Below are 72,089 nucleotides of genomic sequence, written 5' to 3' on the forward strand. Positions count from 1 at the left end.
CGGGGCCACGGACGACGGAGGCAAGCTGCTCTGCCGTTGGTCGCTGGCTCTTCGGGGAAGATTCCTAACAGTGTTAGCCGGGAGGCACAAGATAGCCATCAAGCTATCCGGCGTAGATCGGACAGTACCAAAATAAAATAAAATTGTGTGACCCCAATTTAGTCTCAGTCAACAGACGTGTGACCACTCTCGTACCTTGTGGTTGATCTCTTAGTGTATTTCTTCAGATCAAAGAGATGTGTCGTTCTTAACATTATGCGTTATCTGCATCTTCAGCCACACCGTCTTCCGACTCACCGCAGCTGCTCTAACAAGGGAAGCATACACCAGAAGGGAGCTATAGTCCCCACTCAATAGTTCCCTACATCGAATGCGCGTGCCCGACATGGACAGCCACAACAACTGCAGGGCCATCGACAAGTCAGCACATGATGCTCATTCCTATGGATGGCGACCAGTTAGGTTGTACCCTCATCTTACTTGTGTGCAACATTTATGGCTTTGTTATTCATCTAAGCATGGAAAATAGATTATCACATTTCACTGCATATTCATGCTGATCTCTTACGGGTCTTGTTCAGGAGTTAACGCTGTTCCATAGTTCAGCTAAGATACTTGTTCTTTAGGTAACGCTGTTCCATCATTATCATCCATCAGCCAATGCTATCCGACAGGCTGGTGATTATAGTATTATACCACTTCTAGTATTACCTGTGTTGTTCTTTAATACTTTTGTGTGCCATCTAGTTAATCTCGAGTACAAATGATACATATTCTGTAGCTTTCATCTGTGTTCTCCCTTTAGTTTTTGAGACCTGTTGCTACTAGTTAACCCCAGTCCTACTATTTATGTCGTCTCCTACAGGCACTCATTACATAAATCTAACTACTAGTTGTCTTCCATGCATGTCAGATATAATTGCACACACTGATATATCCACAAGAACCTCACGGAGCAATGTAAAGGCCAATAAACTTGATGTCAATGATACCTAATATGATTGTACATGTAAAGGCAGTTCTTCAGAAGACTTGCAGAAAGATGTTGAATCCTCTTCACCCCACAAGGTCCTTGCTCTAACTTGGCCCGTGATATGGGTACAACATGCATATAATGTCCTGGAGTGTATGTACTCTGTTGCAATGCCATGTGCTTAGCATGCTGATCATGCATGTAAATATGTCATGCCTTCCTGTTTTTCAGTACCTATTCCATTCATGATAACATGTTTTCAAATTCAAGTACTGTCATTCTACTCTATCGCAATGCCATCTGCTTAATTTGGACATCATGCTTATGAATATCTTATGCATTGTTATTCATCAGTACGTACTTCATCTGTCTACCGTACCATGTTTTTTTACATTGAAGTGTTGTTCTAGTGCTCTGTTGCAATGCCATCTTAGTTTCCCAATCATACATGTGTATGCTGCCTTAGTTTTTTCTGTACGTATTCCGCTAGCATACAATTTTTCATTCAACTAGTGTTTTTTTACTGTGTTGTCCTGCCGTATCCCTAGCTCTTACACCATACTCCCTCCGTCCGGATTACATGTTGCCGAAATGGATAAAAAAGGATGTATCTAGAACTGAAATACGCCTAGACCCATCCATTTTTTTCCGGACGGAGGGAATACATGTCAATATGTCATGCCTTTCCATTCTTCAGTACCTATTCCATCTCTCTACTGTAGCATGTTTTATAATTGAAGCACCATTCTTCTATACAAGGCATGCAAGGGGAAGACGACTATGTTAGAATCTGAAGGGTTACAAACCAGGTCTTTGCAAAAGATCCAAACGCCAGAGATAATAAACCAACTCCAGTTTTTATAGATACTGCTCCAGCACAGAGAAACCCAACTCCTACTGATAATAAGCAGATTCCAGTCGCCAAAGAACTAGTCCGCTCCAGTCCAGCAAAAATATGTCAACTCCATTCTAAGAAGCGTGTGCGTATCCTTGCATCATGAAATTTTATAGCATGCTGATCATATTTTCTACATGTTTCTTACCCATCTCTCTTTTAGAAAATAAGCTTAACAGATAGAAGAATTTCTGCACTGGTATCGTCTGTGAGGAAAGATTCTTGCATGAATTCTCTGTACTCCAATGCAGATATAAGTACCTGTTGTATATCACTATATTTTTACATCAGCATGTATTTCGTTAATCGGCATGAATCCAACCTTTATCTGATCTAAATTTAGTTGTAGCAAAATGTATGATTAAAGGCCACAATGTTGATTTTTGTAAGGAAAACTGCCTGGTAGTTTTGCATGCTGAGCTGCATGAGTGTACTATGTGACATCAGTGGGTTTGATTACTTAGGTTCTGCAGTGGGTTTTCAGTGTTTTTTTTACTGTGTTGTCCTGTCGTATCCCTAGCTCTTACATCATATTCCCTCCGTCCGGATTACATGTCGCAGAAATGGATAAAACTGGAGGTATCTAGAACTGAAATACGCCTAGACCCATCCATTTATTTCCGGATGGAGGGAATACATGTCAATATGTCATGCCTTTCTATTCTTTAGTACCTATTCCATCTGTGTTGTAGCATGTTTTATAATCGAAGCACCATTCTTCTATATATGGCATGCAGGGGGAAGACGGCTATGTTAGAATCTGAAGGGTTACAAACCAGGTCTTTGCAAAAGATCCAAACGCCAGGATATAATAAACCAACTCCATTTTTCATAGATACTGCTCCAGCACAGAGAAACCCAACTCAGATTCCAGTGGCCAAAGAACTAGTCCGCTCCAGTCCAGCAAAAGAATGTCAACTCCATTCGAAGAAGCGTGTGCGTATCCTCGCATCATGAAATTTTATAGCATTCTGATCATATTTTCTACATGTTTCTTACCCATCTCTCTTTTAGAAAATAAGGTTAAATGATAGATGATTTTCTTCATTGGGATTGCATTCGAGGAAAATATCCTGCGGGAATTCTCTGTGCTCCAATCCTGATGTAAGTACCTGTTGTATATCACTATATTTTTACATCAGCATGTATTTTGTTAATCGGCGTGAATCCAACCTTTGTCTGATCTAAAATTTGTTGTAGCAAAATGTTAAAGGCGTTAGTGTTGATTTTTGTAAACAAAACTGCCTGGTAGTTTTGCATACTGAGCTGCATGAGTGTACTATCTCATATCATGCACATTACTGAATTGTAGTGCTGCTCTGCTTGCCCATTCATTCATTGTGTCAATGTTGCTTTCGTATTACCTTACCTGGCTGATGATAGCTGTGCCATATTGTGTTAATTTGGTGTTGGCTAGTTGCCCAAACGTTCGTTGTGCCAATGTTGCTTTCCTATTATCTGAATTGGCCAATGATAGCAATGCTAGTGTCTTAATTTGGTGCAGGCTGCTGAAGATAAGAAGACAAACTCTGAAAACAGCAAGGCAACCCCATTGTTTCTTTCCAATAAATCTAGGCCAGGTAATATGCCAATAACTCATGATTAATCTATTTGGTTCCCCTCCTAATTTATGTTATGATGCAGTGGTCGAGACACTCTCCACTATCAATAATACAAGCCTGCCAAAATCGCCATATGAATCTGTTCAGTATCCTCTGTCTCGAATGCAACGGAAAAAATGTATGTTTGTGAACCAATTAATGGCTGAAGGAATGATGGAAATGGTGGAGGAATCAGAGGTGCAGAGTCGTGCGACACAACAACTGATCAATGTTTTCAGAGACACTATAGCAAAGCAGCAAGAACTTGCCCACATGCTTATGGGCATCATCCGTGCTGAGGTTGCAGATTGTGACGTTGTAGATCGTTAGGTTTTGTTCATTTATCTGCACTGGCATCAATCTTTGATTGCCCTGTGGATGTAATTTCCTGTAATATATGCTGGATGTGCAACGTTTTTCCCTGTATGCCGTACCTTTGCTTGATCGGTTTTGGTCCTGTGCATAATTGCTCGTCGTAATGGGCTCAAATTATCTAATTTGGCCTAAAGACATGTACGAACTTTAGTGGGCCCATTAAGTTAATGGGCCATTACCAGGCCGAAAGTTAATGGTCGGCCCTCTTAACTCCCGGGTCGTTAACAGGCTGACATCGAAGCGGGCAACAGGTGGGCCCAATTGATTTCATGGGCCGTTAACAGGCCGTTAGTAAGTTCGGGCTACATATGGCCCAACTATACTGTGGGACTTTAGCAGGCCGAAGGAGACAGCGGGCTTGTACTGGACCATGTAGAGCATGGGCCGCTAAGAGGCCGAAAGTCAGGTCGTATTGTAAATGGCCCAACTGTGTTGTGGGCCTTTAGCAGGCCGAAAGAGAAACCGGGCTGGTATTGGACCATGAAGGGCATGGGCCGTTAAAAGGCCAAAACTCAGGTCCGACTACAAATGGCCCAACTCATTTATGGTCCATTAACAGGCTGAAAGGCACACAGGGCCGGGAATTGGCCCAACACTTAAATGGGTCGCTAAAAGGCCAAAACTCAGGTCCGACTACAAATGGCCCAAACAGATATATGGGCCGTCACCAGGCTGAAAGACACACCGGGCCGGAAATTGGCCCAACACTTAAATGGGTCGCTAAAAGGCCGAAACTCAGGTCCGACTACAAATGGCCCAACTGCTTTATGGGCCGTCAACAGGCTGAAAGACACACCGGGCCGGAAGTTAGCCCAATATTTAAATGGGTCGCTAAAAGGCCAAAAGATGTACATCGTGAAAATTGGCCCATCCACTAAATGGGCCGTTAACAGGCCGAAATCTCATCGGGCCGATATTGAGCCCAAATGTATAGCGGGCTGTTAACGGGCTCGAACTGACGATGGGCTGCAATGGTGTCAAATCTTTAACGGGCCGTTGACGGGCTGAATTGGCACATCTCGTATGGGCCGTGGGCTTGAATGGACCTGACACAAGTAGGCCTTATATGGGCCGGCCTTTTTCACTGGAATGGGCCACTGTTGGGCTGTGCCACATGTCGACCTATCATAGGCGCCTCCTGTCCAATGAGTGGATGACATCTGTCCCAACAGTGAGGCAACACGTGTTTCCTCCGGCCAATGATGATTTTACACGTGGAAAATCCCCATTGGTCCAGGCTGTTAACGGGTTATCGGATCCAAAACCGGACCCGATAGCTTAACGGTGTTCCGTTACAGTGGATGCCACGTGTCGGTCACCCTTGATGAAAGCACTTCTGTGATGCGCGATTTATCGTCATGGAAGTGGACACTTCCGTGATGATAATTTTGGTAATGTCATGGAACACTTCTATGACAGCACATGTATGACTATCTTGATTCTGTCATAAATTTGTCATGGATGTACATGCATGACAGAAAACGTGACCTACTGTGACAAACACATATCATCACGGAAGTGTCTTTTTTTGTAGTGTTACGTTGCTGCAGAGGACCACCATCATCGCCTTCCTTACTCTTTTCCTTCCTCTTTCTTGATTTTGCCTTGTCAAGTCAAACCCACAAGAAAAAGGAATAAAATTTGCTCTTCAGAACTCATTGATGCATGATACTGACGAACACTACTCTGATGAGTCATGATACGAGGATGGAATATGTACGAAAAAAATGGACGGCTTGACATATTCACACCTATGATGTGGTAACTAAGCAGAAGGCACTTCAACAAATTAGAAGCACTGCAAACTAGACACCATATGAAAGGTACAATCAATATCACTCTGCCAAGTTAAAACTGTCTCGTCATAGGTGGCGTTCATCAAACTAGAAGCAGTACATGCTAGAAATCATATTCAAGACGCAAACCAATATCACACTGCCAACTTAAAGGTGTTCCATCATAAGTGACTGATGCAGGATACACAAGAAGAGTAGTTTCATGTAAGAACATGGTGTGATAGACAGATATAATATGTACCAAAAACAGGAAAGCGTGTCATATTCACACGTATCATGTGTAAGCTAAGCAGATGCAGTTTACACTAATTAGGAGCAATACAAGCTAGACACCATATGCAACATGCAACCAGATATCACACTGCCAAGTTAGAGCAAGCACCTTGGATGGTGCAGCAGGGGAGCGCAGACTTGGACCTTGTAATGCACTATCAGTACAAGGAGAATCGGTATAGATGCTCCGTTTACATTGCTGCAGAGGACCACCATCATCGCCTTCCTTACTCTTTTCCTTCCTCTTTCTTGATTTTGCCTTGTCAAGTCAAACCCACAAGAAAAAGGAATAAAATTTGCTCTTCAGAACTCATTGATGCATGATACTGATGAACACTACTTTCATGTAAGGAAGCCGCATGATAGGAGGATGGAATATGTATGAAAAACAGGACGGCATGACATACTGACATGTATGATGTATAAAGTGTAAACTAACCACAAGGTGCTTGAACTTGTTAGAAGCAATGCAAGCTAGAAACCATATGAAAGATGAAACCAATATCACTCTGCCAAATTAAAAGGGTGCCCTAACAAATGTATTTGACCAAATTAGAAGCAATACATGGCAACAGGCTAGAAATAATATGCAATATGCAACGAATAAAGGTGACTCATCGTAAGTGATTGATGTAGGATACAGAAGAGAGGTAGTTTCATGTAAGAACAAGGTTAACACATAGATGTAGTGTGTACCAAAAATAGGAAGGCATGTCATATTCAGAGGTATAATGTGTAAACTAAGCAGATGCAATTTACCCTAATTAGAAGCATTACAAGCTAGATACCGTATGCAACATGCAACCACATATCACACTGCGAAGTTAGAGTAAGCACCTGTGATGGTGGTGTGGGGGAATTGCGGTCGTCAACTAGAGAGCTACTTTGACTATCTTCATTTAGCCTTGTTGTTTATTGAGAATCATGTGGGGAGGATGACACTGCACTCTTTAAACGAGTATGGCGTCTCACAGTAACCCACCCGGGTGACTGTCTCATCATAAGTGATTGACGAGGGATACAAAAGAGCATTAGTTTGATGTACGAACATGGTTAATAGACATATGTAGTACTCCCTCCGTTCGGAATTACTTGTCACAAAAATGGATGTATCTACAACTAAAATACATCTAGATACATTCATTTCTTGGACGAGTAATTCCGAACGGAGGGAGTATGTATCAAAAACAGGAAGGCATGTCATTATCAAAGGTATAATGTGTAAAGTAACCAGATGCAATTTAACCAAATTGGAAGCAATACAAGCTAGACACCATATGCAACATGCAACCACATTTGACAGCGCGAAGTTAAAGCAAGCACCTAGGATGGTTGTGTGTGGCAATTGAGGTCATCAACTGCAGAGCTACGTTTACTGTCTCCAACTGCTGACACTGCATCCTTTAGAGCGCTGAAACGCTTAGTGCTTATCTTCGAATTACACTGGAGCGACTTCTGTCTTTTCTTTTCAGCATTCATCAACACTGCGTCAGAGTCTGAAATACCCATGCATAAAAAAACAATAGTGTGAGTATGGGTGAAGTGTGTGCACAATTAGTAGAGTGTAAAGGTAGCAGATAGCAGGTCGGTGAGAAATAAATGACGGGAGACATATGATAGCTCTGCAACATGCATGGCACACTAAATTACTACAGGATTCTATGAAAATAGGGACAATTCCATTTCTCCCCCTAACTTGAACCCACACCTGGCATTTAATCCTAAATTTCGAGTATGCTAAAAAATACCCCTGCGCCATTAGGTGATGTTATAGAAATACCCATGAGCACCGTTTCTGTTAGGTCAAAGGGGTTTGACCATGTCCTTTGTCCAAAATGCACTTGGATGGTACTAGTCCACATTTCGGTAAAGAAAAAAAACCAAGTCAAAGTTAGACTAGTCAACGGAGACTGGTCAAATTTGGTTTCGGAGGCCCACATTTCATTCTCTCTTTAAGGTTTTTATAACTGTTTTATAGTTAGTAAAGGGCCCATGAGTCAGTGGAACACTTAACTGGAGGGTTAACCTAAATCGCTTTTTAACGACAGTGGCTAAACACCAGCGCTCGCGTGAAGGCACAACGGTGACGTATGGGAGGATGCCGGAGAGGTCTATGGGCTTTAGAGCGGTCCTGCGAGGCTGCGGGCATGAAGACGAACTAGACTGAGTTGGTCGGAGACCGTGCGGTGGCCGTGAGGATGGGCAATAGTGAGCTCGAGCGGAGGCGACGGGCGGCGCTCATGGGGAGAGGTTCTTGGCGATGCAAGGAAGCTCGAGGGCGCACCAGGACATTCGAGAGGTTGCCTTGGAGCTAAGTAACAAGGGGGAATCCTCCCAGATTCATGACTAGAGGAGATCGAGCTGCGGCCGCAATCCACCGGAGTTGGGGAAGACAATGAGTGAGCCGTCGATTTCGGGTGCCTCGGTCTGATTTATCCTGCTGGAAAACAGATCGGGAAGTGCTCGATCTAATCGGCCGCAAAGCACGCTTGCGAGCCTAAAGCCGGCCACCATCGTCGGATGTTGGCCGCCACCGGAGGTGAGCGAGATGGATACACGGAGAGGTAAGAGAGAATGCAGTTTTTTCTTTTTTGGTGGGTCCACCTGTAAGTGACAGAGGGGGTGAGGGAGAGAGTTTTTTCTTTTCTTTTTCCTAGGGTAGGTCCCACCTGTAAGTGTCATACGCGTAGAGGGGCAGTCAAACGCCTTTGACCACACGAAAATGGTACAGAAGGGTATTTCTATAAGAAGCTTTGACAGAAGAGGGGCATTTTTGAGCATACTCGAAATTTAGGGGTAAATGCCAGGTGTGGGTTCAAGTTAGGGGGAGAAATGGAATTGTCCCATGAAAATAACATTCGACTGAAAACTAATAGGTCAGTCCATTTTTTTGCACCGTCCGATGTACAAAGAACAGGCAGATCGCCTTCATCTACCTCCAGCCAGTCAGTGTTGACGATCTTCCTCGAAATGGCAGCGACCACCGGCCCAGTCCCCTGCCTGCGCCCTCCCCTCGACCTCACCGCACCACTATGCTTGGCACCGCCCCCCGGCAATCCATTCAAGCCCCGCCGACCTCCAGATCGGGTGCAAGCAGCTCCTGCGCCCACACCCCTATGATAGACACCGATGCGCCGCTTCCCCGGCGAACAGGCGGACTAGGTGCTCCGCACGCCTAAGCGGGTGCTGCTTCTTTTAATTGCGGTTCGACTGACCCTGAATTGAAATCCAGGCAGGCTACTGACCTCTAGCAAAGGTGAAATAGTAAAGGGAGGAAACCTTGTGCATTTAGTATCACGAAGAAGATGTAGTAAGAAGCGCTCAACTAGTTTCTTTTGTGGGATCAATACGGTGTGAGCAGAGACATAAGGTTTGCACGAATAAGGGAAGAGGAGTACCTCTTTCTGCTGGCAGTCCTGTGTCCTCCTTCTGTTTTTCCAACGATCTTCTTGTGGTTCGCCGGAAACGAGAAGTTGTGGAGGACGGTGCAGCCTTGGACGAACCCATGGCCAAGTTGTTGAGTGTGGTGCAGTGGCCGTCTGTCAGCGGCGGGGAAGCAGATCCGAGGCGGCGAACGACGGCGTAGCGGGAACAACTCCGGTGCGGTGGACGGTTGCGATAGTGGAGCGGCAGCAGTGAGGCGCAGGACGGCGTGGTCGGAGTGGTTCTGGTACGGCGCACGCTGGTGTCGGCGTCATGGAGGCAGCTCTACCTCGGCTTCAGCTGCTAAGTCCTTGAGGGCGTTGCGGTTGCGGTTGCGTTGGACGACGACGTCGGGGTACCGGCTTCGGCGTGATGGAGGAGGGCGGCGGTGGATTGGGCGCTATGGGGTGGAGGACGGAGGAGGCTGGGGTTTCGCGGCTGGTGGAGAGGGTGTTTTGGCGCCCACGGAGTATGAATGGGGAAACGGAGGGAGGCGGGGAACTAAGGGGGCACAATGTTTCGGTTTGGGACGCGCTTGTTTGAAATTTGGGGAAAGTTACAAACTTTGCCCCCATCTAAAATTTTGGACATATTGCGGGTTGGGGGTAGGACAGTAATCTTAGGTGTCCCAAATGTGGGCGGGATAGATTTCGGCCGAGCGCATGGGTGTTTAGGCGCCCACGGCGTATGAATGCTTCTCGGAGGCGGTTGAGACTAGCGTCTTGGTGAAGTTACAAACCTACCCCGGTTTAGACCTTTGGACATCGGGCCAATAGGCTACACGGGCCAGAGTCAGGATAGTAATTTCCTACCACCAAACATTAGTCTCGCGCGGTTTCGGGTGGCCAGAGGCCTATTTGGCGTTTCGTTCAATATTTGGGAGCAGAAGCATTAACGTTTTCGGTTCTCTTGAATTGAACATTCAGGATTTGTCAAACTTCACAAATCTTTACTCTTGAAAATCCTAAAGCTACGATTATTTTGGAATGGAGGTGGTACATTTGAATATACATTGTACACGAGTATATATTAAAAAATATGCAACTTACCTCAGTTCATGCATGGTTCCAGATATAATCTCCTTGGTTGCAAAAATAAATAAATTAGACATGCGTATGAATATATATAGCATGTTCAAACGCACAACAAAGATTGATGCCCCCTTTTACATCTGATTTACAAATGCCATTATCTCGGGTTCAAATAGATGAATGCACTTCCTATGAATTCGAATCTTCGAAACCCCCTTTATGTTGAATTCGACATGTATTCTATTTCGTAGCTAGCAATTTGGAATGTATCCATGCAAGTGACAAATGTATAAAGTGCTTCACGCTAACAACATGGAGTGCACTAATTAATGTTTATATATGAATTGCAAAAGCATTCATTGCATGTATTTCAAACCACTCTCACTCTATGGATCGATAATATGAAATAAACACATGCACATGCTAGAATTCAATAGAGTATGGGTGTATGATAGACCGATTTTCGTCCATACACAATTTGCAAAATTCATGATCTCATCCAAAAATAATAATGCCATTTATATTTTAATTTAATGCGTAGAACAGCCTTTTACACGTAGATGCACTATGCCTCGGCCCGTTCTCACAAACGCGCTATATATCTCTCTATCTACCGCATAAGTGCACACACTTTATATGCATCGGCATTTCTCTTTCACACATGCTCACAATCTCTCTTGGGGTGTCGGGGAGTCTCACGCACATGCTCTCTCTGTATCTCTCTCTCTCTCTCTCTCTCTCTCTCTCTCTCTCTCTCTCTCTCTCTTTCTGACTACTATGTACCACTCTTTTCACTAATCTCAGTTGGAAAACACTATTTCTCTCACATGCATATATACACACGCACGATCTCTACTAGCCCTCTATACGCACATATATGTGCCTACGTGTCTCCCGCACGCACATTATCTTTAGGCCTCTCTCGCACACATTGCCCCCCCAGACACACCTCTCTCTTAGTAGTTGGCAGATATGATTCCATCATATAATTCGGTAGGATATCCCTGACTGTTAGGCTGGATGGTAATACGAGGCAAAGTTTTACCCTAGTTCGGACCCTTGCAGTTGAGGAAAGAGCCTACTCCTGGTACTGTATATTAGTGATAGGGGTGTGTAGAAAAGTACACATGAATACCAGGCATTGTGCATGTGTGTATACTATCGACGAACTAGCCCCCAAGCTTCTATAACATACCGGGGGCCTAGGGTTACAAATCATATATAGTCGGCTTATCACCAGTGGGGATAGAGTCCTCCGCGACTCTGGTAGCTAGCTTCATGTTGTACGCCGAGTCCTCCACATGGGTCTTCGTATAACGCATCTCGATCCAACCTATGTGGCGCAGGATGGAAACGACCCATGAGTCCTCATGTTGACCCACCACAACTAGAAATGATGTTCCCACCACACCACACACGAAATCGACCACTAAGAAAATAAGCATATACAATAGTACAATGTTATACATGAAAGTTAATTGCATGGTGCATCCAAAAATATTTGTTCTGCATTGTGAATGTTTATATATTCTCCTAAAATATTAGTCACGGGAAAGAGAAACGAAGGGCATATCTCTCCTTGTCTCCACCGGACATCCCCTCTTTCTACACAACTTTCACGTACGCACACAAACTATCTCTCGGCCCTCTAAAAGTATGCATGCCCACGACACATTCACGCATGATGGTCACTGTATTTCAAGCTAAAGCACTATACGATCACTGGAGTTCAGAATATGCTCATTACGGTCACCGTATACATTCTCGTGGTGATCATACGGTATCTAGCTCACGATACGTCTCCGTATTTTATTTATGACACTGATGGACTTTGCATTTGATGCGTGCTCTGTATTTTGTTGACGACACTTACGGTCATTGTATTTGAAGCGAAAGCACGATATGGTCACTGGACTTCAGAATAAGCTCATCACGGTCACCACATACATTTTGTCGTGCTAACCAACATGTGGTTGGATGGTTAGGAGGACAGTGGTTTCTCGAGCCCACCAGGGTTAAAGTCCCGGTGCTCGCATTTATCTTGGGTTAATTTCAGTATTTTCCGGCGATGTGCGTTCGGTGGGAGGAGACGTTCCACTCAACTATGAGGCACCTATGGTGACTTCGTATAATCTCAAGATCATATGCTGGCCCACTCTCTCGAAGGTGCTCATAGGGGTAGGGTCTGCGTGTGTGCGCTTATAGCGGTGAGTGCTTGCGCGTATATATGAGCCCTTGCGTCTGTACCGTGTTAAAAAAATACATGTCATGATTATACGGTCACTGGCTCACCCGTACAACTCCGTATTTCGTTGATGACACAATCAATTGACCAGTCAAACGTTCCACGTGGCGCAACTAGTGTTGCATCATGAGGGCGCGTAACCGTGGGGCCCACCCGTCAGCCCGTATATGAAAGAAAGAAATGGTAGTTTGAGTCTGTACTGTGTTAATAAAATACATTTTAGGGTGATCATAGGGTCACTGGCTCACCATACAGCTCCGTAATTTGTTGATGACACGATCAATTGACCAGTCAACTGGTCGACATTCAGCAGCGCACATTACCGTAGGGCCCACCCGTCAGCGCGTATATGAAGGACATAAATGGTAATAAATTAGTGGTCGGTGGGTACTCGAAGTCGTGAGACCTCTGGTTGGCAGTCGCCGGCGGTGGGGGCGCGTTGATTGGGCGGTGGGGTGGGGATCGCCAGAGAAAAAGCTCGGCGCGGGGGGCCTAGAGGGATGGCCGGTGCGGCGGCGGACCAGCGGTGATGAGTGGTTTCGGAGCGGGCGGGGCGACGTGGCGGCGCGGGCCGGCCGCGGGCGGCGGGGGCCGGCGGTTCAGCCGGTGGTGGCTGGCGGCTCAGGGGGGGTGGTGTTTGATGATAAACTGCAGGCCCTTGATTTCATATCCAACGGCTGGAAAATCTAATGACCAGAGATGAAAAAGTCAGTCGACTGACGTGTAGCCTCACCCCGCACGTACACGTGCACGCACGCAAGACACGCACGCATGCAGGCGTGCAACACTGACACGTACACATAACGAACACACGCACGCATGCAGGCGTGCAACACTAACGCGTACACATGCACTCACGAACACACGCACGTACGCACACATGCATGCAGCACTGAAACGTACCCTTGCACACACAACACACGACGCAAGACACACGCTCAACCTATACGTGCATGCACCCTTTGTTAAGGACATGGATTGTTACGGGTATTAATCAATCTTTTCTGTGATAAGCACAACATTGATGTTTGTAGTGGTCTTTATGAATCACAACTTATCGAATGGGCTATCAACATAGTAGGCTTATCTACATGAAAAGGATGACGTCACACTCAATGAACAATCATCGGTTTATAAAATGCCAGCTTCTGACCGCCCTGGCCCACCAAAGGTTCCTCTGCTGTGCGCTGCCTGCGTTGGGTCACTGACATGCATGCCATGTACCCCAAGAGCCCACACGTCAGTGGAAGAACGGCACGCTGTCCTACGTCAGAGTCGAGGGCGCCACTCGCTGCACGCCCGGCTGAACACGCCTCCTTGTCGCATTCAAACGCCTCCATGAAACCCGCCCGTGTGGAAGCCGAGAAACCCACTCTGGACGCACGTCCGTTCATGACCGGGCCAGCATTAAACGCAACGCCGGCCGAGCTCCTCCCGTCCGCCATCTATTTAATCTCCTATTTAAACGAGGCCAAACGCCGGCCAAGAATCGCACACCTCCGCCGCTCCCCTATCTCCTCCTTCACCATTTTTTCCACTCTTACAATGGCTTATGAAGAGTAGTTATCCCGCATCCAAGCCGGCTAGCTGGCCCGCCGAGCCCGACGGATACGAGCTATGCAACTCGCTAATCCACCTTGCTCCCCTCGCCTGACAGAGCCAGTTGCCACCCAAGTTGGCGCGCGGTTCAGCAACTCGCCGCTCCAGGCCAGATCGACGAGGAGCGGCGCACGGGCGTCGTTGCTGCCGTCCATGCCGCCGCCTCGTACCGCGTCTCCCGTTTCTGTGGCCGAGACTCCCATGCCGGCGGCCACGCCATGCAAGCAGCGACAGAAGCTGGGTGCACAGAGAGCGACGTGTCGGTGGTGAGCGCCTCCGCATCCGCCGCCATCATCGAGGAGAAGTAGAACACGGGAGGCCGCTGCCGCTTGGGTCCCATGAAGGCCACCACGGAGGCGACGCCGGCGTACACAGCAGGTGTCTTGCCGGATCCTTTTCTTGCGAGGACCTTCGTCGACCCCGCATATACCTCCAGGGCTCCCGGCAGTCTGGTGATCGTGCTGCCGGACATGAGGAACACAAATCGATCGGCGGGCGACCATTTAGGCCAGGTATTATATACCCATGCTGTCTAGAACTAGCACCGCGTAGTTCATTTGAATGTAATGAAATCCGTCATGTTTGTATGAAAATCCGGTATCTTATATGATTTTCGTTGTTGTTTATATGAAATATCGCCGTGTTTGCATGAATTTCGTCCGGTTGGTTGACTTGCTGTCATAATGTGTGCGGCTACGGTTAGATGGCGTAATTTGCGGGTCGCCGGTCGGTCTGCGGGCGGCTCGGGCAGCGTGGTGGGACAAAAAGAACACAACTCGTGCGAGCTCGTCTCCAACGTGCGCGTTGGAGGATGCATGAGAACCCGAGCCATTCCTCGTTCATCGGTGGCAAAGGCACCGGTGGACAAAAGGGCCACCAATATTTTGGCTACCCCGGGCAAGATCCAAACAGCCCCTCCCAACAGATTCAAATCCCTCGTTCGCCGTCAAATTTTGCCATGTGTTGTTTTCATGGACTAGCAAGATGCCCGTGCATTGCACGGAACATCAAGATGCATTTTTTTACAAAACACCTGTTGTGATTGACCCATGCAGGAGTAATCCCATTTTGTAAAAACTAATGATTGCTCGAGAATTTTATCGGATAAATGGTATCTCGAGAATTTTATCGGACTCCATTTTTGTATAGAAGGCCACAAACCCATATTACAGGTACCAAGGCAAAAATTAATGTCTTCTAACTCAATGTTGCAAGCCACCTTGTTTCCTTGTTTGCCGTGTAAATTAATGTGCATTCTTCTCTTTCATGCACATCAAGCCAATGCTCACACTCCCGCATGCATGCAAGGGATAATTAATGTCCTCCTTTGCTAGTAGTACTACAAGGCAAACACCATTAATATTGCATCAATTTGTGTTAGTGGCCTTGTATATCTGCAAATTGTAATTTTGATAGTGGCCTTGTATATAAAAATGGAGGGAGAAAGATGAGAGATAAGGTGAGGAGTGGGGTGTGGTGGTGACTGGTGGTCGGACTAGGCGGAGGCATGGGGATGGACGGCACATTATGTCTAGGTTTGTATCTCAATAGTCCCTCTCACACACACCCACGTAGGTGGGGGACGTGCACGAAGAGAAGAGGTGCACGCACGGCGCACGTACTCCCGTCTCTTTCCCAACCACACCCGCGCGGGTACACGATGGAGCTCATTTCTGTACGAAAAGGCAGCCCACGTGGTAACTTGACACGTGTACTGGTTGTCCACTAGATGGAGGGAGGATCGTCTACCACGGGTGAACAAACAAATTGCGTCTTGACGCGTTATGTTAAAAAAGAGGCAAACCATGTGGGGCCTACCTTAGAGGAAAGGCTCTGTACATTGGAGTACTTTTGATGTGTCCCGTCAACTCGCAGAACGAAGAGAAGCTTGCTTAGTACGCCGTCTCCCCCGCCCACGGGGACGGTGGCTCGCAGGATGAGGTGAAGCTTGCTTACTACGCCTTACGCCCGCTCCCTCGCCCACGCGCGCGGTGGCTCGCAGGACGAGGAGAAAATTTTACTAGTACTCCCTCCGTTTACTCCTCGTCCCTACTACCTTGGTTAGAGAGATTATCATATTGTTTGGAATATATATGTCCTTTAGTACTCCCTCCATTTACTTATACAAGGCCTCTATAAAAAAATACATTTTGCATCTATACAAGGCCACAAATAGTAATCGAGACAAAAGTTACTACTCCCTCCTTTCCAGTTTATGGCTCAATTTCAAAATCTCTCCAACCAAGGTAGACGGTGAGTGGTCAAATTAATTTCGTACTCCTAGTTTGCACAAGTAATTAGTACGCTCGTTTTTCTCAAGAAGTTATGTTTACCGAGGCATTAATTAGAACGAATGCATGAATGACCACTAAATTTCCATGAACTTCTACATGCATTGGTGAGTTTTCTCTTGACACTGCTTGCATCGGGTGATCTAACAGTCCTTGAAATCCAACATGTGATGGTTCTACTACTAGTGTAGAATTGAGACTTATAAAACGGAAAAACGAATGTTTTGTAGATGAGCCCTATAAACTCTAGTGGGTACGTACTCCGTAAAATCAGATTTTCCCAAAACTAAGTCGCTCAACCTTTATTTGCTTGTTTCCCTTCCTGCCTCCTTGCCTCGAACGGACTATGCCAAACTCCCCTGCCTGCCGCACGGGAAAAGACCCGCCCTCGCCTTTTTTTAGTCCGGGTTTGTATCGATGGATCGCGCGAAGCAGCAAAAACCCAAGCCGTGTCTTGTACTCCTCCGTCGACGCTCGCTTTCATAAATTTTGTACTTCCTGTCGCTGACATGTGGGACATATAGCAACCGGGTTTATGTGTCAAGCACCAAATAACAGTGCAGAACAGCAGGGGGACGCACCCCAGTCGTACCGCCCCAGTAGAAGTAGTAATGAGCAATGAGACGTCAAATCACAATGCCGCACCTTCCCAGACGGACGAAGCAACCATTATTTCACACTTCGGTTCGCCATCATCTCAAACCACGTAGTATTGCTTCTGCCTCAAGAGGGACACGCGCATCGCCTTGGTACATCATGACACGTGGGACAGCATGACAGGCCATGCTCCCCCGCCGATCGCTCGGTAAAATCACCTCATTTTTACTACTATACTTCCTCCGTATCGGTTTACATGGCATGCATGTCGTTCTAGGTTGATAATTTAACTGGCTATATATGTGATGAACAATATATGTTTAGAAACTACATCCGCTTAATAATCCAATGATATACTTTTTGTGACATAGTAACTCAGATTTAGTTAGTCAAATGGATGACCTAGAACTACGTGGACGCCCTATAAACCGAGACGTCTAAAAAAACAAGACGGAGAGGGTAGTTCAGTACGTATCTTTTTAGATCAATATAGTCGGGATTCACCAAGGAGCAAAACCAAGTGGTAGGCTGCAGCTGTCGTGTTGGCGTAGCGACTCAAGCAGGGTCAGTCCGCACGCGAAATGGCAACACACTTAACAGGACCCCTTTGGGCGACATGTGGCTCATCCACCATCTTGTTCCACGTGCGATGCACCAAATTACAGTTCGGAGCAGCGGTTGGAATTGGAGGCACCCCAGTCGTAGCGCCGCAGTAGTAGAAAATGAGCGATGAGGGGTCAAATCACAAAGCCCCACCTTTCCCGCATTAAGCTGGACGGACGAAGCAACCATCATTTCACTCTAGGGCGCAAGAGCATAAAGAAAAGAGAAAACCAATGATGCGTGCGGCAGCTACCTAGGGCACCCTAGGGTAGGGGTCTCCACTACAGATCATTTTTTTGAAAGCGCCTCCACTACAAATCGGCTTCTCCCTCGTCCTCTTGAAGAAAACCGATGATGCGTGCGGCCGTAGGGTTTGTAGGAGTACTACTAGGGCGTGTGGGGCCATGTCATAGTAAACGGGAGAGGGATTGAGTTCGAGTCGACGCCTTAAATATGTGTGGGCTGCTTGGTTTTAGGGGAACGAGGCAGCATTTTGGGTTCGGGGACCAGTGGAGATATACTACGTACAAAAAAATTGTGGACGTAGGTTCGACCGAAAGGCAATGATGCATGGGCCCTGCATTTTGATATACCCGGGGCCGCGTGAAATTTGCTACTCTACTCAAAACTAGTAAGGTACACATGCATTGAACGCATGAGATTTCGAAACCAAATTATGAATAAATACACACTATAGCATGTAAAGCTTTGAGTCATATATGCATGATGTAGATGTTCGTTTAGTTCTGATAGTTCATCTCATTCAAAATCAATTAGTTTTATAAAAATGTTAAGATTCATGGGGTTGTGCATTGTAAAGCATAAAGTAGAAAAAATAATAATGGCATTTCATTTAGAAAAAAATCAATTATGATACGGAAGATTCTAGAACAAAGGAGAAGTGCATGTGTTTTGAGGTTTGTGCATTATGCTTAAGTTCAACCATGGAGTCTTCTAAATTGTACATGTGGCAGATCTGGTGGAATGTTCATGATATCCAACGGCCAGTAGTGCTCGGATTTGCCATCTCTGCATTGTCGGATTAGCTTCATCCAGCGACCATCTTTCAAGTTATTCGCACACTATATAGTTCTTGTGCCATAGTTGCATGTCTTGGAAAAAAGCTACTAGTGGGTTGTACTAGCTATTTAGGAATATAAGATGTATACATGGACGTTGTAGGGAAAGAGATGACATGGAGTATCTCAATTCCTATGAGTAGGGAGTGGAAAAGAGATGTCATTTGGTTGGCATCATAGGAACTTTTCTATTGAATCTAGAGATGACATGTATCTCAATTCCTATGAGGAGGGATTAGAAAAGAGATGTAATTTGGTTCATATCATAGGAACTTTTCTATTGAATATACGCTAATGTTTATTTTCCTTTGAAATTATGGGAGTATAGGAATCCATTCATATGAACCAAGTGGCTCTAAAGCTATAGAAATGATACCATGTTTATTTCCTTTGAAATGTGGAGTATATGAATCTATTCCTATGAACCAATTGGCTCTAAAGGAAAAAATCCTATAAAAATCATATCATATAGAGTTCATATGATATTCCTCCACACCAAAGGATGGTTGAAATTGCTGCAGGTGATACGATGGTCTTTCTTTGTAGACTCCTCCCCCATCTTTATAGTTACCTCTCGAAGATGAAAGAAATGATATATACAGGGTATTCTACATGTGCAATTTGGTACACGAAAACTCGGTAAAAGTTTGCGAGTTCCAATTTTCAATAAAGCTATATGCACTGCATTTTGGAACTGAGGGAGCATACGACAGTTGCTAACACTCACGTGGAAGATTTGTGTGTAGGAGGAGTGGCTGTTCTGTTAAATGACATGGCAAAACTGACACTGTCGGATGCCGATCTAACGGTTCTTACGGCGTTCGTCAGGAAAAGGCTTGTGGCGAACGTTTGTCGGATAATGATTTACGGACACATGCATTGCATTGATACGTGCCCCCCCTCTCTCTCACGCACACGCACCCTCCCGAGTCCTCTTGCACCCACCGTCTATCTGTAGGTAGATTTCACACACATATGTGCTCTTCACACCCTACCCTCAGAACTTCTAAAAAACAAAAGACGTCGCGCACATTTTATTTTAGCTCACACGTCACACACTTATACTATTACTCTTGTGGAGAACGTTCTTTGGGCATAGTATATTGTACTCTCACGAAGAGAAGCGGTGCACGCACGCACTAGTTCTCTCACACCCACTCGCGGGTACACGTAGGAGCGCATTTTTTTGAAGCTAGTACAACAAAATCACTCCACTACATATATAAGAAGGAGCCTTAGTGCTTGCTTTACTAGGGTTCCTCTCGTTCACTCTCTCATGCTCTCCAGATCTAAGCAAGACATAGGTGGCCACACTTTCTCTCAGCTCACGGCTGGTCACAAATCCGGCCGGACAACCTCGACCGGGGCAGGGGTGTAGGTGCATCGTTCACGCTGTCGTCGGCGGCGAGGGAGGAGACCAACGGCTGCCCGCGCGTCCCGATCGGCGGCCGTGCCTTTCTCTCCGAGAGAGCGCCGGCTCCGGAGGGCCTCTGACCCCTTCTTCCTCCCTGCGGTATTGTGGCCAAGATGCGGCCTCCCGACGCCGTCTTTGCCACATGCCGATGACCCTCAGGTATATATTCCTTCGAAACCTGCCTTGCTCTACTTCCCCAGCTCCCCACTTGGCTTCGTGTGGATCTTTTTCTACTTCCGTCCGCTGTTCCAAAGCCACCTAGACTTTTACTATTATTAGAGGTAAAGCTAGTTCATACAGTCGACTCTAAGAGTTGGTTCAAACATGGAAGAAAGTGGGAAAGCTGTAGCATGAATCTAGGACTTGGTTCTAAGAGGAAACGGGGGAAAGTAGTAGATACTGGCTACCCAACCGGTCTCTTGGTTGAAAAGACGAAGAAAGCATGGTGGATGGCGAAGGGTGGGGGGAAGTGGACCTATCTCTTGGTTGACAAAGGAAAGAAAGTGACGGGTGTTGGGGGACAACACAAATGAGAATGAGCAGGTCTAGATATCCTGTGCTCACATAGGAAAATGTCGCCGAGGAGATAAAAAATGGGACAAATGCAGACATGCTGCCTGAGTGTTTGCCACTCTCGGCAACCACATCTGCCTCGCCACTTTATGCCTCTGCTATCCCTACGCCCATATCGCTACCGTTAATGTAAAATCACATGAAGCATTAAGCAATGCCACCTAATGTCACCTTAAGTAATGGTCTAGTGCCATCGATAAATTGAAGCAATGCCACCACCATTTTATGAAGTGCTTCCGTCTTGCTTTATTTCCCATGAATTGTGTTTTTGCAGTTACACTTAAATCTCACATCGCTAACATTGCTTCATCCCAGTGGAACTACACAAATTTGATTGCACATTTACTGACCATGTGCTACTCTCATGACAGTAATACTAATGCTATTGTTCGGCATGTTAATCTAGTGGCAATGTTGATGTGATGTGATGCTACTTACTTAAGGACACTTTCATACTATCAATCTAGTGCCAATTATAACACAATAGATGCTGCTGTTAATCATATGCCACTGCAAATATCTGTCACTGTTTAAATAACTGTATTTCGTATTTGCGCAAACAGGGATGTCTGTCTCCGTATCGTTTCTATCCGCACAATCAAAAGCACACACCTCAGTTTTAGTAGAACTACGCAAAATGAGATGGCTATCCCTCATTGCCGTCGTCTAACCACCCATCTTCCAGGTATTCCTACATTGGTAGTTACTAGGTAGAATGACCAACGCAATCTAAAAGAAGCCGATTCATACGTTTTACTTCCTGATTGTAGTGCAGGGACGAGCGAAAACATCTGCATCCTAGTCCAGAATGCACTTTCCTCCAGTTCATCCATGGACCAAGGACAAGCTGGCACGGCTTTATAGAGGTTTTTGGGATAGGTGCGCGGACAAGAGGCATTGTGGTCTGCTTATTTCTGCAAATAGCGGCGCTTAAATCTAGTGGAATGCAGAAGACTTTCAGCTGGTCAGTACACTGCATGGTTCAGTTCAGCATTCCAGCTGAGAACACAATTATAATTGGTTATTCTGGAATGAGAGAACCTAACCCTGGATGGTGGCAACAAGAAAAAACCAGAGTGAACTCCAGGAAATTTAAGCCTGCCGGGAGGCCCTTTGCTCAGAGAAGCCTTGCTTGTTTTTTCCTGATTTGTAAACCTTCTCACAACTTTGTCTTTTGATATTAACTAGTATATGTTTGTTATGTTCTATGAATCATTGAGATGTATAAAATTGCTTAACTTATGCTTTTCAAGTTTTTTATGAAGCCGAGTTTAATGTGAGTGTTCCACATGAACGCTGGACTAGCGTGTGAACGTTTGGAATTTACATTGTGGCCTCAGTTAACTGCATGAACCACTGTAACAAGATACATAGTTGCTTATATGTCAGACAGCAGATTGTTGATTGTTAGCTGGTCGATAGCCTAGTGTTGAAGCGAGCTGAGCCAACATGCCGTGTTTTGCACAACTGCTTACAAGTGGGGTAGCACCAATAGTGTTTACAAGTACTTATGTATACTCGGCACACAGTTCTCGAACGAGTACTCTATTTCATCAAAACACACACTGCTCGTATGATAAAACTAGTGAGGACGCATCTGTTTCGGCAACAATTATGATGATTCACGGGCACACAAAAGTAGCAGCAGTTCCCATAGACGGATTCAAACAGAGTACTAGCCCCAGAGGGCTCGATAACAGGCAAGGTTCGGATAATTAGACAGAATCCAAACTACTATTAAACACTAGCTGGGCCAAGTATTTCATGCCTCGATCTAATTTGGGCTGGACACAAGACGGACCTTGCCATGAACATCATTGAGGACGCCCGGCAGCAGCTCAATCCTGTGAACCTTCATGAAGAAAACCTTGTGGCCTTGCCACTCATAAACTTGTTTGTGGAGGCATGCCACATCATCTTCCTGCGTAAGCTTGACAAGAACAGTATGCCTCACAAACGAAGGAGTAGCTTTGAACTTCTTGTGCTTCAGTACACCCTGGACAACACGCCTGACAACAGTGAGGCTGGAATACAACTCTTCATTGGTATAAGCGCAAATGGCTTCCAGGATCCAACAACCTAAAACCTCTGTTTTCCCAGTGCGTATATTCAGGTCATCCACCTCATAGCGAGTGACATGTACAACCACACAATCCTTGTCTGCATTAGGGCTATAATTGAAACAGAAACAAATTCTGAATTACTTTCCAGCATAAGAAACACAAGTTATTTAAACCACTATGTATAGCATGGCATCGAAGCTAATAAAATTTTGCATTATTCATCACCACATACTTAGATGAAAAACCACAATCGAGATCGGCAAAGAAGAAAATCACCTTGAGCAGCTCCAAGGGGGGGGGGGACACATCCTCGAAGGGGGAAAACTGCTCCTGTAGTGCCACGAGGGCTGTAACCTCAAACGGGGCGTTGACCATCTCAGTAGTGGCCGTGAGCGTATCTGGGGTCGGCTCGATGGCTGCCTCCATCTTCTTGGAGCTCTCTGTCTCATGGGGACCAGCCTCCCGCGTATGCTCCAATATCGGCAGATCTTTGCCTGGTTCTCCTTGGTCCATCATGAAACTAATGAATACTAGGAGACCACTGAAAGGAAAACACAATCGCAATGACAATGAAACAAAAAAGAGAGTGAGGATCAGTTACTGCTTTGCAAAAGTTCTTTTTTTTTTCTCTAAACAAAAATATACCAACATCACGGATCCGCTTACCTTCCCTTCGTTGGGAGAGAAGAACAGTGGCAGATGTGAGTGTTGCCTTTCTTGAAGACGGTGAGGGAGAAGGGGATTCAGCGAAGAGTGAAATGATGGTTGCTTCGTCCATCAAACTTAGACTGCGGGGAGGTGGGGTTTTGTGATACGACGGCTCGTTATTGCCGCGCTATGACCGGGGTGACTCTCCGCCTGCATACTGCCTTCTAATTTGGTGGATGGCATTTGGGCCCGCGTGCTGCATGGCTCGCATATCGGTGAACAAAAGTATAACGACATTCAGTAGAGGGAGACGTTTCGATGACCTAGGAGGAGCCAGAAGCGGTATTGTATCCACTGTACTAGTAGTAATTGTTTTTCTGGGTAGCTGTAGAGTGTCTCCACTGTACTAGTAGTAATTGTTTCTCTGGGCCCAAGACAAAACAAGCCATCCACACTAGTAAATAGTAAAATCAATTCAAAAGTCCATATATTTACTGAATGAGAGGCGCTACCCACACCGAGCACACCGCCCCCCCAAAAAAACCTGGGTGTTCTTCTTCCTCCTCACTCCCACCCACCTCACGTCAGCTCGCTCCACTGGTACCCCCAAATTCCTCACCTCACTCCTACAGAAAACCCCAGCTCCCCTTCTTCCTCACTACTACAGAAAACCCCCAGCTCCCCTTCTTCTTCACTCGCACTATAACGCTTTGTGCCTACTGGCCACCACATCATTGATGGCGGCGATCGTCAGCTTCCTCGCACCTTCTTCACGCCTGCTGCACGTCCGCCCCGTCATCATGAGGACTTCATGGTTGTAGAGGTGATGCCTGTGCCTGAGGGGCCGCTCGGCCCGGTGCGGGAAGAGGTTGTCCAGTTTCTGCAAAATAGAGGTATTCTGGTCCGATCTGCTCAGCCGTGGTTTCATGGGGTGGGTTTGTTCCAAGTCATGGATCCGTTAGTTAGATACACCTTGATTCAGCATGCACCTTTTCCGTTGGGCAACGATCGTTTTGTTAGATTTATGAAGCACGATGAGGGGAAAATTTCAAGGGAACACATGGTTTTCGTAAGGGCTGGTTAATGTTCATTGGGATTCCTCTGGATTACCGCACTACAGAATACATCTCGCAGGCTGTAGGCACTTTTGGAAAGTTTATTTCTTGGGACAGTGAGGATCCTTACCTTGTCCGGACTTTGGTTGAGGCTAGCTTTCCAGATACGCCGTTGGTTCCAAGAGATGTTGTTTTTGGTGATTATGCGGAATGGGGAGGTGCTCAAGTGTCTTGGACTGCTGCATGCTATGTTATTGGTGCGGATTTTGCAGATCAGATACCAAACGACGAAGACCCAATGCCTCTGGATGGAAACCCCCATCCGTTGCCTGGTAATCTGGTACCGGATAACTTGCCGTTTGTTTTGCACCATACCCAATGTTGGGATGGAATGATGCACCTGTCGTTCCTCCCCATCCACCTGTGAATGATGAAGCGCCTGGTTGGGGTAATGCCATGTGGGGAGATGAAGCAGAGGATGAGCAGGCCCTGCAGCCGGTTGCTCTTGAACATGATCAAGTTTCTATTGTGATTGATCAGCCGGAGGGATCAGTTTCTGTGGACCAATAGGAGCAGGGCATTGATATCCAACAGCAACATGATTTGCCTCTCCCAGATCTTCAGCAGCATCCTGTCTTCGAGGAGAATCAGCTGGCAATTGTGCCTTACCAACCTCCTGTGATTCAGCAACATGAGATCTTTATTGGCATGGCACGCATTGTGGCTGGACCTCCTCTCCCTCCGGAGATGATTTGGAAGAGGTCTTTCCAGAACCTCATGTTTGATTTTTCAGTTAAGGAGGTGCCAAGGTCTATTTTCTTCAAACCGATGGGCACAATCATTTATTCCAAGAGGTCTTGGTCCATTGCTTTTGATGAATCCAGAAAGATGTCTTGTTTGACTGCTTCCTTGCCCATGGTTGCTGCTATCAGAAGACCTGTCATGGTGAAGCGCCCAGTGGCCAGAGCTTTATTTGAGGAGCTGCCGGCTGATTCAGTTTCTGTTTCTGAAGAAGTTGCATCTGGTAATTCTGCTGTCTCTTCTCTGCTGAGTCATCATATGTGGTTTTCTCTATGGAGCAATCTACCGCGAGAAAGCGGAGAGAGAAGAAGAAGGCTCCTATTGTTGATACGTCACTGAGACGTTGCACTCGGAGCGCGGCAAAGTTAGATGGCTTCAAAAACGTGGTTTTCGAGTAGCTCTCGCTTCAGCCATCAAAGAAGCGCCCCCATGCGAAGCCCATGGAGAACAAGGCCCAGCCCACTTCTACGGATGGCCCTGAAGATGCACAGCGTGCTGAACCACCGCATACCCCAATTCATGTTCTTCAGGCTGTGGGCGCGGAGCTGGAGATTGATCCTTCCCTTCTATCAGTGGACAAGCTTATGGCTAATCCACAGGAGGATTCTTCTGCATCTCCAGCTTAATGATTATGTTAGCTACTATGTCAAGGCCTAGAGAATCTGTTATGTTTGCTTTCTTTATTGTTGAACTGCGTCCGGCTCGGGAAGTGGCACATTGTGGTACTGAACTTTGTTATCTTTTGGGTGGTATGGCATTGTGTGTCATGCTATATCTGTTCTTCTATTCCTCGGTGATTAATGAATCGTGTGTCAACGCGTAGTTGGAAAATTTTATGTTGGAATGTTCGTGGTCTGAATTTTGATGCTAGGCAGCGTTCTGTCAGGGAGAAAGTGACTGAAAGTCAGTGTTCCGTGGTTTGTCTTCAAGAAACTAAGCTCTCCTCATGCTCGCGTACAACGATGAAAAGCATCTGTCCCTATGGCTTTGATTAATTTGTTGAGTCCCCCTCTAGAGGTGCGTCTGGGGGTCTTTTAACTGCGTGGCGATCTGACGTGTTTCTTGGCACTCTGCTAGAAGTTAAACCCTACGCTATTGTTATGCAGTTTACCTCTGTTCATAATAACGAACAGTGGTTTCTGGTTAATGTTTATGGCCCCTGTCAGGGTGAGTTGCGTGATGAGTTTGTTTCCTGGATCTACAATTTGGACATCGACCCGGACCAGAAGTGGATGTTGATGGGGGATTTCAACTTTATTCGTTCCACTAAAAATAGGAACCTCCCTGGTGGCGATATCAATGATATGTTTATTTTCAATGAAATTATTGGCCATTTGGGACTGCTGGAACTTCCTTTAAAGGGAAGAAAGTTTACTTGGTCTAACATGCAGGACACGCCTCTTCTGGAACAACTAGACTGGGTTTTTACCTCTGCCAGTTGGATTAACCTATACCCCATGACGCAAGTGACTCCTTTGGCTAAGACTGCGTCTGATCATGTGCCTTGTCTGGTTACTATCAGTACATCAATTCCAAAGGCGCATATTTTCAGGTTTGAAATTTTTTGGGTCCATCAGGCTGGTTTTATGGATTGTGTGCAGGAGGTTTGGACTCGTCCTTCTCATAAGACCCATATTTCAGCAATTATTGTTGATAAATTAAAGGCTTTGCAGTTTGCATTGAAGAAATGGTAGAAAGGTTTATCACATATTAAAAGGTTAATTGAGAAATGCAACTGGGTAATTCTTTGGTTGGACAATCTTGAGGACATGAGGTCTCTTTCCAGACCTGAGAGCAATTTCAGGAAAGTCACTAAACTGCACCATGAGCATCTGCTGCACATGCAATATCTATACTGGAGGAAGAGATGTACCATCAGGTATATCAAAGTGGGAGAGGAAAACTCCAAGTTCTTTCAGGCCATGGCAACTGAGAGATATAGAAAGAACTCTATTGCTAGCCTGTTGTTGTCTGATGGCTCTGTCACGTCAGATCATGAGGAAATGGCCAAAGAGTTCTTGTCTTCCTTCAAAAGCAGAATGGGGACGGTTCGACAAATATCTTTGGATGAGAACATATTGTCTTTAATACCTAGGGTTCAGGGCTTGGAGGTGCTCACAAAACCTTTTGATCTAAAGGAAATTGAACAGGTTATTAAAGAAATGCCTACTGATAAGGCACCTAGGCCTGATGGCTTCAATGGACTTCTTTAAAAAAAGTATTGGCACATAATATCTGCTGATTTTATTCAGCTGGTACATGAGTTTCATGCTGGAACAGTTCAGTTAGAAAATCTCAATGATGCATACATTACTCTGATCCCAAAGAAACAGACACCTGAGAGTGTGGGAGACTTTAGGCCTATTTCACTCACTAGTGTTGGTCTGAAATTTCTTACAAAGCTTGCTGCTAACAGATTTCAACAAGAGATCATCAAATGTGTGCATAAAAATCAGTATGGTTTCATAAAATCAAGAACAATCCAGGATTGCCTTGCTTGGACCTTTGAATATATCCATCAGTGTAATCAGTCTAAACGGTCCATCCTTTTGCTTAAGTTAGAATTTGAAAAGGCTTTTGATTCTATCCAGCAGGAGGCTATCATAAGGATTCTTGTTGCAAAAGGTTTTGACAGAAGATGGATTTCATGGATTAAGCAGTTGTTGTCATCAGGCACTTCTTCTGTCTTGCTGAATGGAGTTCCCGGTAACCATTTTAAATGCAAATGTGGAGTTAAGCAAGGAGACCCAATCTCTCCCTTGCTTTTTGTTATTGCGGCTGACCTCTTGCAGACATTGTTCAATGATCTTCTTCAGCAGGGTTTAATAAGCAGGCCACTGCCAACCCATGATCCTGATTTCCCTGTTGTCCAATATGCTGATGACACACTGCTTTTCTTAAATGCTGACAAGGGTCAATTGGGGGCACTGAAATCAGTGTTATATTCTTTCTCAGAGGCAACTGGTCTTCAGATTAACTTCCATAAATCCTCCATGTATCCTATTAATGTGATTGACCAGGTTGCTACTGATCTTGCTACCTTTTTTGGATGTAAGTTAGGCAAAATGCCTTTCACATATCTTGGTCTGCCAATGGGGACTACCAGGCCCAAGATTGTGGATCTACTTCCCCTAGTGGATTGTATGGAGAGAAGATTGACAGCAAGTTCTTGGTTTTTGCCTCAAGGGAGTAGATTACAATTAGTAAACTCTGTCATTTCTTCTTTGCCTATCTTCTTCCTTTGCAGCTTGTCAATTCCTCAGGGCATTTTGAAGCAGTTGGAAAGGATTCAGAGGCAGTGTTTATGGAGGAAATATGGTCAGGAGAGGGGCCATTCTCTGGCTGCCTGGCCACTTGTTTGCAGGCCTAAATCGAAGGGGGGGGGGCTTGGAATCTTAAACCTTGGTTTGCAAAATGAAGCCCTCCTTCTGAAACATCTGAATAAATTTTATAATAAGATGGATGTGCCTTGGGTTCAGTTAGTCTGGGATTCTTACTATTTCCAAAGGATTCCACATGCTACTATTCTTTGTGGCTCTTTTTGGTGGAGAGATGTCTGCAAGTTGATGGATAATTTCAGAGCAGTCACTTCGGTTGATGTTCATAGTGGAGATACTGTGCTATTCTGGTCTGATCATTGGCAAATTGGAAACAGTTATGTCCCTCTTCAAGATCGATTTCCTAGGCTCTATTCCTTTTGTCTCCACAAAAACCTCTCATTCAGGGAAGTTTTTCAGGCTAGTTGTTTCCAAGACCTTTTTTACTTGCCTCTTTCTGAACAAGCCTTTCAGGATTTACAGCAGCTCTCATCCTTAATGGGGTCTTTCCATATAGACAGTAGCTGTCATGACTCTTGGGGGTGGAGGCATGCCAAGATGTCTGATTATACTACAAAAAAGTTTTATGACTTTGTCTATCAGCCAATGGTAGCAAACCCCATCCTGGGGTGGATCTGGAGGAGTTGCTGTACAATGTCGATCAAGATGTTTGCTTGGCTTGTTATAATGGACAGGGTTAACACTAAGGACATGATCCAGAGGAGGCACTAGAGGATTAATGATGGGCCTGAATGTGTACTTTGTCCAACTGGGATATTGGAGGACAGAAACCACCTCTTTTTCCAGTGCAATTTCAGTGTTCGGGTGTGGATTTATCTGCAAATTATATGAAAAGACAGTGATGACATGGTGGAGATTGCATGCCATGCTAGAAAGGATTTCAACAAACTTTTCTTTGGGGAGGTGGTTTTCACTGCCTGGTGGAATATTTGGAAGGTCAGGAATGACAGAGCTTTCAGGAACATCAAACCATCTTTCAGGGCGTGGAGAAATGGCTTCATTCTTGATCTCACTCTGCTCTCTCATAGAATCAAACGAAGTATAGAGAGGCCTTACTTAAGTGGATTGATTCCTACCTCCTTGAGGAGAGTTGGTTAAGTGTAGCATTGTAATTATTAGGTATAGTACATCCCTCCCTTGTATAGCCTTCTTTAGGTTCTTGTTTTATTCTTCTTTTTATTTTTCCACAACTTGAGGAAGCACTGTATTGTTCCAGCTCTTATCATTAATAAAATGCTGTGGGGTCTAAGCCCTGCAGTCTTCAAGGTCAAAAAAAACTGGGACAATTGCATTTTTACCCCTAGTTGGTTCCTACCCACGGGTTTTGCCCTTACTTTTCGAGCTTGCTCAGTTTTGCCCTTACTTTTTCCATCAAGGTCCCTCGAATGCCCTTTGACCGTTTGACCAAAACTTTGAAAATTCATAACTAATTAATATGAACTTGGAAAAATGCAAATAAGATATCAAAATGTTCAGATAAACATTACCCTTATGTGCATATCATTTGCATTCAGGACAAAAGCACCCTTTAAACTACCTGAGGTAACTAATATTATTAACATTATTAAAAATAAAAAGGTATAAACAATATTTTTTTCATGAATAAAAATCACATGGAAATGTAGGTGATGTTTTCTGAACATCCTGATATCTTATTTGCATTTTCTGAGTTCGTATCAACTTGTTATGAAGTTTCCAAATAATGGTCAAAGTCGTTAGAACATTCTTAACAAGATGATACGAACTCAGAAAAATGCAAATAAGATATCTGGATGTTCAGAAAACATCACCTACATTTGCATGTAATTTTTATTCATGAAAAACATATTGTTTATACCTTTTTATTTTTAATAATGTTAATAACATTAATTACTTCAGGTAGTTTAAAGGGTGCTTTTGTCTTGAATGCAAATGATATGCACATAAAGGTAATTTTTATCTGAACATTTTGATATCTTATTTTCATTTTTCTGAATTCATATGAATTAGTTATGAATTTTTAAAGTTTTGGTCAAACGGTCAAAGGGCATTCGAGGGACCACGACGGAAAAAGTAAGGGCAAAACTGAGCAAGCTCGAAAAGTAAGGGCAAAACCCGTGGGTAGGAACCAACTAGGGGTACAAATGCAATTGTCCCAAAAAACTAGGCTCGTCATTCGTTACTCTGCTCAAATCCGTGAGCGCGACGCGACGCCCTCGAGGAAAATGGAGTCGGCTGACCCCAGCGCCAAGAAGATGAGGCTCCCGCCAGCGGCGACGACTGTTGTAGATCCCGCACCCGGCAGCGCGGGGAGAAGCAGCGACCCCGCCCCCACTGGATCCGAGGAACCCGTAGAATCTCGGGTGGACCGCATCAGCGATCTCCCGGACGCCGTCCTTGGGGAGATCATCTCGCTTCTCCCCACCAAGGATTCCTGCTGCACCCAAGTCCTCTCAATTCGGTGGCGCCCTCTATGGCGCGCCGTGCCCCTTAATCTCGACTGTCGTCAGCTATCTCTCTTCAATGATTTTGAAATCCCCAGAGCCATCATCTCCTCCCACCAGGGCTCCGTTCAAAGCCTCTGCATCCCGTCATGCTACCTGAGCAAGCATACCATGCCTTGCACGGTGGATGCCTGGCTGAAATCCCCTGAATTCACAGAACTACAGCCGATTGAGTTCTACTATTCCCCTGGAAATCACCTACCAGATATCGAACGCCATCTACCTGTGCCCTCAGCACCGATGTCCATCTCGCGGTTTTCCTCCTCTCTCCACACCGCTACCTTTGCGTTGTGCGACCTACCAGACAATCTGGTACTAAACCTTCGACTCCCATTTCTGAAGAAACTTTCACTTGTGCAGGTTCGTATATCGGAGGCCTCATTGCACAGCATCATCCACTCCAGTTGCCCTGCCCTGGAGTGCTTGGTGCTTGTTTTCACAGTTAGAATCAGTTGTCTCCAAATAAAGTCGCCTAACCTTGTAAGAATTGGAATTTGTTTTGACGGAAGGCAGCTCATCATCCAAGATGCCCCTTCACTTCAAAGGTTGATCATTGATTCTAGTTATTCACCGTTGCAAATAACCGTCCTCTCTGCGCCTAAACTGGAGACCTTGGGTGTAATACATGATCTCTGTGCTCATTTCAATATGGTGTTTGGCTCCACAGTTCTTCAGGTACTTTACATTATCATCTACACTTGTAACCATAAGCTGCATTTTAAATTTCTGCGCATAAGTTATATGTCATCTTGGAGTACACATTTTGTACTAATATTATGTTCTATGCTCAATAAAGAGTTTCTCCATGGATGGCCTATCAATGGTGCTGGATTCTGTCAAGATCTTATATATCCAAATGAATAGTTTTGATCTGAACAAGATTATTGGCTTGCTGCAATGCTTTCCATGTCTTGAGAAGTTGTATATAAAGGTGATAATTTCACGCACATTGGAAGCCCGCATACAGTGTACTAGAATTAACCGTTCAGCTGTTGCTCTTTCGAAACTCTTTTTTTAGACCTTAACTGTTTTGAATCTTCATGTCTATTTAGGCAACAGGACGGGGTAAGAAAGTTATAACCAATCGGTGGATTCGTAAGCATCGGGATTTTCTCACTTCTCATGAGATTCGATTGAAGACAATAACGCTAGAACGATATGTAGCCAACCGTGCAAACACTAGATTTGTCACATTCTTCCTGCTGAATGCGAGGTTACTATTGTCCATCAGGCTTAAGTTTATCAGCAGCATGGTTTTGACGGATGGGTATGTGGAAGAGAAAAAAAAGGAGTTTCAGGTGGGCAAAAGAGCTTCTGAACGTGCCGGGCTTCTATTTACAACATATTGTGGTCATAATCCAGTAAATTTTATGACCCAGGATGTTCATTCTATGGACCTGACCGATCCATTTGTCCGTGACTGCCAAAAACAGTGTTGGAGTTAGATGTTGTTGCCCTTTTCAACCTGGTTTTTTTGTAAACCTGATGAACAATTAACCCTCGTGCTTTTGTACAGTTTGTAAGCTAAAGTTAGATGTTCTTGCCCTTTTCAACTCGGCTGTGACTGTCATATTTTCTTTGAAGCAAGGCAAATGGCTTGCCAGTCGTTTAATTTAGAGTGAAATATTGTAACAACTAACGAATCCCAACAAGTTATTTATACTAGTTTTAGCGACGGATCAGGGTAACAACGGGGCTGTGCTGGGGCTGTGGCCCGTCTAGCGAGGGTTTTATTTATGTTTACCACATCATGAGCCCAGTTGTGTTTTTTTCTTGCTGAAAATGGCTAGCCCAGTTCTATTTTTTTTTAAGAAATACCCAAACGACGCCTACTTGCTTTATCAGCCCTGCTGGGCTGCAAATCTTTCAAGATGAGGAGAGTTTCATTCGGTTTGCCCAGAAATGGGCTGTACATTTTTAAAACACATCAAACCGGGAATTAGTTTCAATTTTTTTCACTACAAGATTTTAAATTCCATTGATTTTTATGCGTGGACAATTATTTGGATTTTATATTTATATAAATTATTTTTCAAAATAGTTTGAATGTGAACCGATATTTCGGGATTAAAAACTGTTGACCGCACAAATATGCAAAAAATTCGTATACGTTTTAATCGTGGCCACAATATGGGGTGTAATGCTAACAAAAAGAAGATGGGCTCCAAAAAAATTCTTAAGAATTAGCAAATGGGCTGTACATTATTAGAAATAATGCACACGAGAGGAGTGACTACTGGATGTCCATCCAACGGCTGTCGTGCTTCTTCAATCTCTGCTTTTCCTGCTCCAGCCGCTCAAACAAGCGCCGGCGGGACTGCCTGCTCCCTCCTCCCGCGGCCGGCTATGCTGCCGCGCAGGCCTCACCGCCCCACCGTACTCCCATCGCTGGCCTAGCCATCCCTCTACTCACCCACACCTGTTGTTATTCTTCGGGGATGGCAGACGAGTCTTCCCTGGCTCCGTGTCGTTCCCTTCCTAGGCCTCGCCGTCGTCCACCGCCTGGTGCTCTCGGCGCGACCTGGTCAACGTGGTCAATGAACGACATCAATCGGAAGTGGACTGTACGTGGAGAGGCTGACAGCTGGGTCCACGGCCGCACGCAAGGAAATGCCTCCTTATTACGTGCAAAATAATGATTCCTCCACCTGACAGCTTGGACCCACGGGAAGGGCTTCTGTATTTTGCGAAAAAACGTTCCCCCGCTGACAGGTCGGACCCACCAGCTATATCTTCGCACGCAAGGAAGTGCCTCCTTATGACGCACAAAAAAAATGAGTACCCCCTGCTAGCTGGGACCCACCATGGTGGGTGGCTGATGGATACGGGTACGCCTGGTTGAAGCAGCCCCTACACTTCTATGGGTCTGGGCCTACTAAGTTGACGGGGATAGAGGGCTTTGTCAACTTAGTCAATATGAACGATTCTAGCTCCAGTGACCGTACGATGTCCATCCAACGGCCATAGTGCTTCTTCAACCTCTGGTCTTCTTGCTCCAGCCACCCAAAGCAGCGCCGGTCGTGCTGCCTGCTCCTGCCTCTCGTGGCCGGCTGTGCTGCCGCGGAGGCCTCACCGCCCCCATACTACTCCCACCGCTGGCCAGGCCATCCCTCCACTCACGCACAGCCCTTGTTATTCTGCGGCGATGACAGCCTCACACCGTAGCCGAACCAGTGAACCCTCGTACTCCTCTTCGCGTGGGCATCCACTGCCGCGTATTCCCCGGCTCCGCGTCGTCCCCTTCCTAGGCCTCACCGTCGTCCACCGCCTTGGTGCTCTCGGCGCGGCGTGGTCAATGTGGTCAACGACCGACTTCCATCGGAAGAGTACTATACGTGGAGAGGCTAACAGCTGGGTCCATGGCCACAACCCAGTTTTTTTGTGATTTGCCAAGTAAGTCGCTTTGTCAGGCCTGTTGGGCTGCAAATCTTTCAAGACGAGGAGAGCTTCATTCGGCTGGCCGAAAAAATGGCCTATCAGTAATGAGAAATGGACCGTACATTTTTAAAATGCATCAACGCGGCAATTAGTTTCAAATTTCTTTTTTTCATTTCGAGATTTTAAAATGCATTGATTTTTATGCGTGGACAATTTGTTGGATTTTATACTGATATACATTTATTTTTAAAATCAGTTTGAATGTGACTCGAAATTTCAGTATTAAAAACAGTTCGGACCGCACCGAAATATGCAAAATTTCGTATAATTTTTTAACCGTGGCCACAATATGGGCTGTAATGCTAACAAAAAGAATATGGGCTCCAAAAAAACCCTTAAGAATTAGCAAATGGGCTGTAAATTATTAGAAATAATGGCAGATGGGCTGTATGATGTTTTCCACAGATTTGAGGCTTTCCTAAAAAAAAGGTTGACGCACAAGCAGTGGCTGTTGGATGTCCATCCAACGGCCGTCGTGCTTCTTCAATCTCTGCTCTTCCTGCTCCAGCCGCTCAAACAAGCGCCGGCGGGACTTCCTGCTCCCTCCTCCCTGCGGCCGGCTGTGCTGCCGCGGAGGCGTCACGGCCCCATCATACTCCCATCGCTGGCCTAGCCATCCCTCTACTCACCCACACCTCCTGTTATTCTCCGGCGACGGCAGACAAATCAGTAAACCCTCGTACAGTCATACTCCGCTCCGCGTGGGAAACAACTGCCGAGTCTTCCCTGGCTTCGTGTCGTTCCCTTCCTAGGCCTCGCCGTCGTCCACCCCCTGGTGCTCTCGGCGCGGCCTGGTCAACGTGGTCAACGACCGACATGCATCTGAAGTGGACTGTACGTGGAGAGGCTAATAGCTGGGTCCACGGCCGCACGCAAGGAAATGCCTCCTTATTACGCGCAAAATAATGATTCCTCCACCTGACATCTGGGACCACCGAAAGGGCCTCCGTATTTCGCGAAAAAACGTTACCGCCGCTGACAGCTTGGACCCACCAGCTATATCTTCGCACGCAAGGAAGTGCCTCCTTATTACGCACAAAAAAAATGAATACTCCCCCTGCTAGCTGGGTCCCAGTACAGTGGCAGGCTGACTTGTGGGCCTACAAAGTTGACGGGGACGGAGGGCTTTGTCAACTTAGTCAATATGCACGATTCTAGCTCCAGTGACCGTACGATGTCCATCCAATGGCCGTAGTGGTTCTTCAACCTCTGGTCTTCTTGCTCCAGCCGCCCAAAGCAGCGCCGGTCGTGCCTCGTGCTCCTGCCTCCCGTGGCCGGCTGCGATGCGGCGGAGGCCTCACCGCCCCCTACTACTCCCACCGCTGGCCAGGCCATCCCTCTACTCCCCACACCCCCTGTTATTCTACGGCGATGGCAGCCTCACACCGCAGCGAACCAGTGAACCCTCATACTCCTCTACGCGTGGGCATCCACTCCCGCGTCTTCCCCGGCTCCGCGTCGTCCCCTTCCTAGGCCTCGCCGTCGTCCACCGCCCTGGTGCTCTCGGCGCAGCGTGGTCAATGTGGTCAAGGAACGGCTTCCATCAGACGTGGACTGCACGTGGAGAGGCTGAGAGCTGGGTCCACGGCCGTAGCAAGGAAGTGCCTCCTTATTACGTGCAAAATAATTATTCCTCCACCTGACAGCGGGGACCCACCGGACGGGCCACCGTATTTCACACAAAAAAACGTTTCCCCCTAACTGCTGGGACCCACCAGCTACATCTTTGCACGCAAGGAAGTGCCTGACAGTCGGGACCCACCTGGTCGAAGCGTACGTAGCGTTGTCATTCTGGTCGCGAACGTGTACGTACATACTGGTTGATGTAGAGGCGCGCACGTGTCATAGTAGAGGTGCGCACGTAGCATGTACACGTACGTACAGCGGCCAGGGTGCAAGAAAGTAAATACGGCCACGTACGTACATACGGGCGGGGTCTCGAACGCCTACTCGCGCGTACGTACGGCCAGGGCTCATGTACATGGCTGGGTCGGAACCGAGAAACAGCGTCGTTGTCGTGTTCGTGGGGAGCCAATGGAATGCGTCGTGTTCATTGGGAGGAAATGGAACGCATGGGAGCCAACTGGCTTGGATGGAACAGCCGATGGAAACGAGGCCTGGCGTACCGCAGAACGGAGGAAACGGCCTTGTGTTCGACCGGCCACGTTCGAAACGGGATCCTGTTCATTGGGAGGGGTCTGGCGTACCGCAAAACAGAGGAAACGGACCTCCTACGGTCGAAACGGGGGTCCTGTTGATCGGGAGGGGTGTGGCGTACCGCAAAACGGAGGAAACAGACTTGTGTTGGGGTGCTACGGTCGAAACGGGGGTCCTGTTCATCGGGAGGGGTGTGGTGTACCGCAAAACGGGACTCCACGGGATACTGTTCATCTCCACCGTCGACCCCCTCCAGCCTGCACGGCGTACTGTTCATCCACCGTCGACCTCCTCCAGCCTCCACCTGCGACTGTTCATCCACGGGCTCGTATTCATCCAGCCTCCACCGCGTGCTACTCCACCGGCTACTGTTCAACCAGCCCTCTCCACGGGCTCCTGTTCAACCACCCCTCCACGGGCTACTGTTCATCCTGCCCTCCACCGTCTACTGTTCATCCTGCCCTCCACGGGGTGGTCCTGTTCATCCTGCCCTCCACGGGGTCCTGTTCATCCAGCCCCAACCGGCTCGAACGATCGGGGTACTGTTCATCCAGAGGCAACAACACGGGGTCCTGTTCATCCACCCCCACCGGGAACTATTCATCCAAACCCCCCTGCAACGCTCACTGTTCATCCAGAGGCAGCATCGATCGGCTTCAGTTAGCAGCAGTAGCGAAGGAATCGCTCGATCGGGTTCAGTTAACAGCCATCGATCGATCGCTCGGGTTCAGTAACGCGTAGCCTGCAGTGCAATCGCTCGGGTTCAGTTAGAGCCCAACGCCTCGCTCGGGTTCAGTTAGAGCCCAACCCCTCGCACACACGCGCGTACGTACGAGAGAAACGCGCATCGCTCGGCCGCCGACCACCCACCGTGACCAGGGACTCCCCGATATTTTCCGCGCCCTCGCTTCTACTACGGTTTTTTCAGTCATGGACGGCCCAAAGAATGTCATGCAGCTGCGTCTCCGGCCTGCCCAGGACGAAAAGCCCATTTTTTGTCATGATTTTTTGTCATAGAAGTAGGACCCCACCACATCTATGATGATACCGGGTTTTGTCACAATTATTGTCATAGAAGTGTCATAAGTATGACAGAAAAGATTTTCGTTCAGCCCAAAATGTCACGGATGTGTCTTTTTTTTGTAGTGCATGTCATCGTTCTTATTGCATTACTCCGTTTCTTCATGAACTTAACACACTAGATGCATGCTGGATAGTGGTCGATGTGTGGGGTAATAGTAGTAGATGCAGGCAGGGCTCGGTCTACTAATCTTGGACGTGATGCCTATATACATGATCATCGCCTTGGATATCATCATAATTATTTGCTTTTCTATCAATTGCCCAACAATAATTTGTTTACCCACCGTATGCTATTTTCTCGAGAGAAGCCTCTAGTGAAATCTACACCCCCGGGTCTATTTCCTATCATAATGTTTCAGATCTATTAATCCAAAAATCAAAAAATACCTTGCTGCACTTTTTCTTTATTTATTTTATTTTGTGTTTTTGTTAGATCTATTTATCCAATCTCATACAATTTAATCTATCTCAATACCGAGGAGGGATTGACAACCCCTCTTACGCGTTGGTTGCAAGTTTTTGTTATTTGTGTGAAGGTACTGCTTTCATAGTTTGGTGGATCCTCCTACCGGATTGATACATTGGTTTCATAACTGAGGGAAATACTTACCATTGATGTGCTGCATCATCCTCTCCTCTGTAGGGAAATACCAACACAGATACAAGTAATCAGGCACGTGCAGCTCGGCGAGAGAGAGAGAGAGATAGAGAGAGAGAGAAATGGGGGAAAGAGGGGCCCGACATGCTAGCGTGTTGCAGACACCGAGGTGGCCTCGGGGGACATGATCCCGTCGCCCTAGGTCATCAGATGCCTCAGAATGGGCAAGCTATAGTGCTAGAGTGCACTGTGGCATGCTCTAGAGCACGCGCTTGGCATGCCGTGGCATTTTTTAAGCGTTGCGGGGCGACCACTTGTGTCTATGGGGTCCGGGGGGATGTAAACAATGCATGTGTGGCCTTGGATGCTCCAGAGAGCTCCTGGAGCAAAGCAGGGGTTGAGAGAGAGAGAGAGAGAGAGAAGGGTTGTCCAGAGAAGGAAATGGAGGGTTTCACCCACCAATTACTGAGCCATGGTATTGCAAAAGTTACTGGAGGTAGAGGGTGACTAGGGAGAGCTATGCTTAAAATTTGAGCTCAAGGAGAATCCATTTGGGGCTCCAATTATTGATCACAAAATTGTGGCAAAAAGTGTTTGATGATGGCCCTGGGTAGCTAGAGGTATTAATTGGCTTTGAAACTTAACACGAATTGGTTTGGGGTCAACATAAGCAAGCACAGTAAATTGCAATACATTTGATGAAACTTAGCAGCGTAAAGTTATTCAAACTTGGAAATGAACAAAAAGGCTTTTGAGATGCTTTGATGGATCTACCTTGCTTTGCTTCACATGAAACTTGGCTAGATCATCAAATAGGGCAATATTGACATGATAGGATTTTCTTGGAATTTATGGAGCAAATTTCCTTTGTAAATATTTCAAAACCTTGAAATATCCACGAAAGGTTTTTGGGGATTTTGTATAATATTTTGAACATGACCATGTGTTGAAACTCTTATATATGGACAATATATGTCCACTGAGTCTCCCTAAATTTTCTCAAATTTTTTGAAACATTGAAAAAATTAACCTATTAAAGACCTTCCGGCCTTAAGAAAAAACCTTTAAATAAAATAGCAAAATAACTATTAAAATAATATTTTTTGTGATTTTAGGGAGTCCTATGGCTAATAGGATTCAAATATAATTTTTGAAAGATTTTTCATAGCCCAACTTAGGTACTTGTGGTTCAAGCCTGAAGTCAGGGGTTTTTGGAAAACCTAATTTAGAAAATACTTTTTGGCCAAATAATTTTTGTAAGAAAATACTTTTCGGTCCTATACTTATGGCATGATCATTGGGCAAAGTCTTAGAGCAAGGAGAAGATGTATAAGAGTTGGAGGATTTATTTGATTTACAAGAGCACTTGAAAACAGTAAACATAAATCCAAATCAAAGCAAAGCCAAATCAACACATAAGTTTTTGTTGGATCAAATTTTCATGCTTTATTAACTTAAATGATGTGGTAAAAAATAGGGTGTGACATGATCATTCTTGCCATCCCACACAGTTTTCTGTATAGCCTCGTCTGTGATAGGTGTAACGATCACAGACGCTCTGCCTCTGTTAACCGTTTGCGTTATTCAAGTATATCACGCACGATTCGATGAAGAAAAGTGTATGACATTGGGCTATCCATCGCACATGCTTTTACTGCTAGAAATGTTTATAAAGTTCCATGACCCATTTAGCAGGTTTATTAGTTTACTATTAATAATTCCCGTATTAAGCAAATTCACATTTCATATCGAACAACTATTTGCCTCTTTCATATCAGGCACACAAATATATTTTAACATCATAGTATGATAGCTATGTGAAAAAAACTGTCGGTGGGAACGACACCTACGGAATCACTGGGATCCCTTCTACGGTTGGCGGGCGCGAGGTTGTGCAAAGAGCAGGTCTGGCGGTCAACACAAGTATCGTTTACCCAGGTTCGGGCCGCAAGGATGCGTAATACCCTAGTCCTGCTTTGGTGTATATATCTGAGTGTTCTTAAGCTCTCGAACTATCTACGGTGTGTGCGTAGTCCAAAAGACCCGACTCCCCCGCCTGTACGCCTTGGGCCTCCTTTTATAGACAAAAGGGGTCACCACAGTGGCACACAGGAGGTGGAAAGGTATACAGTGTACAAGCTTATCGCCTGTCTTTACAGGACAAGGCGCATTAAATGCGCTCCTTAGGTGTCCTGTTACTTTATCGGGGGAGGTAACGAGGCCCGTCCCGTCCGTCGCCGCTCCATCTTACTTCGACCGCGTCCGGGTCAACGAGGCATGCAGCGCTATGTAGGCTGGCAGGCTGCTGAGATGGCATGGTGGTAGGGTCTTCACGAAGATCTGCATGCCACCACGCAGGTGCTTGCTGAGTTGGCCTGGAAGCCGCACGTCACCACGCAGGTGCCTGCTCGGTTGGTTGGGCTGGCAGCTGTATGGGAACGGCGGTGGAGGCTTGGTAGACGTGGGTCTGGCTGTGGCCTCACAGGCGTCCCCGACAAGGGTCTTGCTGGGGCCCCGGCAAGGGTCTTGCCGCGGCATCGCAATCGTCCCCGGCAAGGATCTTGCCGGGGGTCTTGTGGATTTCCTCGGCAAGGATCTTGCCGAGGATCATCATCTTCTGGTCCTCATCTGATCTTGTGTGTTTATGATCTTCACAAAGATCTGCATGCCACCATGGAGGTGCCTCCCGAGCCTTGGTTCCAACGTGGTTGATGGTGTTGGGAACCTTGGGCTCAAGGGTGGTGCGCTCCGCTGGTGTTGGGCAAGTTGCCCCGGCAAGGGTCTTGCCGAGGGAGTCCACCTTGCCCTCTTTTTTCTTTGTGTCTCTGGTCTTGGCGTTGCTTTGTCCGTCTTGTGCCTTTGGCTTCTCTCCTCTTCCCTTCTTAGTGTGGCCGTGAGCGCAGCTCTGACTGCCCGTGCGCAAGTAAAGGGGTAAAAAAGGAGAGCCCCTACTTTTGTACACCGACAGGAGCCCCCGGGCCTGGGCCACACATAAACGCGACGCATTGTTGGGCCGGGCCCAGAACGGTGCGCGGGCAGGCGGGGCGGATTTTTACCGCAATAACTCCCTCGCCCGCTTGCGCTTCCCCACGACCCGTGTTGAATGCGCGACGTGGAGGGCCATGCGTGGGGTGGCTGCTGCCTCATGCGTCACATCGTGGTAAAGAGGTGGCTCGTGCCTTCCCCATAAAGATAGGAAAACGCAGGGGCGCGACCCATTTACTGAGTGGACTCGGGTCATGGCCTTCGAGGCGCCCGTGCCCTACGATCACGGGGTGGAAAACGGTCGCTTCACTTGTCCCCTCGATTTCTATTTGCTCGCCACTTGTCCCCCATTCCTTGAATATGGTAGGCGGTGGGTGCGGGCCTTGAATGACAAGGTGGGAAACCGGGCCGCTGCTGATTGGAGCAGCAGGACAGCCTTGATTCCCTGCGCTCCTGATGGCCAGATTGGTTGAGTGGGGCGGCAGAACCCCGACCCCGCCCCTTTATAAGAAGGGGAAGGGGGGGAGGATGGCACCCCTCAATCTTTCACCATCCGCCTCCTTCCACCTTGGCCTCTTTCTCTCTTCTGCTATGGCGAGAGGGAGCGCTGGTGCTTCGACGGTGGCGATGAGGGTCTCCGCTCAACAGCGTGCCCCTCCTTCCCAGGATCTCATGGCGGCGGAGCCAGCCGCGAGGGGAAGGGGAAGGGGAGAGGCCGAGGTCACCGTGGCGCTCGGGGAAGAGGAGGACGGGGCGGCGTGTCAGCCTCGCCTCCGCCGGCGGTCCCTCCCTCAATGGAGGGCCATGTCGGGGACCAGCCTCGCGAGTTCTTCATCAGGCTGCACCGGCCAACGTGCCATCGTCTTCGTCTCCCTACTCCATTCGCTCGGGAGATGGAGCTCGACCCACCGTAGACTCTGAGACTGCATATGAGGGGCTGCGGGAATGGCGGCACGCAGGTTGATGTCGATTTTCCCGCCCCTCACGTCATGTATCTTCGTCATGGATGGAAGACCTTCGATCGTATCCATAGCCTAACGGCGGGGCTCATTCTCTATTTCAAATTAATGGAGAACGGCCTGCTCTCCATCAAGGTCTTTGGAGACTTTGGAACTTGCCTAAAGTGCTACGTGGAGAGCTCCTCCGATGACGAAGATTCTTCCTCAAGCGGGAGTGATGAGGAGGACAGCGATAGCGATGACGAGGGTAGCGGGCGGGAGGATGATGGGTCCGACTATGCGTCGGGCACACCGTTCCTGGGCGACGCCGGCAGCACCACCACCTGCATCGCCAGCTCCTTGAACTTCTTGGGGTCGTCGCCTTGGGTGGCTGGCGTTGGAGGGACGGGGAAGACAAACAAGGCGGGTGGCGGGCCGTCAAATCGGAGTACGTGGGCGCCGATGCCTTCGTCACGTATTGCCGGCCCGCTGCCTCATCTTTCGGCTCTTCTCCCGGCACCATCATCACCAGCCCTCTTCTGGACAGCCGCCGGGATGTTCTTTTGGTGTATTCTGCTGCTCGTACCTCGCCTAGGCACTCCTTTTGCCCTTCTGCCATCTTGTTCTGTTCTCTGAGGAGAGGGACAAGAAAGGGATTACGGGCATCTTATCTCTTTTTAGTTTTTATGCCTACGGGCCTCTATAAGATTTAAATCTCGTAACCCCCTTGCTCGTGTATGCATTCATACGAATTGTACTTGTTTGCAACGTATTAATGAAAAGAAGGGTGTTTGCTGGGTTTATTTTGTGCGTGGGTGGGGGCCACACCAAGGAATGAGTCCTCGTTATCTTAAGATAAACATTGTAACCCGGCAACAGTCCTTGCCGTCCTCCTGCCCTATAGCCCGGCTACACTCGCGCCCTTGGCGGAGGTAGGGCCCGAGCAGGATTAGGCCCTTCGCCCGTCCCCTTCCCATCACATTACAACCAAGTCCCGGCTCAAAGTAAGATTTTCGGACACGGGACAGAGGGAGCAAGATGGTATGAGAGAGAGCAAAGTCTCGTACGTCCAAGTTTCATACAGAGGCACAGAGTGGGGGAGTAAGACTTATCTGATGTCGCAGCCCCCGGCAACCTTGGCTTGCTGTGGTCGGATCCTTAGACCTGCAGCCCCCGACAACCTTGGTTTGTCGGGGTCCGGGCGTCGGCCTATTCTCTTCCTTCCAAAGTAGCCCAGCAGATATGTCCACGCCCCCTGTGAGCCAAAAGGGACGGGAAGGAACAGAGAGATGCATACTCGACCTCTATGCTAAGGGTTAGTCGCCGCCAAGCACTATCAACCCTAACACGGAGAAAGACTCAACCTAGCTTGCATGCTAAAACTTAGGGTGCTCACGCTTCATTTATATATGCTCAGGGTCTGTGCCTGGCTTTGTACGAAGGGTTACATGCCTTGCCGGCAAGGCTTATACAAAAGGTGGTCTGCCGGGGGGCCCGACAACCGCGCCTTATGGGTAAAACTTGCAAAGATGCTCGATGTTCTAGGAGTTGTTCACCGGAATAGCATCTTCGGTCTACAGGCGGACTGCGCCGGGCCTGGTGACTCGTATTACCCGATAAGGGCCTTCCCACTTTGGCGTCAACTTGTTGGAATTCTTGGCCGATTGAACGCGCCAAAGAACAAGGTCTCCTTCCTCAAAGCTTCGGGCATGAACCTTGCGGCTATGGTAGCGGCGCAAGGCTTGCTGGTAGCGCGCTGCTCGCATAGCCGCCCGAAGACGATCTTCCTCGAGGAGCGTTGCGTCATCTTGCCGCAATTGCTCTTACTCAAGCTCGTCATAAGCGAGCACTCGAGGTGACCTGTATGTGAGTTCCGTGGGGAGAATTGCTTCTGCCCCGTATACCAGGGCAAAGGGTGTCTGGCCGGTGGCTCGATTCGGCGTTGTTCTGATCGACCAAAGAACCGCCGGCAACTCATCAATCCAGCGCCTTCCACTCTTGTGCAGCCTGTCAAAAGTCTTTGTCCTCAGTCCTTGCAGTACTTCAGCATTTGCCCTCTCCGCCTGGCCGTTGCTCCGTGGGTGTGCCACGGAAGCAAAACAGACCTTGCTGCCGAGGTCTTGGATGTATTACATGAAGGTGCGGCTTGTGAACTACGTTTCGTTGTCGGTGATGACTCTGTTCGGCACACCGAAACGGTAGACTAGCCCCTTGAAGAACTTGACGCCGACTGTGCTCTCACCTTCCTCACCGCTTCCACCTCCAGCCACTTTGTGAACTTGTCGATTGCAACGTACAAGTACTCAAAGCCCCCGACAGCGCGGGGGAAGGGGCCCATTATGTCAAGCCCCCAGACCGAAAATGACCAGGAGAGAGGGATGGTTTGAAGGGCTTTAGCCGGTTGATGAAGCTTCTTCGAATGGAACTGACATGCTTCACACTTGATTACTAGTGCCGTTGCATCCTGGAGGGCTGTGGGCCAAAAGGAACCTTGCCGGAATGCCTTGCCAGCAAGGGCCCTCGACCCTATGTGGGAGCCACATATGCCTCCGTGTATCTCTGCCAACAGCTCCAGTCCTTCCTCCCGGGGAATGCACTCCAATTTCACACTGCTCGGCCTTTTTCTGTACAGAACGTTGTCGATGAACTGATACAGGGCAGACTGATGGGCTACTTTCTCCGCTTCTTCCTGCTCCTCAGGGAGTTCCCCTGTTTGGAGGAATCGGACGATATGATGTGCCCATGCCGGAGCATGGGGCTCGACGGCAAGGGCCAAAGGCATTTCCTCTGCCATGGGGGCGGCTGTCTCTACGGCCAGGGCTTGACGCCCTGCCGGAGTCTGTTGCCCCATGGCAGGCATAGTGTCCATGGCAACATCCTTGCCAGCGGCTCCCGGGAGCTTGGCGGGAAAGTACTTGCCGGGGCCTGATTTCCTCCGCTTGTTCTGCCCTGTCGATGGTTCAACGGATGGTTGAGTTAACCGAAGCACAAAAGTACCTGGTTCCACAGGCAATTTGAAGGCAGCGCATTTCGACAGTTAGTCGGCGATGCCGTTCTCCAGTCGGGGAACATGCTCCGCTTGTATACCGTCAAAACGCTCTTCCAGCTTTCTCACTTAATCTACGCATGCCTCCATCAATGGGCTTTGATAATCTTTGTTAACTTGGTTGACGACAAGCTGTGAATCACCCCTGACGATGATCTTCTTGATTCCGAGGTCTGCCGCGATCCTGAGACCGGCAAGCAACCCCTCGTATTCAGTAGTGTTGTCCGTCGACATCTCCCTGGGAAAGTGTATCTGGACTACATACTTGTGGTGCTCTCCGGTGGGTGCGACGAGCAGGACGCCAGCACCGGCGCCTTGCAGCGAGAAAGCCTCGTCAAAGTACATAATCCAGTCGCGACTTGTTTCCTTGCCGGGGAGAGTGGTCTCCTGAATCTCTTCGTCGGGCGTTGAGGTCCATTCCGCAATGAACTCCGCCAAGACTCTACTCTGAATTGTCAAAGTGCTTCGAAACTTTAAACCAAAGCTTGACAGTTCCAAAGCCCATTCCACAATCCTCCCGGTTGCGTCTGGGTTATGCAATATCCGCAGCAACGGGAGGCGGGTGATGACGGTGATTTCGTGCGCTTGGAAGTAATGACGCAACTTCCTCGAGGCCATAAGGAGGCCGAAGAGCAATTTCTGCACACCGGAGTACTTTGACCTAGCCCCCTGCAAGAGGGAGCTGACAAAGTAAACCGGGTGCTGCATCATCCTCTTCTTCTGCACTTCATTTGGTTGTGTCGCTTCTGCTTCGCCAGCGCCGGACTCCGCCGGGGGCCTTGCCTTATCGGCACCAGGCCCTGCCGGGGGGAGTTCTAGTTCGCCATCCGCCAGCCCTGCCATTGCCACTGCCTCTTCATCAACCTCCCTCTACGCCACTAGCGCGGCGCTGACCACTTGGTTCGTTGCCGCTAGATATAGCAGCAACGGTTCTTGTGGTTTAGGTGCAACTAGTATTGGCGTAGAGGAGAGGTACTTCTTCAAATCCTACAGGCTCGGCCTCTGGGGTCCATTCCATTGGGCCCGTCTTCTTCAAGATTTTGAAAAAGGGAAGGGCACGCTCGGCAGACTTGGAGATGAACCTGCTCATGGCGGCAACGCAGCCAGTGAGGCGACGCACATCCTTGATCCGCCTAGGCGCCTCAATTTGCTCAATGGCCTTGCTCTTATCTGGGTTCGCCTCGATCCCACGCTGTGACACAAAGAATCCGAGAAGTTTGCCGGACGAAACATCGAAGACACACTTCTCAGGGTTCAGCTTGAGGTTGATCTTGCGCAAATTTGCAAATGTCTCTTCTAAATCTTGTACGAGTGTTGCCCTGTCCTTGGTTTTGACCACTATGTCATCCATATAAGCTTCCAGATTTCTATGCAGCTGAGGCTCAAAACCAATTTGGACTGCTCTTGCAAACGTTGAGCCAGCACTCTTCAACCCGAAAGGCATCCGTAAGAAACAATACGTACCACATGGGGTAATGAATGCTGTCTTCTCTTCATCTTCTTTCGTCATGAAAATCTGGTGGTATCCCGAGTAAGCGTCGAGGAATGATAACAAGTCAGACCCGGCCGTGGAGTCAACAATCTGGTCGATATGCGGTAACAGGAAAGGGTCCTTTGGACAAGCCTTATTGATGTCTGTGTAATCAATACACAGTCTCCACTTCCCATTTTCCTTGCGCACCACCACCGGATTGGCCAACCACGTCGGATGGAGTACCCCTCTTACCAAGCCTGCTGCTTCCAACTTCCTGATTTCCTCTGTGATGAACTCTTGCCGTTCTAGAGCTTGCTTCCTGACTTTCTGCTTGACGGGTCGCAAGATGGTGCTCAATCACCTCCCTGGGAATGCCGGGGATGTCGGATGCTTGCCACGCAAACACATCGACATTTGCCCGCAGGAAAGTGACGAGCGCGCCTTCCTATTTACTTTCGAGGGTGGAGCTTATGGTGAAAGCCCCTCCCGTGCCATCCTCCTTGATGGACACCTTCTTGGTCTCTGGTGGTGCAGCTCTGGATTTCTTGCTCTTGTCGGTGGAGCTCTCTAGCACGTCCTCAATGGGAGCACTACACTCCGAAGAGGTGCGCTTGCCGGAGTGGGTGCGAGAGGTCTTGCCGGTCTTCTTTCCCCTGGGGCTTCAGCGGCAGGAGCAAGTGCCTTGGCGGCAGTTGCTGCGACTGCCTCCCGGTAGAGTTGGTCAGCGCAGATCAGCGCATCCTTCTTGTCAGAGGGGACGGTGATGATTGTCATCGGCCCAGGCATCTTCAGCGTGTTGTAGGCGTAATGTGAGGCCGCCATGAACTTGGCTAGTGCTGGGCGGCCGAGGATCCCATTGTAGGGTAAGGGGATCTCGGCTACATAAAAAACAAACCTCTCCGTCCTATAGTTCAACTCGCCTCCAAACGTCACGGGCAGTGTGACTTTTCCCTTCGGCTGGCTCCTTTCCGGGTTGACCCCTTGAAACGTGCCCATCTCTTTGAGGTCCCCATCAGGAATCTGCAGCCTTTTGATCACAACAGGCGAGATCAAGTTCAGACCGGCCCCGCCATCAACTAGCATTTTTGTCACCTTGAGGTTGTGTATCGTTGGTGAAACCAACAATGGCAAACACCCGACCGCGGTTGTGTGATCAGGGTGGTCCTCGGTGTAAAAATGATAGGCGTGCTGGACCACTTCAGTGGCCTTTGAGCATCGAACGATGGCTCCGCTGCTGTGATCTCACGCGCCCACTGCTTGAGCTAGCGGTGAGAGGTGTTCAGCGAGGCGCCACCGTCAATGCACATGGCCTCCGTAGCTTTCTGGAACTCATGCTCGCCGGACTCGTCGTCCTCGTCATGATCGTCTTCTTGCTTCTTGTCGTGGCCCTGAGCGGGCCTCTCTTATTGGTTATCCTTGCCGCGGCGGCCTCCTTGGCCGCCACGCTTCTTACCAGATCCCTCGGCACCATCCTGACCCTTCTCCTTGTCCCGCCTCTCATACTCAGCTTTTGGTTCTCAGCAAGCAGCTCAACTTGCCGGCAATTCTGGATGTCGTGGCCCTTTGTGCGGTGGATCTTGCAGTATTGCTTGTCGGAGCCTCCTGGCTTGTCGGTAGCCGCCAAGGCCCGGCAAGCGGCGCACCCGGCAATTTCCTTGCCGGGGTCGTCTGCCTTGGACTTCTTGGCGGCGCCGGTGTTCTCGGATTCCTCGACGGCAAGAACGGTCTTGCCCTTGCGCTTCCTGTTGTGGCGCTGGCCCTTCTTCATCGGGGCGGCTGTGTCTTCGTTTATGGAGTCGGTTTCTGCGCCGGCGTCCTCGCTGGGATACTTCCTCCCCTCTTCAGCTCGTGCGCACCTATCGGCCAGAACATAAAGTTCAACCACATCTTTGACCTTGTTCATCGCCAGCTCTTCGCGCATCTTGCGGTTGCGCACATTCTGATGGAATGCGTTGATCACGGCGGCATGATGAACATCTGGGATGTTATACTGCACCCGACTGAACCTCTGTATGTACTTGCGTAGGTTTTCACCTTCCTTCTAGGGATGATATGCAAGTCGCTTGCCTGACCATGAGCTTGGTGGCCTCCAGTGAAGGCGCCAACGAACTCATGACACAAATCTGACCAAGAAGAAATGGAATCCACCGGCAAGTGCATCAACCATGACATGACATTGGGTTTAAGTGCCAATGGGAAGTAATTGGCAAGCACCTTGTCGTCGCGAGCGCCAGCAGCCTGCATCGCGATAGTGTAGATGCTGAGGAACTCCGACGGGTGGGTCTTGCCATTGTACTTCTCGCCAACGTCGGGCTTGAACGTGCGGTGGGAGGGCCACTAGAACTGCCGCAGCTCACGGATAAAGGCTGGGCAACCCACCTCGTAAGGTAAGCCGCCAGAGCCTCCCGGTGTTGGGTAGTCCATAGTGGGCCCCGCCCGCCTATCTGACTGGTGGCGTGCGTCGCGCCGGCGCTCGATGGTGGTTCGAGCGTCTCCATGGGCTCGCTCTCGAAGAACTTGACGCTGATCGCGGTGGGTCCGTGTGTCGGACGACGCTATGGAAATGTTATCACAAGCGTCATCACAATGGACCGACACCCGCGGTGGCTGGCGTGGGGGAGGAGAGTGCACCATGGCCGCAGCACCTCCGGTCCTTCCACCACTGGCATGCGGTGGCTCGACGGAGCGCCGGTCTGAGGGCCCCGCTGGCCGCGGCTCATCTTTGTTGGCAACGCCGACGAGGCTCCAGATGGTGGCTCTCCACTCGTCGAGCTTTTCCGCAGTAGGAGGAAAGTCGAGGAGCAACTGCGCGCGCCAAAGCTTCTGCTGGCGTGGGTGGTGGCGAAAGCTGCGTGGACCGCGACGCGCTCCGACTTCTAACCACACTAGAAGGAGCTCTATCACGGCCTTGCGGCTGCACGCCATTTTCGCCAGCGCCTCGGCGTGCATGCTGGCCTTCTACGTCCCGCGAATGAGGCGCGGGACTCTTCCCACGGTGGCGCCCGGGGTCACCAGCGTGGTGACGCTGCTCGTCGCGCACAACCTGGGAAGAGTGCTTCATGGGCGCCGGCTTAGGCGTCTTGGAAGTCTCCGTGCCACCCGTTGGTGGCACGACGTCGCCCCTGGAGGGCCCCGCGCCACCCGCGGGGGCCCCAGCCCGTCTTTGGATCTGGCGGCTTGCGGCCCGTAGTCTCGTTCATGAACGACGCCGCTCGCCAGGCTTTGACTGCCAGAGCGATGTGGGTGTTTGCGGGCCGCGCCTCGGCTTCTGTCGTGGAATTGTCACGGCAGATGTCCTTGAGCTAGGACTTAGTCGTGGAGCCATCGCAACTAGGAAGCTTGAAGGGGTTATGCGGGACAAGGAACACGAGGGTTATACTGGTTCAGCCCCTTACGGTGAAGGTAAAAGCTTACGTCCAGTTCGAGGTGGTATTGATTAGGGTTACGATCGCCAGGGAGCTAAACAGCTATGCCCGGTTCTCGATGAGGTTGTCCTCCCTAAGCCGCTGCCGGGTCCTCCCTTTATATAGGGAGGCTGACGCCCAGCAGCCCTTAGAGTCCCGGCCGGCTCATAAGAGCGTCCGGCTCGGACTCTAAACAATACTTTCCTTACACTACAAGTCTACTATAACAATGATGATAACTACGGGCTTTAAGCCATATCCGGGTCTCAGCCCATCTCTGGCCCATTATCTTGAAACTTGGCTCCGGGCTTCTGGCAACGACCCTACGAGTAACCCAGCCCCTCCTGGCGGGTGACTCTAAGGTCTATATCCTCAACATTAGGCCCCAGATTGATTTGAGCCGGCTCGTGTCAATCTTCAGCTCTGCAGACAGAAAAAATCTCCGGCTTACTATTCATGTGAAGGCCATAACCCGGAGTGACGTCATCCTCTGGACTCCGGATAATCCGCCGTGACGTCATCCTCCATTAAGTCCGTTTTTTACTCCGCCAGATCCGCAACGGATCTTCGCTTTTACTGTCGTTCCGAAAATCGAGGCGCCGTGAGGGGGAGATAACCACGCCGTGGCCTCCTTGAATCCTGCGCCCACTTATGACTCTACCTTATAAATAGGCCGGCCCAGCACTTTCTTCTCACACTCTCCCTCTTCCTCCTCGCGCCGTCGCTCCTCTGCTCGAGCTCTGCCACTGCCGCCGCCGTCGCGCCCCTGGTCTTCATCAACCCGGCCGCTGAATCACCCTGATTCGGACCAGACTCACGGCGGCGACCTCCGCTCCTTCCAACTCCGGTGAGTCTCCTCTGCCTTGCTAGAACAGATCTGTGGTAGGGTTCTTTCAGTTCTTCGTGTTCATCACCATTGCCCACAGACCCGGTAGTTCTCGTTGCCACTGTAGTTAGTTGATCTTTAACCTTGCGTAGAACCACTGCGGTAGACGTTTGGAACCCATTTCATCTGCAAGAAATCCTCTTTTTACTGCATAAGAACTGTGTTCAACCTCAAGAACTTCTCCTGCCTCCGCTTTTTTGGTCTAGAAATTTTTCTCTGCTTCAACTATTTTGATCCAAAAAAGTTACGATAGTCTGTGAAACCTGTTTTACCACACTTAGTAAAAACTGCAACCATTGAATCTCGGCGGCTTACATGTCCGGCTTAAAGAAAACATGCGCCGTAGAACTTTCCGATTTAAGGAGAACCATGCTCCGTAGACTCTTCCGGCTTAACTGTAGTAACCCATAGATGACTAACTTATTCTGAACGCTCCTATGGCGTAGAGAACCCACCATATCTGAATACATATCATTAGTCCCCTTCATAAGCCGCCATCTTAGTTTGAACAATAGACCCCCGGCTTATAATTGACTCGGATACTTTTCTCTTTATTATAGACCACCAACCTTCACCATGCCTCCCAAGGCTCCTATCACTTGCAACTGGATGAGATCCAACGTCACTGACGAGACCCTGGCCAACTTTGTTATGTCCGGATATCTGCCCAAGAAGGAAATGATGTCCTACCGTGCCCCTAACCCGTCAGAAGAAAGACCGCAGCCGAGGGACGGGGAGGTAGTGATCTTTGCGGACCATATGAGCCGGGGCTTCGCACCGCCCGGCTCAAAATTCTTCCGGGACGTGCTCAACTTCTTTGACCTCCGGCCTCAGGATATAGGACCCAATTCCATATCCAACATCTGCAACTTCCAAGTTTTTTGTGAAGTATATCTTGGAGAAGAGCCGAGTCTGCTGCTCTTCAGAGAGCTGTTTTATTTGAACCGCCAAAATGAGTGCGCCAACAGGCCAAGTCTAGAGTTAGGCGGCATCTCCATCCAGCGACGTAGGGACTGTCTGTTCCCTTACGCAGAGCCGCCAAGTCACCCCAAGGACTGGAATATGACTTGGTTCTACTGCCAAGACACATCCCCGGCTGACGAGAGCCCGCTGCCCGGCTTTCGCCCAACCCGCCTAGAGCCGACTCATCCGTTATCCGACAAGCTGACTGCCGCAGAACGCCAGCCTCTGCTTCCAACGATCAACAAGATCAAAGCTCTGCTAGGCAACGGTCTGAATGGAATAGACCTGGTCCGGGTCTGGATCACATGGCGGGTGATCCCACTGAGCCGCCGCCCCGGCTTAATGTGTGAGTACACCGGACGAAAGGATGACCCGCAGAGGCACAGCCGCAATGATCTTCCAGAAGACGTTGCTGAAGAAGAGACCAAGGCTCTATTAAACGAGAGCTTGGCCGACTATGGAAGGACCGGGCTAGCCCCGTTCTGCAAGACCAATCCAGCCCCTGCGGTAAGCCGCTGACTTTAACCTTTCCACTTCTTTTACATGTCACCTTGCTCTGAACCGTTTTAAGAATTTATTACTGTACTTCTCAGGCTGATGACAAGTTCTGGCGGGTCAAGTATGACCATGAGGCGGCCAAGAAGGCGAGGAAGGCGAAGAAAGCCGCCAAGAAAGCCGCCCCTCGTAAAAAGGGAAGCAGACCCACTGCTTCGGAGCTGCTGCAATTAAGCGACAGCTCCGAGTCTGAGGTAACCCTTAAACCTTTAAACTCTTGCCATACTTGTTGTTTATTGCTGTCCGCCTTATCAACATTTTGCCTATTGACAGGATGACACCGGCGCCAGTAACCCGGTGATTGAAGAGGTAACATCATTTTCCTCCGACTCGGAGCCTTTACCACAGCTGAAAGTCCGAAAAGTAACCCGGAAAGTAAGCTTTTCTCATCCATTAGCTCATCAAGACCCTCAATTTCTTCTGAAGCAGCAGGTTCATGAAAGCCGGCGTCACACCCGGGCCCGCAAAGACACCGATCTCTCCGCCGGGTTACCCGACGCAACAAGGAAGCGTCGCACTGAGGTTTTTTCTCATCTGTACCCTTTTCTTCCGTTGGCGGGTGTCATCCGTCAGCCACTCAACTCTTCTGACTCCAATTATCAGGAGACCTCCCCCTCTTCGGGTGACTCCATGCAGTCAAGTCTGCCGGCCTTCAAAACTGCACCCTGGTAATAATAATCTCCTTACGTTATTTGTCCGCACGTACTCTTTGTATACCTAACACTTCTGCCTTTTCAGTGCCCAGGCAAAGCTCACCAAAAGAGCAAAGAAGACCAGGTCAGCCGGAGTGCCAGACTTGCCTGAGCCGGAGACGACAGCTCAAGAGCCGCCAGCTGCCTCCGCCGTCGAATCCACCATTCCCATGGACACGGCGCCTGAAGCCCCTGCCCCGACCACCAAGACAACGATCGAAGCATCAACTAACCCGGAGGCCTCCGGCTCAGCCCCACCAACTAACGACCCGGACGTGGTAATTACCCGGACGGAGTATGTTGAGCCGGGGAGGCCAACCGCGCTGGCCAAATGCTCCGCGAAGGGGGAGTTGCTGCAACCCCACCGGGTGAACCTGGATCTCTCCAGCTACACCGAGTTAAGCATTGGGGAGCTCGTCTCAGGCTACATCAGCCAAGTTCACAAGAGCCGGGATGCCGAGATCGCCATGGTCAACCAGATCCAACAAAAATCTGAGGTAACCTTCTGCTGTCTTCTTACTTTCTGCATAGTGATCCTTGTCATGCTAGCCCCCAAGTCTAGAACTTATACTTGAATATGTTGTAGACTTAGATTCCGGCTTACTTAACTGAACCGGCAGTACATAGATAGAGACGTTCAATATGCATTAGCCCCCAAGTGCCAAGTGTCTTTGCTTGGAAAGTGCTTGGGACTTATATAATGACTGTTAATAACCCGGAAATATATGCAGGCTGCTGGCAAGAAATTTGAGTCGGACCTGGCGGACCTCAAGAGCCGGCTAAAGACACAAGAGATGGAGAGCCGGAAGGCGAACGCCAAGTTTGTCTCCAGCATCGCCGCTCAGGAGAAACTGAAGACTGAATTCGACGCTGAGCGGAAAGCCTGGGCTGAGGAAAAAACCGCACTGGTGACCCGGGCAGAACAGGCGGAGAAGGCCCTCACTGAGAAGACCGCTGAGCTCTCCGGCCTAAAGCGCCAGGTTTCCCAAATGGTGGCTGCTATCTTTGGTAAGTCGCCTCACCGGCTTTCATCAAGTCTGTGCATGTTATGATTCATCCTTGTCACCGGCTTGTCTGACCTTTATGAAACAGGTCCCAGGAGTGCCAACCTCAACCAGAGCGTGGTCACCAAGCTAAAGGCCGTGTACACCCTGGTGGAACAACTCTACACCGGGTCACAGCGCGCCTTAGCTGTGGTGGCCCTCTCCAACGAGGTGCCAACCCATCTGGCTGAAGTCCTGCGCCGGCTCGCAGTTCTGCCACAGCGGATCCAGGAGCTACGCCGGGCCTCCGCAAGATCCGGAGCAATTGCCGCACTGAGCCGGGCGAAAGCATTCCTGCCGGAGCTAGACCCGGCAGACATCGCCCTGGGTTACCCCAGCCTGAAGGAAGACGGCTCCGCCTTCGACCAGAAGGACTTCGCGGCATGTGTGAAGGCTGTACGCCCGGTGGCCACCATCATCGGGAACGACACCGACTTAACCAAGTATCAGCCGGGGTACAACACGGAGAATCAGAGGATTCCAACCCCTCGCTACGAAGCCCTTAGTCTGATTCCTCCGGCTCGCCAACACACCTTCGCCCCCGAGATTGACCCGGCCGGGTTAATTGACGAAGAAGCCCAGGTCGAAGCTCTCAGCGGCATCAACTGGAAGTCGTCAACCTTCGAGGTCTTGGGATCAGCCGGAGCAGAAGACGAGCCGGGGACTTCGACTCAGCAGGCGTCATAAAGCGGCTGGCGGCTCACCGAGCAACGCTCCACCCTTGAAACTTTGAAGAATTTTTGTAATAGAATAAGTACAACAATTTATCTCTGCCGTGCCATCGTGCACGTAATGAATGCTGAAACCCCGTGAAGTTATTCTTTTAATGCTCCTCCGGGTCATGATTATCCCTTTGTCCTGCTCATCCTTAAAAAGTACCTTCAAGTATCTGCATAGAAAGGCAAATCACAAGTCTCAAGGCGGCTTACCACCCTGAAAAGCAGGTGTTTGAAATGGATAACCCGGAATACGAACCGAAAAGACTGGTCGTTAACTATACTCTGAACATAGCTGCGATAACACACTTAACAGCCTGTAAGCATACTCCCGGTTTAAATAACCCGGGTAGCTCGGTCGGTACCTTAGCTCAACTTTACCTGTCTTGATAACCTCCATGATGTTCAACTAACAAGACAAACCAAAATCAAGCCGGCACGTGAGACCCGGCAGTACATACCTTGACATGATCAGAGCAGACCTGTGATAAAAACTTGGGGCTTCCGGTTCGAATACGACCAGAAACCCGGTCCAAAGGGGTTAAGCTAAGATTCGGATGCGATCATATAGCCCCCAGTGGGTGTGGCGATGCCAATCAAAAGGGTATCGACAGCTATGCTCTCTTTGGTTCGAATACGACCCATGTTTGAACAGGAAGCCCCCAAGTGATTCTGAAAATTGTTTAAAGACGCTGATTCGAATACGATCCACATCGGTTCTCAGAGGGGTTATACTATGATTCAAATATGACCAAAGGCAACCTCCCAATGAGCTCGGCACTTTGCCAATCAAAATGGGTATCGACAGCTATGTTCTCTTTGGTTCAAATACGACCCATGTTTGAACAGGAAGCCCCCAAGTGACTTTATTGCTTACGGCTAGACTCGAATACGATCATAAGCCGGATCCTCCTTTCAAATTAGTATGTAAAAAATGACACACATATTTGGAGGAGAAAAAAGGACAGAGGTCCCGCTTTATTGCTTATCATAATATATACATGTCTGCGATAAATATGTACACCACGAGAGCCGGTAGCTCAAGTGTAGTAAGGCCGAAGCTGAGCTATGTTCCACGGCCGACGGGTCTCCTCCTCAGACTTACGCGAATCTTTATGTTCCCGAATATCAATGAGGTAATATGACCCGTTGTGCAAGTTCTTACTGACCACAAAGGGCCCTTCCCAGGGTGGGGATAACTTGTGTGCATCTGTTTGATCCTGGATGAGCCAGAGCACAAGGTCGCCTTCCTGGAAGACCCGGGACTTGACCCGGCGGCTGTGATAACGGCGCAGGTCTTGTTGGTAAATTGCTGAACGGGCTGCTGCCACATCACGCTTTTCGTCCAACAAGTCCAGAGCATCTTGACGCGCCTGTTCATTATCCGTCTCAACATAAGCCGCCACACGAGGCGAATCGTGACGGATGTCGCTGGGGAGGACTGCTTCTGCGCCATAAACCATGAAGAAAGGCGTGAAGCCAGTAGACCTGTTAGGAGTAGTGTTGATGCTCCATAAGACGGAAGGCAACTCCTCCACCCAACAACCCGGTGTCCGTTGCAAAGGGACCAAAAGCCGGGGTTTGATGCCCCTCAGAATCTCCTGGTTAGCTCTCTCAGCTTGACCATTGGATTGGGGGTGAGCCACTGAGGAAACATCAAGTCGGATATGCTCCCGTTGACAAAATTCTTCCATAGTGCCCTTGGATAAATTGGTGCCATTGTCAGTTATGATACTGTGCGGAAAGCCGAAGCGGAAAATCACCTTTTTCATAAATTGAACCGTCGTGGCTGCGTCGCACTTGCTAACTGGCTCAGCCTCCACCCACTTTGTGAATTTGTCAACTGCCACCAAGAGGTGGGTCTTCTTATCCTTGGACCGTTTGAAAGGCCCAACCATATCAAGCCCCCAGACTACAAAGGGCCAAGTGATTGGGATCATCCTCAACTCCTGAGCCGGCACATGAGCCCGTCGTGAGAACCTTTGGCAACCATCACATTTACTGACCAAGTCCTCTGCATCAGCGTGAGCCGTCAGCCAATAAAAACCATGACGGAAAGCCTTGGCTACAAGAGATTTTGAACCGGCATGATGGCCACAATCCCCTTCATGGATCTCGCGCAAGATCTCTTGACCTTCCTCAGGGGAGATACAACGCTGAAACGCCCCTGAAACACTGCGATGATGCAACTCGCCATCAATGACAACCATTGACTTAGCCCGCCGGGTCACTTGCCTGGCCAGAGTTTCATCCTCAGGCAACTCTCCCCGGGTTATATAAGCCAGATATGGCATTGTCCAGTCTGGTATGACATGAACAGCCGCCACCAGTCGTGCCTCCGGGTCAGGGATAGCCAAGTCCTCTTCTGTAGGCAACTTGACCGAAGGGTTATACAGGACATCCAGGAAAGTGTTAGGCGGCACCGGCTTTCGCTGAGAGCCTAGCCGGCTTAACGCATCAGCCGCCTCGTTCCTCCTGCGATCAATATGCTCCACTTGGTATCCCTGGAAGTGCCCAGCAATGGCATCAACCTCGCAGCGATAAGCCGCCATTAGAGGATCCTTAGAATCCCAGGTGCCCGACACTTGTTGAGCCACCAAATCTGAGTCCCCAAAGCATCTTACCCGGCTTAAGCTCATCTCCTTAGCCACCCGAAGACCGTGGAGCAAAGCTTCGTATTCAGCCGCATTGTTAGTGCAAGGAAACATCAACCGTAGCACATAATGGAACTTGTCACCTTTTGGGGAAGCCAATACAACACCAGCCCCCGAGCCCTCCAACTGTCTGGACCCGTCGAAGTGGATAGTCCAATAAGTGTTATCCGGCTTTTGTTCAGGCACTTGAGACTCCGTCCAATCATTGATGAAATCCACCAAAGCCCGAGATTTAACAGCAGTGCGTGGCACATATTTGAGGCCATGAGGTCCAAGTTCTATAGCCCACTTAGCAATTCTTCCTGTAGCCTCTCTGTTCTGGATAATATCACCAAGGGGGCAGAACTGACCACAGTGATGGGATGACCCTGAAAATAATGTTTGAGTTTCCGGCTTGCCATGAACACACCGTATACGAGCTTCTGCCAATGCGGGTACCGCTGCTTGGACTCAATGAGCACCTCGCTGACATAATAAACCGGCCGCTGAACCGGATGCTCCTTACCCGCCTCCTTGCGCTCCACAACAATAGCCACGCTGACAGCTCGTGCATTTGCCGCTACATATAGTAGCAAGGGCTCCTTATCAATCGGAGCAGCAAGGATGGGGGGCTCTGCCAGTTGCTTTTTCAAATCCTCAAAATCAGTATTAGCTGCATCATTCCAGACAAAGTTGTCAGTTTTCTTCATCAACTGATATAAGGGCATAGCCTTCTCACCCAAACGGCTTATAAACCGGCTTAAAGCAGCGATGCGACCCGCCAAACGCTGAACATCATTTACACACGCCGGCTTAGCCAGGGAAGTGATGGCCTTGATCTTCTCCGGGTTAGCCTCAATGCCTCTGTCAGAAACCAAGAAGCCCAATAGTTTGCCTTCAGGAACACCAAAGACACACTTGGCCGGATTAAGCATCATTTTATAGACCCGGAGATTATCGAATGTTTCCCTTAAGTCATCTATCAGGGTTTCCTCCTTGATGGATTTAACCACAATATCATCCACGTAGGCGTGAACATTGCGCCCGATCTGTTTGTGAAGACAATTCTGCACACAACGCTGGTAAGTCGCCTGTGCACACTTGAGTCCAAAAGGCATAGACACATAGCAGAAGGCTCCAAAGGGAGTGATGAACGCCGTCTTCTCCTGGTCCTTAACTGCCATCTTAATCTGATGATACCCGGAATAGGCATCCAAAAAACTTAAGCGTGCACAACCTGCCGTAGCATCAATGATTTGATCAATACGGGGGAGAGCAAAAGGATCAGCCGGACACGCCTTGTTCAAGTCCGTGTAGTCCACACACATCCGCCAGGTGCCGTTCTTCTTGAGTACGAGCACCGGGTTAGCCAACCACTCCGGGTGAAAAACCTCAACAATGAACCTGGCCGCCAAGAGCCGGGCCACCTCTTCACCAATAGCTTTCCGCCTCTCTTCGTTAAACCGTCGAAGGAACTGTCTGACCGGCTTAAATTTTGGATCAATATTGAGAGTGTGCTCAGCGAGTTCTCTAGGTACACCTGGCATGTCAGAAGGTTTCCACGCGAAGATGTCCCTATTCTCACGGATGAACTCGATGAGCGCGCTTTCCTATTTCGGGTCCAGATTTGCACTGATGCTAAACTGCTGAGACGAGTCACCTGGAACAAAATCAACAAGCTTAGTCTCATCAGCTGATTTAAATTTCATTGCTGGTTCATTCTCTGTGGTTGGCTTTTTCAGAGAGGTCATATCTGTTGGGTCAACATTGTCCTTATAAAATTTCAACTCTTCTGTGGCACAAACAGACTCTGCATAAGCCGCGTCACCTTCCTCACACTCCAGAGCCACTTTCCGGCTACCATGAACCGTAATGGTCCCATTGTGACCCGGCATCTTGAGCTGTAAGTACATATAACATGGCCGTGCCATGAACTTGGCGTAAGCCGGCCGTCCAAATATAGCGTGATATGGACTTCTTATCTTGACCACCTCAAAGGTCAACTTCTCCACCCTGTAGTTGTTCTCATCCCCGAAAGCCACTTCCAGCTCAATCTTGCCAACTGGATGAACCGATTTACCAGGTACCACACCATGGAAGATAGTATTTGACTGGCTGAGGTTCTTATCGACTAGCCCCATACGACGGAAAGTCTCATAATAGAGGATGTTGATGCTGCTGCCTCCATCCATGAGTACTTTTGTGAACTTATAACCTCCCACCTGAGGAGCCACCACTAAGGCCAGGTGGCCCGGGTTATCCACCCGGGGGGGGGTGATCCTCCCTACTCCACACTATGGGCTGCTCAGACCACCGTAAGTAGCGTGGAACCGCCGGCTCCACAGCATTAACAGCCCTCTTGTGAAGCTTCTCGTCTCGTTTGCACAAACTAGTTGTGAACACGTGATACTGTCCACCGCTAAGCTGCTTCGGGTTGGTCTGATAACCCCCCTGCTGCTGTTGATGACCCTGACCAGACTGTTGATTAAAGCCCCCTTGACCGTTCTGAGGACCAGAATTTGAACCGCCGCCCGAGCCATGAAAGCCGCCGGCGCCTGAGCCGCCACCCGGCCCACTGTAGTTTTTGAAGGCCTTCATGATAGCACAATCCTTCCACAGATGAGTTGCTGGCTTCTCTCTAGAGCCGTGTCTCGGACAGGGTTCGTTCAACAGCTGCTCCAAAGAAGGTCCTGACCCGCCGCCTCGGGGAGGGGGCCTCCCCTTGCGTCACTGGTTATTACCTTGAGAGTTGGTGTTGGCTACAAACTCTAGGCTGCCGTCGGCCTTACGCTTGCCTCCTCCTTGGTTCCCTGGGTTAAACTGGGGACCCTTGCCGTTGCCATTCTTCTTTCCCTTCCCTGCCCTTTCATCGTCTGAAGGGGGATCCTTGGTACCATCGGAATCGGCGTACTTGACAAGAGCCGCCATTAGGGTACCCATGTCGGTGCAGTCGCGCTTGAGCCGCCCAAGCTTCATCTTGAGAGGCACAAAGCGACAGTTTTGTTCCAACATTAAGACTGCAGAGCCGGCATCCATCTTATCTGATGAATGTATGATCTCCTTGACCCGGCGAACCCAATGGGTCGTGGACTCACCCTCCTGCTGCTTACAGTTAGTCAAATCCACAATTGACATAGACTGCCTGCAGGTATCTTTGAAGTTTTGAATGAACCGGGCTTTCAGCTCGGCCCAAGACCCAATGGAGTTCGGTGGTAACCCTTTCAACCACGTGCGGTCAGTTCCGTCTAACATCATGGTAAAATATTTGGCCATGGCCGCCTCACTGACCTCCAGCAATTCCATGGCCATCTCATAACTCTCAATCCAGGCTGCCGGCTGTAAGTCCGCTGTATAGTTAGGCACCTTCCTAGGGCCCTTGAAGTCCTTAGGCAGACGTTCATTACGGATGGCTGGTACCGAACAAGGGACACCCCCGGTCCTAGTAGAAATTCCCACATCAACGGAAGTCGTTGGATATGCCGGGGGGGTCTGGTAGGCCGTTAATTGAGGCGCCTGCTCCGCCTCTCGGCGCGCTTGGTCTGTTGCGTAGAAGGCTCCATTATGAGCCGGGCCATGGCCAGGGGGCGGGTCATGGCGTCGGACGTTACTTGAGCCGGTCGCTGAGACCATGTGCCGGCTGTAACTCGGGCTCTGGCCTGGTCGAGGGGTTGAGTGGATCCTGTCCCGGCTGTAGGAGTATGCCTCTTGCTGCGCTAGTGCTGTCTGAAGCAGCTCCCTGACCCGGCGGGTTTCAATAGCCGTTGGGGAGTCGCCGTCAACTGGGAGAGCCGCCAGCCGTGCTGCCGCGGCGACCATGTTCTCCAGCGGGTTATTATAATGACCCGGGGGTATTGGCACATACTGAGGCGGGGCAGGAGGCACCTGGGGAGGCCCCATCACTCGTGACTGAATAAGGGGTCCAACCCCGGGTGCTGTGACCCCTGGCGGGTTACTGGATCCTGCACCCGGTGTGTTGAAGAGATTGCGTGGATCGTAGACCGGCGGGAGTCGAGACTGGGCCTTCTGATGCCTCCTTCTCATGACCTCATTGGCCGCGTTCTGATCCATCGTGAGTTGGAAGGACTGCGCCTGAATCAGCTGAGTCCGGGCGTCGAGAGCCGCCCGCTCCGCAGCCAGCCTGATCCCTTCCGCTGCAAGATCCTCTTTAGCTTTTATCAGATCCAATTTCAACTGTGCCACCTCCGCATCATGCTGGGCTTGAGCCGCCGGGTCAACCGTGGCGGTTAACAGGGCCGTCATCTTGTCCGTGAGATCCATCAGCACCTGAGCCGGGGAAGGCACCGGGTTTCCTGCTCCAGCAGCAGGGTTCTGAACAGGCTGCGCACCAGCCATAAAAACTCCAACCTGACTTGGCGGCTCGAATAGGTCCGGAATACTGTCACCGTCGGAATAACCTATGAGCCTGCCATCTTGAAGTTGGTACAATGAGTTTGACTCATCAGTGGCCGATTCGCCGTCAGAGCCGGCGGCCGCCTCACCATCGGACCCGGATGGATCAGCGGGCCCTTCATGGATGCATCCCACAAAGGCACGCCTTAAGGCAGGCCGGGCCCGGGCGGGTCGTGCGCGCTGAGCCGTTTCGATGAGATCGGCGCAGAGATCCGGCTCGGGGCCCGGCTCACCGATCTTGCCAATGAAGACATGAATTCCGCCAAAGGGGACCCGGTACCCGTACTCAATTGAGCCGGCGCCGGGGCCGCAGTCCTTGTCGTCGATGTAGAGCTTGCCGCGACGACTCTCGGTCATCCGGCCTACGGCGTATCCCTTGAGCCCTTCGAAGCTGCCCTTCAAGAACTCAAATCCACCGTGCGCTGGCCCCACGGTGGGCGCCAACTGTCGTGGAATTGTCACGGCAGATGTCCTTGAGCTAGGACTTAGTCGTGGAGCCATCACAACTAGGAAGCTTGAAGGGGTTATGCGGGACAAGGAACACGAGGGTTATACTGGTTCAGCCCCTTACGGTGAAGGTAAAAGCTTACGTCCAGTTCGAGGTGGTATTGATTAGGGTTACGATCGCCAGGGAGCTAAACAGCTATGCCCGGTTCTCGATGAGGTTGTCCTCCCTAAGCCGCTGCCGGGTCCTCCCTTTATATAGGGAGGCTGACGCCCAGCAGCCCTTAGAGTCCCGGCCGGCTCATAAGAGCGTCTGGCTCGGACTCTAAACAATACTTGCCTTACACTACAAGTCTACTATAACAATGATGATAACTACGGGCTTTAAGCCATATCCGGGTCTCAGCCCATCTCTGGCCCATTATCTTGAAACTTGGCTCCGGGCTTCTGGCAACGACCCTACGAGTAACCGGGCCCCTCCTGGCGGGTGACTCTAAGGTCTATATCCTCAACAGCTTCCGTCCGCGACCGCCCGACCACTCGCCCGCACTGGTACGGGCCGTTCGGCTCCCGATGAACCGATCGCTGTGATCGTCTTCTTCTTGGGGTCATGGCAATGAAGAACTGCTAAACTAACTGCTAGACCAGATTCTCACAACTGCCACTGATACGTCTCCATCGTATCTACTTTTCCAAACACTTTTGCCCTTGTTTTGGACTCTAACTTGCATGATTTCAATGGAACTAACCCGGACTGACGCTGTTTTCTACAGAATTGCCATGGTGTTATTTATGTGCAGAAACAAAAGTTCTCGGAATGACCTGAAACTCCACGGAGATTATTTTTGGAAATAATAAAAAATACTGGCGAAAGAATCAAGGCCAGGGGGCCCACACCCTTGCCACGAGGGTGGGGGGCGCGCCCCCTGCCTCGTGGCCCCCCTGGAGCTCCACCGACCTCAACACCAACTCCATATATTCGTGTTCGGGGAGAAAAAATTTAGAGAGAAAGATTCATCACGTTTTACGATACGGAGCCGCCGCCAAGCCCTAAACTCTCTCGGGAGGGCTGATCTGGAGTCCGTTCGGGGCTCCGAAGAGGGGAATCCGTCGCCGTCGTCATCATCAACCATCCTCCGTCACCAATTTCATGATGCTCACCGCCGTGCGTGAGTAATTCCATCGTAGGCTTGCTGGACGGTGATGGGTTGGATGAGATTTATCATGTAATCGAGTTAGTTTTGTTAGGGTTTGATCCCTAGTATCCGCTATGTTCTGAGATTGATGTTGCTATGACTTTGCTATGCTTAATGCTTGTCACTAGGGCCCGAGTGCCATGATTTCAGATCTTAACCTATTATGTTTTCATGAATATATGTGAGTTCTTGATCCTATCTTGCAAGTCTATAGTCACCTACTATGTGTTATGATCCGGCAACCCCGAAGTGACAATAATCGGGACCACTCCCGGTGATGACCATAGTTTGAGGAGTTCATGTATTCACTATGTGTTAATGCTTTGGTCCGATACTCTATTAAAAGGAGGCCTTAATATCCCTTAGTTTCTGCTAGGACCCCGCTGCCACGGGAGGGTAGGACAAAAGATGTCATGCAAGTTCTTTTCCATAAGCACGTATGACTATATTCGGAATACATGCCTACATTACATTGATGAATTGGAGCTAGTTCTGTGTCACCCTATGTTATGATTGTTACATGATGAACCGCATCCGGCATAATTCTCCATCACCGATCCAATGCCTACGAGCTTTTCACATATTGTTCTTCGCTTATATACTTTTCCGTTGCTACTGTTACAATCACTACAAAACCCAAAAATATTACTTTTGCTACCGTTACCGTTACTTTCATACTACTTTGCTACTAAATACTTTGCTGCAGATACTAAGTTATCCAGGTGTGGTTGAATTGACAACTCAACTGCTAATACTTGAGAATATTCTTTGGCTCCACTTGTGTCGAATCAATAAATTTGGGTTGAATACTCTACCCTCGAAAACTATTGCGATCCCCTATACTTGTGGGTTATCAAGACTATTTTCTGGCGCCGTTGCCAGGGAGCATAGCTCTATTCGTTGAGTCACTTGGGATTTATATCTGCTGGTCACTATGAGGAACTTGAAAGACGAGAAAACAAAAATTTATCCCTCAACTACGAGGGGAGGTAAGTTACTGCCATCTAGCTCTGCACTTGATTCACCTTCTGTTTTGAGTAAGCTTGCGACACCTAAACCTGCTTCTGCTATTAATTCTGATATGTCGCATGTTATTGATGATGCCACTTCCGCTATGCATGATACTTATGATGAAACTACTTCTATGCTTGATACTACTGTGCCACTTGGTGAATTTCTTGATGAACAACTTGCTAGGGCTAGAGAGAATGAAATTACTGAAACTGATAATATTGATGAAAGTGATGATGAAGACTCTTCCAATAAATATGAATTACCTGTTGTGCCCGAGGGCTATGTTATGGATGGAAACTGCTAGAGACTTTCTTGCTTGCAATGATAGAAGTGATCTTGAGAAATTATTAGCTAAGCTGAAACAAAAAACTCTGAATGCTAGAATGAAATATGATCCTGCTTATGCTACTTCACCTATCTTTGTTACTGATAAGGATTATGAATTCTCTGTTGATCCTGATATAATTACTTTGGTTGAGTCTGATCCCTTCTATGCCTATGAATCTGAAACTGTTGTGGCACATCTTACTAAATTAAATGATATAGCCACCCTGTTCACTAATGATGAGAAAACTCGCTACTATTATATCCTTAAAATATTTCTGTTCTCATTAAAGGGTGATGCTAAGATATGGTTTAATTCTCTTGATCCTGGTTGTGTGCGTAGTCCCAGGATATGATTTATTACTTCTCTGCTAAATATTTCCCTGCTCATAAGAAACAAGCTGCTTTAAGGGATATATATATAATTTTGTGCAAATTGAAGAAGAGAGTCTCCCACAAGCTTGGGGGAGGCTTCTCCAATTACTTAATGCTTTGCCTGATCATCCTGTTAAGAAAAATGAAATACTTGATATCTTTTATAATGGACTAACCGATGCTTCCAGAGACCAACTGGATAGTTGTGCTGGTTCTGTTTTCAGGGAAACAACACCAGATGAAGCTGAAATTCTATTGAATAAGATGTTAACCAATGAAAATAACCTGACACTTCCTGAACTAACTCCTAAGCCAACTCTGAAGAAAAGGGGTGTTCTATTTCTCAGTCCTGAAGATATGCAAGAGGCAAAGAAATCTATGAAAGAAAAGGGTATTAACGCTGAAGATGTTAAGAATTTACCTCCTATTGAAGAAATACATGGTCTTAATTTACTGCCTATTGAAGAAATACATGGTTTTAATCCATCACCTATTGAAGAAACACATGGTCTTGATAACCCGACACAGGTAGTAAAGGTAAATTCTCTCTATAGATTTGATGAAGGTGATATTCCTCGTTATAAGTCTACTAGCCAATGCTTAGATGAGTTCGATAATTTTATTGTCAAACAAGAAAACTTCAATGCTTATGTTGGTAGACAATTAAAACAAAATGCTTATATGATTGAACACTTGGGTGATTATATGTCTAGAGTTAAAGGTGAACTTAAACTCATTAGTAAACATGCTTCCATGGTTACCACTCAAGTAGAACAAGTACTTAAGGCTCAAAATGATTTGCTCAATGAATTGCAGAGTAAGAATAACGACTATGCTGTTAGAGTGGCTACTAGAACTAGTAAAATGACTCAGGAACCTTTGTATCCTGAAGGCCATCCTAAGAGAATTGAGCAGGACTCTCAGAGAAATAATGTAGATGCACCTAGTCCTTCTAAAAAGAAGAAAAAGAAAAATGATAGGACTTTGCATGCTTCTAGTCAACCTATTGCTGAAACACCTGAGAATCCCAATGATATTTCTATCTCTGATGCTGAAACACAATCTGGTAATGAACATGAACCTAGTGATAATGGTAATGATGATGTTCATATTGATGCTCAACCTAGCAATGATAATGATGTAGAAATTGAACCTGTTGTTGATCTTGAAAACCCACAATCAAAGAATCAACATTATGATAAGAGAGACTTTGTTGCTAGGAAACATGGTAAAGAAAGAGAACCATGGGTTTAGAAACCCATGCCTTTTCCTCCCAAACCATCCAAGAAAAAGGATGATGAGGATTTTGAGCGCTTTGCTGAAATGATTAGACCTATCGTTTTGCGTATGCGATTAACTGATATGCTCAAAATAAATCCTTATGCTAAGTACATGAAATAAATTGTTACAAATAAAAGAAAGATACCGGAAGCTGAAATTTCCACCATGCTTGCTAATTATACTTTTAAGGGTGGAATACCAAAGAAACTTGGAGATCCAGGAGTACCTACTATACCATGCTCCATTAAAAGAAATTATGTTAGAACTGCTTTATGTGATCTTGGAGCCGGTGTTAGTGTTATGCCTCTCTCTTTATATCATAGACTTGATTTGAATAAGTTGACACCTACTGAAATATCTTTGCAAATGGCTGATAAATCAACTGCTATACCTGTCGGTATTTGTGAGGATGTGCCTGTTGTGGTTGCAAATGTTACCATTTTAACGGACTTTGTTATTCTTGATATTCCCGAGGACGATAGTATGTCTATTGTTCTTGGAAGACCTTTTTTGAATACTGCAGGGGCTGTTATTGATTGCAACAAAGGCAATGTCACTTTTCATGTTAATGGTAATGAGCATACGGTACACTTTCCGAGGAAACAACCTCAAGTCCACAGTATCAATTCTATTGGAAAAATTCCATCGATTATTTTTGGAGGTTTTGAATTTCCTCTACCTACTGTCAAGAAGAAATATGATATTCTTATTATTGGGGATGTGCATATCCCCATTGAGGTAACATAGTGTTATTCGAAATTTCTCCGGTTCCATGTTAGTCGGAATGAGTTTGTAAGACTTGATCAACCTTGTTAGTGGATTCCTTTTGATGAGCATGAGATGGATGAAGTTAGAAAGCACAACCTTCTGTACCCTTCTTTTACTTTCTGTTATTTAGTTGAAATAAAGTAAAATTAGTATTTTTTGTCTGTTTTTCTGATTTATCCGTGCAATATAAAAATACCCCGAAAATAAAAGTTCTCCAAATGCCCTGCCAATTTAATATGATTTTTATGGAATATTTGAGAATATCTGGCACTGAGAACACATCAGGGGGAGCAAGCACCTGGGCACGAGGGTCCAGGGCGCGCCCACCCCCTGGGCGCGCCCCCTGCCTTGTGGGTCCGCGGTGGCTCCCCTCCACTTATTCCTGCACCCACACACTTCTTCCTCCCAAAAAATCACCATTCAGCTCAAGCACGAGTTCTAGCTCATTTTGCTACGATTTTCGATCTCCTTTCTCAAAGCACCTCTCACAAAACTGCTTTGGGGGATTGTTCCTTGGTATGTGACTCCTCCATTGGTCCAATTAGGTTTTGTTCTAGTGCTTCATTCATTGCAAATTTGTGCTGCCTAGGTGACCATGTTCTTGAGCTTGCATGTCAAATTTATTTGGTTCCAAGTAGTTCTAATGCATGATATAGGCTCTGGGCACTTGTAGGAGTAGTTGCTATCAATTTTGTTGAGTTTGGTTTACTTTTATTTGAAGTTACTAAAAATTTCAGAAATTTTGCAGAAGAAATATGTTTTGGAAAATGTACCAAGGTGGTCCTTCAAGGAAGCAAGGACCCAGGCTTGCACTGCGTGATGCTGATGATGAACCACCAAGGGACGCTCCCGTGCGGCCTTGTGAATGGCCTTCAGAGGACTTCATGGATCAAGCAGGAATTAAGGAAGAATTTAACGCATATTTGCCTAACGCTGATCTTGTGAGCTTCGAGACAGATAAGTGCCACCAGTACCACTATCTCACTAGTTCCTTTGTGAGGAGGTTTGAATTTTCATTTTCACGCAATTCTCAAACTGTCCCGTTTGATCTTTATGAAAATTCTTATACTATGGACTTAGAGGATTTTACCACTCCTTGCAAACTTCCACAATGGGGTAGTACTTGTGAACCTCGCAAATCTAAATTTAGAGATTTTCTTACTAGTATAACTATGGGGGAATCTAGAGACATGGCAGAAGCTACCATAGGGAGCATTCATTTTCCTGCTATACACTATTTTGCTCTCTTCATAGGTAGGTGCATAAATGGTAAGGATGAAGCATGTCACATGTGTGTCCCTGACCTCAGTGTTCTTAGGAGTGCTGTGCTAGGAGATAAACATTATAATTTGGGAGCCATTGTTGCACGTAGGTTGCATCATAATAGATTTAATGGAGATTTCTTTGGTGGAATTTATGCAACCCGTATACCTAATTTTCTTGGTGTAACCATACGTGAGGATGATATTGAGTTGCCTCCTGCTTATTTGGATTATGAGGCTATGGTTCGTCATCATTTTGTTGAGAGGAACGATCAGTTCCTCCAGTACCGACTAATCTTTGACAGATGATGCACCTATCAAGTCGCTCTCCCTGCTTCTACTTTCTTTGACTTTCAGGCAAAAGGGAGATATTTTATAACCAGAGAGGAGGCGGAAGAGTATAAGAGGAGGGCTGAGATAGCCCGCCTCCAAGCTGCAGCCCACGATGCAATGACTGTTGCATCTCAGTACGACCCGAACTATAACTTTGTATATCCGCCAGGCCATCCGTGGCAATAGACCAACTTAGGCCAAAAGCCTAAGCTTGGGGGAGTACGTATTTCCCACCGACATTACATTTATGATTACACACTCATTGCTAGTTGTCGGTGCTCATACTTTTTCACTGTACTATCCATGCTAGTTTATTTCCCTTTTCTTGCTTTCTTCTTGTGTGTTTGAAAAACATTAAGAAAACCAAAAAAATAGTATTAGCTTTTAGCTAGTTTACTTTCTTGCTGTTGTAGTAATAATTAAAAAAGAAAGCCCAAAACAATTTCTCGTTCTTCTTTTGCTTGTTGGGAGCTTTCCCGTGTAAATAGTTTTATTTCTTTTCTTTTCTTTGGGGGTCGATAGGAGAAGACCATGATTAAATTGTTGAAGTGGCTCTTATATGCATTATTGTTGATTTAACCAAGAGCCCATATTACCTTGTCTTCTCCTGTTTATTGAATGCTCGCAGATTCCAGCTTAGTCCAATGCACGTGCACTATTATTATTATTCACATCGTTCGGCCGTGCAAGTGAAAGGCAATTATGACGATATATGATGGACTGGTTGAGATGAGAGAAGCTGGTATGAACTCGACCTCTCTTGTTTTTGTAAATATGATTAGTTCATCATTCCTGATTCAGCCTATTATGAATAAACATGTTTGCAATGACAGTTAGAGATTATAGTTACTTATGCCATGCTTAATTAGCTAGGAGCTTATAATGGTTTACCTTGCGTGCCAACATGCTATTAAAATGGTTGTGATGTGGTATGATGGGGTGGTATCCTCCTTTGAATGATTCAAGTGACTTGACTTGGCACATGTTCACGCATGTAGTTGAAACAAAATCAACATAGCCTTCATGATATTTATGTTCATGGTGGATTATATCCTACTCATGGTTGCACTCAATGTTTATTAATTTTAATGCATGTTCATGAGTCTGTAGTCGCTCTCTAGTTGGTCGCTTCCCAGTCTTTTGCTAGCCTTCACTTGTACTAAGCGGGAATACTGCTTGTGCATCCAATCCCTTAAACCCCAAAGTTATGCCATACGAGTCCACTATACCTTCCTATATGCGGTATCTACCTGCCGTTCCAAGTAAATTTGTATGTGGCAAACTCTAAACCTTCAAATGAAATTCTGTTTTGTATGCTCGAATAGCTCATGTACAACTAGGGCTGTCCGTATCTTCCATGTTAGGCGGGTTATTCTCAAGAGGAGTGGACTCCGCTCCTCACTCACGAGAAAATGGCTGGTCACCGGGATGCCCAGTCCCATGCTTTATGCAAATCAAATTAAAATAATTGCAAACAAAACTCCCCCGGGACTGTTGTTAGTTGGGGGCACTCGTTGTTTCGAGCAAGCCATGGATTGATGCTTGTTGGTGGAGGGGGAGTATAAACTTTACCATTCTGTTTGGGAACCGCCTATAATGTGTGTAGCATGGAAGATATCACCATCTCTTGGTTGTTGTGTTGACAATGAAAGTATGCCGCTCAAAATATTATTTATCTCTATTTAAAAAAAAACGAGCTCGGGCACCTCTACAAATCCCTGCTTCCCTCTGTGAAGGGCATATCTATTTACTTTTATGTTGAGTCATCACCCTCTTATTAAAAAGCACCAGCTGGAGAGCACCGCTGTCATTTGCATCCACTACTATTAATTTATATTGGGTATGACTATGACTGGATCTCTTTTACCATGAATTACAATGTCTAGTCAGTCCTTGATCTTTAAAGGTGCTCTGCATTTATGTTTTGCGGTCTCAGAAAGGGCTAGCGAGATACCATCTTGTTATATCATATCATGATTGTTTTGACAAAGTGTTGTCATCCGAGATTTATTATTATTGGTCGCTAGTTGATTATGCCATTGACATGAGTAAACATGAGACCTAAGAGTTATTGTGAATGTGGTTAGTCATAATCTTTGCTGAAAACTTGAATGCTGGCTTTACATATTTACAACAACAAGATCAAAAAGAGTTTGTAAAAGTTTTTCTTTATCACTTTCAGTTTATCAACTGAATAGCTTGAGGACAAGCAAAGCTTTAAGCTTGGGGGAGTTGATATGTCTCCGTCGTATCTACTTTTCCAAACAATTTTGCCCTTGTTTTGGACTCTAACTTGCAGGATTTGAATGGAACTAACCCGGACTGACGCTCTTTTCAGCAGAATTGCCATGGTGTTATATATGTGCAGAAACAAAATTTCTCGGAATGACCTGAAACTCCACGGAGATTATTTTTGGAAATAATAAAAAATACTGGCGAAAGAATCAAGGCCAGGGGGCCCACACCCTTGCCACGAGGGTGGGGGGCGCGCCCGGGAGCTCCACCAACCTCAACTCCAACTCCATATATTTGTGTTCGGGGAGAAAAAAATCAGAGAGAAAGATTCATCGCGTTTTACGATACGGAGCCGCCGCCAAGCCCTAAACTCTCTCGGGAGGGCTTATCTGGAGTCCGTTCGAGGCTCCGGAGAGGGGAATCCGTCGCCGTCGTCATCATCAACCATCCTCCACCACCAATTTCATGATGCTCACCGCCGTGTGTGAGTAATTCCATCGTAGGCTTGCTGGACGGTGATGGGTTGGATGAGATTTATCATGTAATCGAGTTAGTTTTGTTAGGGTTTGATCCCTAGTATCCACTATGTTCTGAGATTGATGTTGCTATGACTTTGCTATGCTTAATGCTTGTCACTAGGGCCCAAGTGCCATGATTTCAGAGCTAAACCTATTATGTTT

The sequence above is a fragment of the Aegilops tauschii genome, chromosome 7 (genome assembly GCF_002575655.3).
Source record: "Aegilops tauschii subsp. strangulata cultivar AL8/78 chromosome 7, Aet v6.0, whole genome shotgun sequence".
NCBI lineage: Eukaryota > Viridiplantae > Streptophyta > Magnoliopsida > Poales > Poaceae > Aegilops > Aegilops tauschii.